A 72,089-nucleotide genomic window follows, 5' to 3' on the forward strand; every position below is an offset into this window, starting at 1 on the left:
GAATTTTCTTCCTTTTCTTGCAGACAAACATCAGTGACCGGAGGTAGAAATGGAGGAAGAACCTTGCAATGAAGAGGGAGGCAAAAGTAATATGTCACAAACTGAAAGCAAAGATATACCTGGAGGAAAGAGGAAAAAACAAAAGCAGTTCACAGAAGGGAAAGACAAATAGCAAGCCACAGAGAATCAGAGAGGGAGACTGATACTTGCATACACCAGACTGCCCACAGAGTTGCGCTAGCATTTTTAAAATATCAAAACCAGATGTTTCTTTTTGAGAAGCGAGTTAATGTGGGCACTCAGCAGTATCCCTCCCAGGTGCTGGAACAGTATGGAGCATGGTATTTCAGAGGTAATTACTGCTGAGTATTGTGTTCAGCCAACGCACCTGTCAGAGAGAAGATCTATGTTTAACACAGAAAAGAGAGATGTGGTGGTAGGACCTTGAGGAGATTTTCAGTCCCCACAGGGACATTTGTAAGCCACCAGCCGCTTTGATTTATCAGAACTATGAAAAATTAGTCTCTAAAAGTACCCTAGGTATCCCAAAAGATATCTGCAAACCACAAATTTAAAGTCAAAGCAATCAAGGAGAAGTATTTTCTTTAATCAGTCTGTGACAAAGGAAGAAAAAGTTTTGTACTCACAGCAAGGTAGGCAGTGACATGGTTAAACTTCTCCACTGGGGTCAGATATAGAGATCCTGCTCCACCCATTTTCTATGCATGGGATTGCATTCAAGGGTACATGGACATTCATTTACACCAGTGTGATGTGAGTGTAAAGCTGGTGCTACCAAACCAAAACATTGGGTCTCAGTTTCCATAGGTGTGAATGCTACTTTTATTGGTGAAAATGACTGAACACAGAACTCAGACAGGAAAATGGTACAATGGTGGGTAAACACTTTTCACAAACTAATCACTCTATATCTGACCTATCAGTCCTCATCCTCAAAGGAAAACTGCGCAACATTTTCAAAAGACAAGCCTGGGAACTTAAATTCATTACCTTGCTAAACACTAAAAATCATAGACTGAACAAAGACACTGGATTTATGGCTTATTACAACAATCTGTAAGGACTTGTTTTCACAATAGCTGTGTAGCTGCACCTGTGCAGCTTTAGTGAAGACACCACTACACTACCCATCAGCATAGTTAATCCATCTCCCAAGAGAAGGTAGCAGTGTCAATGGGAGACGCTCTCGCATCAACATAGCACTGTCTACATGGAGTTTAGGTTGGCATAACAATTGACTTGGAATAGAATTACATGTCTCTGTCTGACAAAGTAGACTAAGTTTGAATTCTTTATAGATTTCCCTCCTATCTTGCCTCCATGCAATTCCTGGCATGTCCTGATTGCTCAGTTTGTCCTCTGAAGTGAATTTATGGCTTCCTGTTCTCCCACAACAGCTGGGGCCTTCAGAGCTTAGATGAAGGATATTTGCCAGATGCCACAGTACTTCAGAAGAGGTATCATGGCAGTGCAGAGAAAATCCTACAGCTGAGCTAAACCCAAAGGAATAATATATATACAACAAATTCTCTGAAAATATTTAATAAGCAATCAAAAAATTCTTAAAATTAAAGTATCTAACCAGCATGCATCAGTCCACATCAGTCTCCCAAAGCTATAGTTATACCTCATATTAAAAAATGATAATAGGATCCTTAGTCAGTGTGGTCTAATGTTTAGAGCAAGAATCTGGATGTTCTGAGATCTGCATTCTTCCTTACTCTGCAGTGGCTTATTATTTGACCTTGGATAGGTCAATAAACTTCTTTATACTTCAATATCCCTGTGACACTCCACACCCCATAGTAATCATAGTGGCATGATTATAATGTAATTATGATCTAATTATGATGTACCTTGTACAGAATGCGTCACGTGAGGTGTCATTGAAAAAGTTATGATTTGCTGAATATGATTATCCTATTTGGCATGCATGTATCATTTATGTATCTGGAATTATGAATATTGACTATGTATCTGTATTTCATATGTGGTTGCACCTGGGTGACACCCACTAGGCAAGATGCCTCCAGTCTTGACAGCTGATTGTGAAGGAGCTGTTCAAGATAATGGGCCATTAAGGGAAACAATAGGCCTCAGGAGAAGCTTAGCCCCCCATCTTGTGAGCCTTCCTGGGAACGCTTCATCCACCCTATGAATAATGGCTGCTGTGACTCAGAAAGGCATGCAAGGGCTTGTGACCCGGCCACATGACACTGAACTCCATTTTGGTACCAGTATTTTTTCACAAACTGGGCTGAGTACTTAGCTTGGAAAAAAGGGGTTCCCACCATATAGAGAAATGATATGGTGGGGAGTGACATAATCTTGTTGTCTCACTCGCTGCACAAGAGAACACCTGGTAACACCTGAGGAACAAAGACTGAACTGGAGGAAGTGCTGGTCCCAGGCTAAAGGGATTTCTAGCCTGTGCATGGAAACTTGGTGGATTGCTTGAGATATTGCTGATTCAAATCCTATCCAGTGTATTAGGTTTAGTTTGCCTTTTTGGTTAATTTCCTAGGTAATCTGCTTTGATCAGTTGGCTATCACTTAAAATCTATCTTTCTGTAGTTAATAAACTGGTTTTATGTTTTATCTTAACCAGTGGGTTTTTGAGTGAAGTGTCTGGGAAAATCTCAGCTCAGTTAACAAGGGCTGGTGTGCATTGTCCTCTCCACATGGAGGGAGAGGTGAACTGGGTAATAAATTCATACTGGTTGGGTTTTTGACCAGGGCAGGATGATACAGCTCTGGGATCCTAGGCTGGGGAGCTGTGCTTATTTTGGCTCTAGCCTCTCTATTGTTGGTTCGTGCAGTGGCTGACCAGAACCTGCATGAATGCAACTGGAGCTGGGTGTGTCCCTGCCTGTGTGAGTGTAGAACTGGGAGAAGTCTGCAGCATGTCGCAGCAGCACAGTGAGAGAGGAAACCCAGGCTGGTGAGTCAGAGGTCTCAGTGGTACCCGAGCTCCCAATTGCACCCCGGGGGTACAACTCATCACAATCCCCTTCTCAGATTGATAATAATACAATGCTACTTATCACTGGTGTATTTTAAGGCCTCGTTAAATGATTTGAAGTTATTGGATGGTGGCGTGAGATTCTTCATTTGGAATTTTGATTTATTTTATTCTGCCCCTTGTTTTGGAGATTCCATTGCACATAGACTCTTATCTCATGCTCATCACTTTAGTATCTGAACACCTACCAATAGTGTATTACGTGACTACACATTTGTTATGTGTTGTTTGGTCTCTCATTCTGTCTCTGGGAGAGAAGCATATGTAGAGGAGTGTCTTGTTTTGGTAGGGTTATTTTCTGTGTTTTTAAATGTACATCTGGCTGTGTCATTATCTTACAGAAGTCAAGGTCAAAAAAATATACCTTGCAGTGGGAGCAGAAGGTGGTGACATTTTCTTATAGTTATGCATGATTTCCTATACCTTTATTAAACTGAGTCATATGCCCATATCTTGAAATCAGCCATGTGGCCAGTGCTAAATTCAGCTTTTTTATTCCTAGCAGATAACAGTCCAAATAACCCACAAAATTCAGATTTATTTAATAATCACAAACAGTTTAGCTTTTGAATATTTCATGCTGCCTCATTTCCACTAAGAATGTAGTCATGCTGAATGTCTATATCATCAGATTATGCAGCGAACAATGGGAAACATATGTTCTATGTGCTTTTTTTAACAATTTGATGAAGGAAGAACACCTGGCAGAGTTAGAAATGGTATAAGAAAGAACTGCTTTCTTTTGTTATTCGAGCTCTTGAAATGAAATCTTAAGTAGCTAAGATATAACCCAAACTACAGTAATTTTGAACTTAGGTAGAAGATAAAAAAGGTTTTAAAGTGTTTTTTTATGACATGAAAAAATGTTTCTTTTTTCAACTAACTATATAAGTTCATTAAAGTCTTCCCAGATATAAATGGGTAACATTCAGAACCATAGACAAAGCTAGCATATTTAAAACGAAGACATCTATCAATACTTTCTGTTCAGTGCTAATCAAATCATTTAAAGCAAGGACTTGTACTTCATAACAAATTAGTTTTCTTGTCATATTTTGCAGAATTCTGCACCACTAAGACATGTAGGGAAAACTCACCTTCAGTTTCATCAGAGTAGCTAATTGCATTATGTGACCAAGGACACAAGGATTATTAATTCCCAATATAAAATTTTGATAATAGATATTATGCAGCATCAGCCATGATTCCATATCTAAAGCTGAGTTAAGTTTTTCACTTAAATCAGAGATTCAGTCTTTTTTGCTATGGATGAGGATCCAACATAAATCCTCAATGTTACAGTGCTTACTCTTTGAGTACAGGTTTCAGAGTAGCAGCCGTGTTAGTCTGTATCCGCAAAAAGAACAGGTGTACTTGTGGCACCTTAGAGACTAACAAATTTATTTGAGCATAAGCTTTCGTGGGCTACAGCCCACTTCATCGGATGCATGCAGTTGAAAATACAGTGGGAAGATATATATATACACAGAGAACATGAAACAATGGGTGTTACCATACATACTTATAAGGAGAGTCATCAGTTCAGGTGAGCTATTATCAGCAGGAGAGAAAAAGAACTGTTTGTAGTGGTAATGAAAATGACCCATTTCCAGCAATTGACAAGGAGATGTGAGGAACTGTACAGTGGGGAAAATAAGCATGGGGAAATAGTTTTACTTTGTGTAATGGCCAATCCACTCCCAGTCTTTATTCAAGCCTAATTTAATGGTGTCCATTTTGCAAATTAATTCCAATTCAGCAGTCTCTCGTTGGAGTCTGTTTTTAAAGTTTTTTTGCTGTAATATTGTGACTTTTAGGTCTGTAATCAAGTGGCCAGGGAGATTTAAGTGTTCTCCGACTGGTTTTTGAATGTTATAATTCTTGACGTCTGATTTGTGTCCATTTATTCTTTTATGTAGAGACTGTCTGGTTTGGCCAATGTACATGGCAGAGGGGCATTGCTGGCACATGATGGCAGAATATCACATTGGTAGATATGCAGGAGAATGAGCCTCTGATAGTGTGGCTGGTGTGATTAGGTCCTACATGGTATCCCCTGAACAGATATGTGGACAGAGTTGGCAACAGGCTTTGTTGCAAGGATAGGTTCCTGGGTTAGTGCTTTTGTTGTGTGGTGTGTGGTTGCTGGTGGGTATTTGCTTCAGGTTTGGGGGCTGTCTGTAAGCAAGGGCTGGCCTGTCTCCCAAAATCTGTGAGAGTGATGGATCATCCTTCAGGATAGGTTGTAGATCCTTGATTATGCACCGGAGAGGTTTTAGTTGGGGGCTGAAGGTGATGGCTAGTGGCGTTTCTTTGTTGAACCATATAATCATTTTATTTGGATTTATCCAATTTACTACTAGGCAATCACTTGAAAGTTTTAATTATCCTACTTGTATTACTGTAGGAAGATTATATTAACATACAAGGCACTGATTCAGCAAAGCACTTAAATGTGTGCTTAATTTTAAACACATATTTTAATCCCATTGAAATCAATGGGATTTAAGCATCTATTTAAAATTACTCACATGTCTACTTGCTTTGTTGAATCAGGGCCCAAGTGAATCATGGGCCACTTTACACAGAAGTAGGTAATGAAGTACTCTGTGTGGGATATCGTTAGAAAAGCTCAGTGCGATGTTATTAGGAAATTGTCAGGATGGTCTAAATTTTTGAGAAATGGATTACAAGAGCAGTATGAGATTCTGTAGCTAGGAAAAAACCTATTACCAGGTTTAACATATCAAGTGCAGTTGACCTCCAATGAAATCATAATGACAGAGATCTGGACAGGCAGAAATTCTATCACTGCAATCAGGATAATTTTTGCTCTAAGAAATAATGTTAAAATGCAAGTGAAATATACTCAGGAATAACAGTGTCTAGTGGATTGAGGATAAGGGGAAAAGTTGAAATTAGAAGAGAACAGTCCAATTGTTGAAAAATAATTATCTAGTGCAACATTCTCCAATCCAAGCTAAAGCCACAGAAGGCTTGTGCATTTGTGCTGAATATGGGGTGGGCTGGGTGCAACGGGCCTACGCAGGGAGATTCTCACATCATTATTCTTACAGCATACTGCTAATATAAGGCTGACTTTACTGTAGTGCAGAAAGAAGATTGGTAATAAGGAAGATGAATAAAAATGCAGTCTATTCAGAGTGTTTATCAAAATGCACAAACCATGCAGCTTTGTTGCTAGCTTAGGAGTGTGCTCTGAATGAACACATTCCTGGCTCCTTAATTTAACTCTGGGATTTTCAAAGGAGTGTAAGGGAGTTTGGCTTCCAATTTTAATTGAAAGTCAGTGGGGATTGGGCACCATGGGTGGTGGGTGAACCACCCCTTCAGGGAGGCTAGCCCCTGGCCCCACCCCTTCTGCCTAAGGCCCCGCCTCTAGCCCAGCCCTTCCCATTTCCTTGCTGGCTGGAGGCCTGAGCCCTCTCCCCTACACACACGCACACACCATGCCTGGAGGAGTCCTGGCCAAACCGCCCCAACCCCTGGGCCGCCCCAAGCCACCCCAGGCCACTGGCCAGTCCAAGCGCCAGCCTAGGCCGAGCCCTCGCCAGCTTCAGGGGAGAACGGGAGCCCCACTATCAAGACAGAGCATGGATGGGGCCACAGTCTGAGTTAAGGAAGGCTTAGCCTCCCCTGGCCTATTATACCCACCACCCATGTTCAGCGCTGTGATGGAGTGTGTACTAATTATACAGCAGCAACTGGGCTTTGAGGGAGAGAGCCCCAGGCAGTGTCCTATTGAGGAACAGGGGTGAATGAAAGGTCAAGCCCAAGGAGGTCAGAATTTAAATTTAGATGACTAATAGCATCTATTTCATCAACCCAGTAACAAATGTGAATTCCTGGATCACAGTTACAGTCTTACCATGAAATCACAGACAATTCTCTTGGGCTCTCCATCTGTCTTGACACTCAGCTATAAACAGTAAGTGGTAAGTGGTCACTTACACCAAAAGTCACAAAACATTCAAATTGCTCCCAATCCCAAAAGCAGGTCAATTTGTGCCTTAGATCTCACCCCAAAGATAATGCTGGTAGCCATCACTGGTAGCCAATCCTGTAGTAAACTATATTTCTATGATGCTATGATCCTTGCACAGTCACCATGCATGCTTCATAGCCTCTTGAAATTATATAATAGGCTGGTGAGCAGGTCCAACTTCACTGATCTCAAGATATGCAATTGGATCTGGGGATCCTGCCCGTTTATTTCAATCCCTTAAATAGATTGGCACAGAAGTATTTAAAGAGTTATGTATTTCAATTAATCCACAAAGCACAGTCTGGGTCATAGGCATATGTAATAGCTGTGCCAGAGACTTTGATATCTGTGTCACTGTAAAAGGTAGAGGTCACACTATTAGATGATTCATAGCAGCATTATCACTGTCTATTAAAGTAGGTAATAGTCAATCATTTTTTCTTCTTGTCCAGGAATCCTTCTAGTTGGCAGTGATTAATTGAAAGTAGATGAGGAAGGATAATACTTTAACAGAAAATGAGGGAGACAATTTATTTTACATCAGTTATACAATTCAATATAGTTACTATGACTAGTGACAGCACAGACTGAGCAACAATTAAATATAATAATTTCTCATGGGCTGCACCAGCCACTATGTCTCTTGGCATAAATGTAGGTATATTTCTGGCATAGGCAACGCCAAGAGATTATGGATGGTAAAGTACCTTTGACAAGCAGAATAATGTTCTAGGATAATGACAATAATGCACTGATTGCAATGTGGAGCAAATTCAATTAACTACAGATTGTTCAATTGTTTTCTGGACAATCACTGGGCAGCCCTTTTAAAGTTCCAAATGTGTGTTCTTTTCCCCATTATAAAATGACTGCTAATTTAGTTAAGCATCATAATAGGAGAGTGACAAGGCAAGTGAAAAGAAACAATCTTTCCTCAAGCTATCACTGTGCTTTGTAATCATGGAAACTGCCTTATGGGGTTCTTGTGAAGGAAAAATATCAATAGACCATGATTAAAAACAAATGCTTGTCTGTGGGGAAGAAAACTTTATGAAGTATTTATAAAGGCATCTTTCTATTGTTCCAAAAATGTGAGGCAGATTCATTCACAGGATGAGTAGAAATGCAGCACATCCAGAATGTTTATCAATATGTGGATTTGTTCCTGTTAAAATATGGCAGGAGGAAGAGGTGTAAAGAGTGTACAAAAGAACAAATCCCTATGTAATGAACATTTATACGTCCAAATTATCCAGATACGAACTTTTCCTGACTTCATAGATATTCAGTTCCAGGGTTTTGCCTTGGGCCATCTCTAATATGCATATCAGATTCTTCTCCATCCATTTCAGCTATGGTCTTCATAGCCTTTTCTTGGTTTCCTCTCTCCTTCCACTTCTAAGTCCATATTCCTTGAGCCAGATTCTTCTTTCAAATACACTAGTGTAATTCCAAAGTAACTCGCTCGCTCTGATAGTTACTCTAAATTAACATATTTACCTTTTTTCTTTAACATGACATCCATCCATAAAGGATCCCACTAGGACAGATTTGAACTCCAGCTGCTTTAGGAACTATAGTCACTCTAAATAAGGCCCTGAAAACTACAAAAAACAATATTTATTTATTTATTTTATTAAGAAACCAGGAGACACTGAAGAGAATAAAATATGCATATATCCATTGCTGGTTTTTTACGTGTCTTTACATAGATGCCTTGATTTACTACAGCGTTCTTTGCAACCAACTGTGGGAATAGACTCTGGGGCATTTTAGATATTTAAATTCCAATTTGCAAACTCAAAGTTACAAGTAAATTTTACATTATATCAGTGACCTGAGATGACAACTGTAGAGTTACAGTTGCAGCTGATGTTTTTTCACAATGGTGCTATCTTGGGTTTTGTTTCAGGATTCTGAAGGTTTAGCTAAAGCCAAGGACAAGGAGAATTAACATGTTTTATTTTAAACATGTAATTTGCTCAAAATGTGGCACAAAATTAACCTCAAATTTAATTCCATTGTCTCCAGTGGAACTGAATTGAATTTTACTTCATTGCAGTTACAGCAGGGGCAAATTTAGTTCATAAAGCTTACTGACAAATAGACAACACCCACTAGACTTCCGAGGACCACTGTGAACAGACACAGAATCAAGAGAAAAACAAATACTGAGGAATTCAGGGTCAAATACAGATGAGCAGACAGGGAAGCAATTAATAATAGAGTATTATCTAATTGTGTTTTGGGACAAAGCTATCAGTTTTTATCCTTAAATGTAGTCATATGCATCATATCTTTAATTAAAAGTTAACATGTATTTTCTATTCTCTCTCTCTCCTGAGCAGCCTAACAGAGAACATTATCATGATTTGCATTATCTCATAAGTTTTAAAGGATGTTACATTGTTTGGAAACAACATATTTAAATTGTATCTATTTTTAGCACTAAAACTTATTGTTAAATATGCATCTGTGCCGTATTACAAGAAGGGTGTCATTCTTCAAAACCAAAACTTCAGATGTGATAGTATAAATCTGTAGTAGCACAAGAAATTACTAGAGTGATGAGTGTGGTATAAATAACTAGACAAAATAGAATCCTTTTGGCATGAAATGTGGCTTATTTTATGCTGCAGGCAGTGCCTAGGCTCCTCTGACTTGTGTTAGGTAATCAACACAGAAAAGGAGAGAACTATGTTATAATGAAAGCTTTGAGAGAAAAACACATTTGAAATGAAACTGTTGATTCACCTCTTTCTGAGTGGGTTAATTGTGATATAATAAGATTCAAAGAAGCTCTGGCTGTTTCATTGTTCCAGAAGTCTTGAGAGTGTTTATCATTAAATATAATATATATTTTTTGCAGGAGAATAGTAGTGCTCTTGCCAAAAAGACATTTCATTGTTGAGAAGAACATCAAAAACTTTGCTCCTGCAAAAGCTTACAATCTGTTAAAATGTAGTATTATTTTCTTTCAGAGCTAAAATATGCAACAGGAAACATTCAGAATAATGATGTAAGCCAAACTCTTAGAAGATTAGAGCTCTTTTTTATAACACTACCGCCTCTCAAAAATTTTTATTACAGAACTTCATAAAACATTTTATAAGGGATTTTATGTTTTGTTTTGGCTCATGTAGAAACAAAAGAAAGCTTTTTCTTTTGATAAACTCGTGTAACTTGACCACAGTTGAGAGATCAGTTCATGACTATTTATGCATGAGCATTTTGAATGGAGTTTTAGATGGAAAACATGCAGGGGATTGCATATTAGATAGCAGAACTTCTATTAAAATGTATGCAATGAGTTCTGACAAGGCTGGCAAAATGGAATGGTGGCAAAAAGCACTGTCAGTATTCCATGGTTTCTGGTCTTTATGCAGGTGCAAAGGTAGGGGAACAGTGAAAGATGCCTTTCTTTAAGCATCCTGTGCATAGGCCGCCAGCATAAACATATCTTAGTTTCCCTTCAGTTGGTGCAAGGTTTGCCTCCTTGAGCTCAGGGCACTTCAAAGTGGGCGGGGAGAAGATAAGAACATGTCCCTGTCCACTTTGCACCAACCAGAAGAGCTGATTAGTTGAGGAGAAGGTAGGATGTTGTACCAATCAAACAGATGAACAATGTCCTCATGGGATGAAAGGCCCTCAGCCACAATTCCTCCTGGAGCTTCCTCAGGAGTATGTGGCCCCTTACTCTGGGCTGTGTACTCATTAGGCAAACTGACCCTTAATATATGCCTGTATTCAAGCTAACAGCCCCCTAGATAGTCCCTAAGAATGTGTTCTGACCATGATTATTAATAATATGTACCAAAGACATGCATAATTTATCATCTGGTCAGGGAGCATAGGCCTTACTCACTGGTCTTTTATCCCTCTGCTGTTCCTGACATGGGGTATGTTAAAACTCTCAGCAGTGAGTCTCAGAACCTAGGTCTTCGGAATCAGGTGCTATGGTGCTAAAAACAGCAGTGTAAATGTTACAGCTTGAGCTCTGAAGCCCAGGGGAAGGGTGGGCTTCAGAGCCTGAGATCCAGGTGAGCTGAAATATCTACTCTGCTTTTTTTGAGTTCCTCTGCACAAGCCCTGTGAGCCCACTGTAGCCCCAATGTTTGAGATTCACTGCCATGGGTTTTAAAACACAGTGTAAATGTACTTGTGCAGGGTCTAGGGATTATCAGCTGCATAAAGGATAGGTGGTCTGGAATCAATATGGCCATTTTCTGTCCCACTGCTGCCTGCAGGTTTGCTAACCATGGGTTGACTCTGTTTCTCTGTTGTTACACTTCACATTACTAGAAATTCCAAACAGAGTAACTGAAAAGGAAATTAAAACTGAGCCCAAACTGCTGTACCAGTAGTTTCTAGAGAGCTGGATGGACGTTTGCAAAGGGGAAATGGAAAAGATCTTAATGTGAAAAATATTTCAAGTGAACAGCAAAAGAAATGAAAGAAGAAACAAAGAGATTATACTCCTTCACCCAGAGAAAGCTATGACCTTAAGCAATTCATACGAGCTGAAATCAGTGTATCAGGAGTCACAATTCCAAAAAAATCTTGTCAGCAAGTCTTTTGAGAGATTTTCTAGTTCTTTGGAAGGAAACCCGGGTGATCCAACTAAGGATTGAGAGAGGGAAGGAAATATAGCATTGCTTCAGCAGTTCTCATGTGTAGTCTGTGTTGTCACTGTATTGTATCAAGTATCAAGGGGTAGCTGTGTTAGTCTGTATCCACAAAAACAACGAGGAGTCCAGTGGCACCTTAAAGACTAACAGATTTATTTGGGCATAAGCTTTCGTGGGTAAAAAACCCACTTCTTTGGATGCATTGTATGTTTAGTTAAAACTCTGTCTTGCATAATTGGAGTCTATGGGAAATTTGCCTTTCACTTCAGTGGCAGCAGGATTCTCCCTTTAGATTAATATCAATGGTTTGCTTGCTTAAAGTTAGGCCTTTGCTTCAATATGTTCTTGAACTGGGCCTAGATCATATAAATTAAGTGCAAGTAAATTATGTACATGTAGTCAACTGTAAAGTCCTTTCTTGCAAGTGAAAATGCTACGTGACTATCCACTCTACATACACATATGTGGACTCTGACTGCACATTCAGATATTTTTGTGGGAGAATAAAAGCCAAGACTGAAAATTGGCCCTAATCATAAGGAATGCTTTCTACATTTGATGAGTCTGTTAAGCTACTAATCCACTGCTCTTTTATTAGGGAACATCCACGTTGAAATATTTAGAGAGAACTTCCCTTCCTTGATTTGCCATCATGTAGAGAAGAGGGTATCTTTGAAGGAAAATTTGCCATACAGAGTGGAGAGGAGAATGTACCTGTCATTGTTTACGAAAGAATCCAGGATTGCTCTTTTGCTACCTTTGCTGTAGACTTGTTTCCATCGGTATCTGAGTGGTTTGAATTATGGTAGAGCAGAATATGAACATTTTTACTAATCAGTGGTTTATTCACCACTGAAGAGTAAACACCACCAACGTTAATTGGATCTTTTCTTAAAATATGTGATATAAAGTGCCCTAAGTATCTTAACATGAAATGATAAATTAATGTCAGGATGCAAATTCTCGGTTAATAGCAGAATAGAAACTTCTACTTGGACTTGTTTATTGCTACTATGTAATAATAGGGAATATTTTGCCATTAATTTCCCACATAAAATGGCAAAATTTACAATGAATTTTCATTTGCGACTTTCAAATGTAGCACAAGTCATAGTTGCACACTCCTGTAAAATTTCTTCTATTCTTAAAGCCACAAAACTAAACTAAGTCAGAAGCCATAATAGCGCCTTCACAGAAAAACACAAGCTGCTTCAAAACACACTGAAGTCCAGGGGAATTCTTTCAGTGATTCCAGTTGCCTTTTGGGTCAGGCCCTAAGTGTACATTTGGTCTTTTTATAACCTTCTACGGATATTTAATTTGTGCTCATTTGCACTGGCATATGATGTCATTATTTTACCATTCCATAATCTGTTTGGTTTGTTTAAATGGATATTTAGGCCTTATAAAATATTTTTGAATTGATAGTGATGAAAAATGAATGAGAGGGAAAGCAGACAGGAGCAGTTCAAGTTTTCCCACTCTCCACTTCACCTTTCTGTCTCAAACCTGACATAGAGGAGTCAAATCAATGGAGTCTCCATTCTCGATAAAAAACAACAAAAGCCTAGATATCCAATGGCAAAAGGTTGGGTGTGACTCGCTTGCCCGCTTTCAGAGTACCATGGGCCAAGTGGATGTGCCCAAAATTGTATCCTTGAAAATCAGGGCAAAGTGCCAGCTATGGTATGTCTGGCTGCCTATTAGTATTTTTCCTAACATTCTTTCCTCCCTTTCTTCTGCTGACTGTGTTGTTGAATCTCTCCAGTCAACTCTCCCCTCCATCTTCAACTTTATTGCCTCTCTGTGTCTTATTCTGAATATCCAATGCCGCTGCTCTTATTCCCATGTTGGAGAAAGTCTGTTTAAAAGTCCTGAGACCCTGGGGGCTTTTTCCACTACAAATGCACATATTTACTATTCTGTTCGTTTTTCCATATTCCTTGCCCATGATTTTTAATCATTATATATCAGACTCAGACCTGCCCCATGCCTTTGAAGTCAGTGGGCATTTGTTGTTGACTTCAATGAGCACAGGATAACATCTTAGTTATGCCCAGTTCTCTGTCGTTTGCTTATTTATTTTCATTATATATATCATCAGTGACCAAAAAAAATCATCCTCAATAGCATTAAATGATAGCACTAATGTCAAGGAATGTCAGTGGCAGACAAGTTTTTCCTACTGGCACAAAAAAAATATCTAATACCTACATTATACATATGGCTAAACCATTTTTAAATAAGAAAGGTAGGGTAAATAGTTGAATAGTAAGGAGCAAAGTGTTAAACTAGTCTCTGAATAATTGCACAGGTGACAGAGGTCATAAGTCTTCACTGCTGTCCTTTTTAAAGTTGTTACTTCATGATTCATCAATAAAACTGATGCTATTTTTTGAGGACTGTGATTTGTATCCTCAGCTGTCACAAAAGGTTAGGTCAATTACTGTATAAATCCTACACGGTGTTCAAATAAGACAACAATAGGAGGAGGAATATAGTACCTAGGCAAGTTAAATATACACACAAGAATAACAATTTGTAGGGCTTATTTAGCTAACATGAGCAGGCCCAAGTTATATAAGACACATCTGAACAAGTAATTGCTGAAACCACTAACTAGTGTGAATATGCTTATAGTAAATAATGGAGGCAAAGTCTAACTAAACAAACTTTTGTGATTAAGTTTATAGAAAACAAAGTAGTCAGGGACACCTTGAACTGATAAGCATGCCTTAAGCAATCTACAAAGCAATTAGTCCTTACATGCAAGATGTATAGATGTTAGTAGCTAAGAAGGTTGTATACAAACTGTGTAGTGTGTGACATGAATTAGGATTGTGGCATCACCCTGTACCTAACCCCTTGCATCTGGGTCTGGTCAGCGTGGGCACAGAGCTGTTTCTTGCCTAATAAAGTAACGTAGGTAACAAGCTGAAGCCAGATTCTCTGAAGCCAGGAAAGGGCATCAAGGAGCCTATTACAACTCCCTAACTCTCCAACTAGCCCCGGGTGCAGTTTGAGCATAGGTGGCAATGGTCTTTAAAGAAACTATCTACCAGAATAGCTCCATGTAAATATCACTGGTAGATTCCATGTTCTGACTTTAGAAATGCTGTTACTCTCAGACCATTACTGATTGCAGTAAATCAAACTGTTCCTAGATATGACGGATACATTGTGAATTCATTAGATAGATGGTTCCAACTAGTACAAGTCTGCCAGATTCTAAGATTCCCCCACTGTTCCCTTCTTAGAAGTTACACAGATCAATCTAGCATTGCTTACAAACCCTCAAAGGACAGACATCTGACAGGAGTGAAATACACCAGTTTTACTTGTCTTTGTAACAGCACCCACAGCAAACAAAAATCAAAAGCTATTATTCTGATTGTTATCTTGAAGCATCCACACAGGGATATATTTTGCTTCCTGTGCACTTAGGTCTTCAGATGTGCTTGAAGTGCTGTATTTTGAGAAGCTAAAGTGACAGATGCCTGTGTCTAATCAAATAATCCCGAATCAGTCATTTTATTAATGAAAGATCACAAATAGAACCGAAGTCTAGACTCCGAGCCCAAATGTGGGAGTTGAGTTACAAATCACTGCTAAGGATTAATAGTTCTGAGTTTAAAAAATAAAACAAAACTCAAAGTTAATCTAAAGCCCTCCAGAGACAACCATGGAGTGTATAACGACAAAGGGAATGAATCTTTATACAGTAATTGCTGTTACTTTATCATTCACAGCTAATGCATTTAGGTTTTTGCTTTAGAAGAATAGTATTATTTCAATGAAGAACAGGTCCTTGCTTTGCAAAAACATAGACTCATAGACTCATAGACTCTAAGACTGGAAGGGACCTCGAGAGGTCGAGTCCAGTCCCCTGCCCTCATGGCAGGACCAAATACTGTCTAGACCATCCCTGATAGACATTAATCTAACCTACTCTTAAATATCTCCAGAGATGGAGATTCCACAACTTCCCTAGGCAATCTATTCCAGTGTTTAACTACCCTGACAGTTAGGAACTTTTTCCTAATGTCCAATCTAAATCTCCTTTGCTGCAGTTTAAGCCCATTGCTTCTTGTTCCATCATTGGAGGCTAAGGTGAACAAGTTTTCTCCCTCCTCCTGATGACACCCTTTTAGATACCTGAAAACTGCTATCATGTCCCCTCTCAGTCTTCTCTTTTCCAAACTAAACAAACCCAATTCCTTCAGCCTTCCTTCATAGGTCATGTTCTCAAGACCTTTAATTATTCTCGTTGCTCTTCTCTGGACCCTCTCCAGTTTCTCCACATCTTTCTTGAAATGCGGTGCCCAGAACTGGACACAATACTCCAGTTGAGGCCTAACCAGCGCAGAGTAAAGCGGAAGAATGACTTCTCGTGTCTTGTTTACAACACACCGGTTAATGCATCCCAGAATCACATTTGCTTTTTTTGCAACATTATCACACTGTTGACTCATATTAAGCTTGTAGTCCACTATGACCCCTAGATCTCTTTCTGCCATACTCCTTCCTAGACAGTCTCCTCCCATTCTGTATGTGTGAAACTGATTGTTCCTTCCTAAGTGGAGCACTTTGCATTTATCTTTATTGAACTTCATCCTGTTTATCTCAGACCATTTCTCCAATTTGTCCAGATCGTTTTGAATTTTGACCCTGTCCTCCAAAGCAGTTGCAATCCCTCCCAGTTTGGTATCGTCCGCAAACTTAATAAGCGTACTTTCTACGCCAACATCTAAATCGTTGATGAAGATATTGAACAGAGCCGGTCCCAAAACAGACCCCTGCAGAACCCCACTTGTTATACCTTTCCAGCAGGATTGGGAGCCATTAATAACTACTCTCTGAGTACGGTTATCCAGCCAGTTACGCACCCACCTTATAGTAGCCCCATCTAAATTGTACTTTTTTAGTTTGTCTATAAGAATATCATGCGAGACCGTATCAAATGCCTTACTAAAGTCTAGGTATATCACATCCACCGCTTCTCCCTTATCCACAAGGCTCGTTATCCTATCAAATAACGCTATCAGATTAGTTTGACATGATTTGTTCTTTACAAATCCATGCTGGCTATTCCCTATCACCTTACCACCTTCCAAGTGTTTGCAGATGATTTCTTTAATTATCTGCTCCATTATCTTCCCTGGCACAGAAGTTAAACTAACTGGTCTGTAGTTTCCTGGGTTGTTTTTATTTCCCTTTTTATAGATGGGCACTATATTTGCCCCCTTCCAGTCTTCTGGAATCTCCCCCGTCTCCCATGATTTCCCAAAGATAATAGCTAGAGGCTCAGATACCTCCTCTATTAACTCCTTGAGTATTCTAGGATGCATTTCATCAGGCCCTGGTGACTTGCAGGCATCTAACTTTTCTAAGTGATTTTTTACTTGCTCTTTTTTTATTTTATCTTCTAAACCTACCCTCTTCCCGTAAGCATTCACTATTTTAGACATTCCTTCAGACTTCTCAGTGAAGACCGAAACGAAGACGTCATTAAGCATCTCTGCCATTTCCAAGTCTCCCGTTACTGTTTCCCCCTCCTCACTGAGCAGTGGGCCTACCCTGTCCTTGGTCTTCCTCTTGCTTCTAATGTATTGATAAAAAGTCTTCTTGTTTCCCTTTATTCCCATAGCTAGTTTGAGCTCATTTTGTGCCTTTGCCTTTCTAATCTTGCCTCTGCATTCCTATGTTATTTGCCTATATTCGTTCTTTGTAATCTGACCTAGTTTCCATTTTTTATATGACGCCTTTTTATTTTGTAGGTCACGCAAGATCTCGTGGTTAAGCCAAGGTGGTCTTTTGCCACATTTTCTATCTTTCCTAACCATCGGAATAGCTTGCTTTTGGGCCCTTAATAGCATCCCTTTGAAAAACTGCCAACTCTCCTCAGTTGTTTTTCCCCTCAGTCTAGATTCCCATGGGACCTTACCTATCAGCTCTCTGAGCTTACCAAAATCCACCTTCCTGAAATCCATTGTCTCTATTTTGCTATACTCCCTTCTACCCTTCCTTAGAATTGTAAACTCTATTATTTCATGATCACTTTCACCCAAGCTTCCTTCTACTTTCAAATTCTCAACGAGTTCTTCCCTATTTTTTAAAATCAAGTCTAGAACAGCTCCCCCCCAGTAGCTTTTTCAACTTTCTGAAATAAAAAGTTGTCTGCAATGCAGTCCAGGAACTTATTGGATAGTCTGTGCCCCGCGGTGTTATTTTCCCAACATATATCTGGATAGCTGAAGTCCCCCATCACCACCAAATCTTGGGCTTTGGATGATTTTGTCAGTTGTTTGAAAAAAGCCTCATCCACCTCTTCCACCTGATTAGGTGGCCTGTAGTAGACTCCCAGCACGACATCACCTGTGTTTTTTACCCCTTTTAGCCTAACCCAGAGACTCTCAACACTCCCATCTCCTGTGTCCATCTCTACCTCAGTCCAAGTGTGTACATTTTTAATATATAAGGCAACACCTCCTCCCTTTTTCCCCTGTCTATCCTTCCTGAGCAAACTATACCCATCCACACCAACATTCCAGTCGTGTGTATTATCCCACCAAGTTTCAGTAATGCCAACAATCTCATAGTTGTATTTATTTATTAGCACTTCCAGTTCTTCCTGCTTATTACCCATACTTCTTGCATTTGTATATAGGCATCTAAGATACTGGTTTGATCTTGCCTCCCAGCTTTGCCCTGACCCTCCTTTCTCTCTGCCATTATAGCCCGTGCTCCCTCCTGTTTCCAACCCATCTCCCAGGTCTTGTTCCCTACTTACCTGTGGGCTTTGCTCACCTGTCCCCGTCGAACCTAGTTTAAAGCCCTCCTTACTAGGTTAGCCAGTCTGTGTGCAAATAAGGCCTTTCCCCTCCTCGAAAGGTGAACGCCATCTGTGCCTAGCAGTCCTTCCTCTAATAGCATCCCGTGGTCGAGGAAGCCAAAGCCCTCCTGGTGACACCATCTTCGCAGCCAGGCATTCACCTCCACGATGCATCTGTCTCTGCCCGGGCCCCTACCTTCGACAGGAAGAATCGAAGAGAATACCACCTGCGCTCCAAACTCCTTAACTCGTACTCCCAGAGCCCTGTAGTCACTCTTGATCTGCTCAGTGTCACACCTCACAGTATCATTTGTGCCCACATGGATGAGTAGCATGGGGTAGTAGTCAGAAGGCCGGATAATCCTCGACAATGCCTTTGTAACATCTCAGATACGGGCCCCTGGCAGGCAGCATACCTCCCGGGATGAACGGTCAGGGCGACAGATGGGTGTCTCCGTCCCCCTCAGCAGAGAGTCTCCAACCACCACTACCCTACGTTTCTTATTATCAGTGGTGGCAGCAGACCTCCCAGCCTTAGGGGTACGAGGCTTCACCTCCTTAACTGTTGGGGGTGATTCCTTCTCTCCTGTATCAAGAAGAGCATAACGGTTATCTATTACCACAGCAGGAGGGTTTGCAGCATTGATTATTTCAGAAGTAATGATTAATTACTTTATAGTGGTTTTTTTCTGCTAATCAGTGATACATTTTTTAGGATTCATTGAAGATGGAGGAACCCCAGAAGTTTCAAATTTAGGGTTTGTTTTGACTACCCAGATGCTTAACTAAAGCTTGTATGAACCTCAAGGATCTACAAAAATGGTTTGGAAATCTCACAAGAAAATGTGTTCCTAAGGGATTTCCACATGCAAATAGGGGAGGAGGGGAAAGAGGAGCATAGGGACAGCCTTATATGCAGTGTCATGTCACTCACAGGTGGTCCCTTCCAGAAACTGGAAGTGAATAAACCCCTCTGTGAATTCCTCAGAACCTCAAAAACTGTGAAGATTCAGGGGTTTTGTTTGAAGATGATGATGTTTTAAAAATATGTATTGCATTTTTTATCTAACTTATTCTCCTATCACTAGTGTTTGAATTAGCACACATCAATATGGATGTATTTTGAATGGTAGTCTTGTAAGGACTTGGGTCCTGATCCCTAAGTCCTTACTCATATGTAAGCATTTTTCTCATGAATAGTCCCACTAAAGTCACTTATCTCCCAGTGTGAAGTCAGTGAGACTACTCATATGACTAAGGACTGATCATGAGAATAAGTATTTAGCATGAAATTCTGGCCCCATTGAAGTCAAGGTCAAAAGAGCAAAAGAACAATGATAAAAGACTTCCATGGAGCCAGGATTTCATCCTAGAAGTTCACAGATTAGGTCAGTGGAATCACTCTGGATTTATGTGTGTAAATGAGAGCAGATTTGTTAGTCATTTTCACCAGCTAATCATTTAGAAAGAAATCTGAGGTCTAGCTCCCAAATCTCCCCAAACATGCTAACAGTGGAGCAGCTTTACCCGCTCATGCCTACAACTATTTATTCAGTTCTTTCTGAGGGACAACAAACCACCATTCTTCCTAGTTATTTCTGCTCTTTGGCTGCTTGCAGTATGTGAGCTTCTTGAAAGGAGACCAAACAAAAGAAATCTGTTCCCTCTAAGGGTATGTCTTCACTACCGGCCGTATGGGCGGGTAGCAATCAATTTCTCGGGGATCGATATATCGCGTCTTATCTAGACGTGATATATTGATCCCCAAACGAGCTCCTGTCAACTCCGGAACTCCACCAAAGTGAACAGCAGTAGCAGAGTCAACAGGGGGAGCCGAGGATGTCGATCCCGCGCCGTGAGGACGGTAGGTAACTCGATCTAAGATACTTTGACTTCAGCTACCCTATTCACGTAGCTGAAGCTGCGTATCTTAGATCTATTTCCCCCCCTAGTGTAGACCAGCCCTAAGAACGAAGCCACCCATCCTGGACCCTAATCAGACCGAGCACCCTGAGGGTTCTCTCTGTGCCCTGGCAATCCCTGACTGTCAACATTTCTTCTTGTAGCCATGGGATGTAAGTTGTAAGTTAAAGCAGTCTGGAGCCACAGGATTCCCTCAAGACCCACCTTTTTGCTCTCCTGTTCTGGTTTGTGCCAAGCATAGCTCAGATAAATCAATGGTTCCAGCCCAATATATAAACTACAGAGGGAAGACTAACCCTGATATGTTAACAAGAAGCTTGATTCTTCTTGACTGGATAAAGACAATTTGACTTCCAGTAGTGAAGGCTGGAACACTGCGTTCATGCTTCCTTTTCCCATAGGTCTATGCGGACCTAGCATACACAGCTTTTAGTGTTTTCCATTACTATTACCTTTTTCCCCCTTGCCTGGAGATTAAAGGAGGAAATTGGAGCTGTCGGAGCTTAGGCGAGACTATTGCAAGCAATATAACCTTCGTCAGGAATGTTACAAATGCAGAAAAAAGGCATTCTATTATTTTTAGCTTTCTCCGTAATACAGTAGTTTGGCATATACTTAGCTGCCTTCATCTTAGCATGATAGTAACTTCAGAAAGAGGCACTGTTTGAAATATTAATACAGGATAGGTTGACTGAGTGTGTTGGATTTAGGTAATAAAGTGCTTTGACATGGATTAATTCTCTTGTAAATATTATATATTAATAGGTGTCCTTGCAAATATTTCATAGCTCATTTTACGTGCTGTTATGAAATTCTTCATGGAATCATCAGGAAACATTTGCAAATCTGCTTCTGGAAAGGTAATTTTTGATGTCTTAATTCTCTTATGAAGTATAGTTGGCCTTCATTAAGATTCAGGATTTTAAGACTCTTGGAAGTAATCCTGCTGTAATTTATAATGGATCTCAAAACTAATAAACAAAATCTTTACTGCATGATTTCATTAAGAACACTGAAAATATCTGGCTTTTTTAAAAAATACACTGGATGTAGAGGATGTGTAGTGATAGAGTTGCGTAATGAAAATTCTCTTTCACAATTTGATTATGTGCTGCAGATGTGCAAAACAGATTGAAAGAAATTGCAGAAGAAACAATAAAGTTTCCACAGACTGGTGGAGCCTAGGGCTAACGCTATATCCTTTACTTCCATGGAGGTTATTTTTTTGGAAATAGTGATCGATGTTGTCAACATGTGCGAGGTTATAAACGAGAAGACATGCAACCTTTCACTTATAGGTCATCAGTTCAACCCCAACCAGGTTGGCAGTGACTGGGAACTGTTACCATATCAGGTGCATGGCTTGTTTTACAGGAATTAATTCTTAGTGGGCAAAGTGTTAACAACACACAAAAGCAACTTCAAAAATAATACTCATTGTCAGTTCCTGTAATGCTGCCTTTATTGCACTTGATCTGCAGATAAACAGAAAACTCCAGAGTAGTAAACCTGACATTTTCACAAGTATTAAATTAATTAAAAAAATAAAATCCATGGCATGGCCCCTGCCTTGCAGGTGATCAACGTTTCCATTAGCAATGCATTTATTGGATCAGTTCTATCAGGGCTCAATCCTGCAAGATGTTGGGAACTCCTGTGAGGTGCTGAGTGCAATCAAATCCCATTGATTTCAAGAGAAGTCAAAAGATCAAGGATTTGATGAATATTTCCTAGGTTTGTTACCTGCACACACTAGGGAACACACCCTTACCCAGTTCCTATGGCTCAATGTGTAATCTGATTGATTTAGGCATCCCCATCCTTTCCCAGTTCCTAAGGTTCGGGTGAAAGGCACCTACCCTTACCCAGTTCCTAGGGCTCAGGGCCACCCATACCCTGTTCCTAGAGCTCAGGGCATACTCTTCTGTGAGTTGTGGGGCCTTTTTCCAGTGGAGGAACCTTACATTTAACCTCTATTTATTAACAGTCACCAAAACAGAATACACACACTAAGTATGCAATGCTCACCACTCCCAATAAGGCTGTCATAAACAGATAAGAAAAGTTAATAGCACAGAAGTACTTTATATCTCTTTGACTATAAAGGGTTAACAAGTTCAGTAAGCCTGGCTGTCACCTGACCCGAGGACCAATCAGAGGACAGGATACTTTCAAATCTTGAGGGAGGGAAGTTTTTGTGTGTGCTGTTAGTTTTGGTTGTTGTTCACTCTGGGGGCTCAGAGTGACCAGACGTGCAACCAGGTTTCTCTCCAATCTCTCCAATACAGGCTCTTATAAGTTCAGACTAGTGAGTACTAGGTAGATAAAGCGAGTTAGGCTTATGGTTGTTTTCTTTATTTGCAAATGTGTATTTGGCTGGGAGGAGTTCAAATTGGTGTTTTGCTGAAAAGATTTTAATTTGTACTTGTATACTTAGGCTGGGAGGATGTTCCCAGTGACTATAGCTGAAAGACCCTGTACCTATTCCATTTTTTTTAAATTTACAAAGATAATTTTTACTGTTTTTTCTTTCTTTAATTAAAAGCTTTTCTTGTTTAAGAACCTGATTGTTTTTTTTTAATTCTGGTGAGACCCCAGGGGACTGGGTCTGGATTCACCAGGGAATTGGTGGGGAGAAAGGAGGGAAGAGGGAGAGAGAGGCTGATTTCTCTCTGTGTTAGGATTACTTTCTCTCAGGAAGAGTCTGGGAGGGGAAGAGAGAAGGAGGGAGGAAGGTGGATTTTCCTCTCTGTTTTGTGGTTCAAGGAGTTTGAATCACACAGTGATCTTCCAGGGTAACCCAGGGAGGGGAAGCCTGGGAGAGGCAACGGTGAGGGAAAGGGTTTACTTTCCTTGTGTTAAGATCCAGAGGGACTGGGTCTTGGGGGTCCCCGGGCAAGGTTTTGGGGGGACCAGAGTGTACCAGGCACTGGAATTCCTGGTTGGTGGCAGCGCTACAGGATCTAAGCTGGTAATTGAGCTTAGAGGAATTCATGCTGGTACCCCATCTTTTGGACGCTAAGGTTCAGAGTGGGGAATTGTACCATGACAAAGGCAGATTAACTTTTCCTGCTGGCCCATCAGGATCAGGTCATCCGGGGACTCCAGCTTCTGCACGATATAGTTGGCAGGGTGTTGAGGTCTGGCAGCTCTGATTTTGGGGCTGTGTCCTGGAGCTGGCTCCAACGAACTTCCTTCTGAACCCCAGTTTATATAGTGAAACTTGAGTCCAGCTTAGCTCTACCATAACCAATCATTTTACACGAAAGTGCTACGAAACAGGTTTTTTCACCAAGCCTAGCCCAGTATGGAAATCCTTTAACCGATCAGACCCCGCCACCTTCTTTGATTTAAATTTTGTAAAATTAATTATGCAACAGACAGAAACAATCCTAAAACTAGGCATAGAAACAATAGAGAAGTGGGAACCATGAAAGTAGAACAATACAGAATTAGAGATTTCACACCCAAAACTGTTGATAAGTGATTCCTTGCCAGGCAGAATGCTATCAAATGAAGTTTTCTTTAAATATCCTAAGAGATTTCTTGCTTATCTGGTGACGGTGGGGACTATTTGGAGGGGCGCCTCCTTAACAGTCCAATATTACATTGTTTTGATATAATTTAGAAGGAATGTGAGGATGTGACTTTGTGTTTCTTGGCCCATAGTACTGCTCTTCTAATATGACTGCAGAAAAAAGGCCTTAGAGCTTACAAATGCAAAGGCATCAAAAGCTTTAAAAATGCCTCATTTGGCCCTACTGGTAAATCTAGCATTTTAAAATAAATGAATAAGGATTTAGCCATGTGACTTCCACTGTCTAGGCTTTGATCTGGGAGAGCATCCAACAGCAGTTAGAGATCTTGGGACTATGGGAAAGGAAGATCAAAGAGTCCATTTGTTAGTGGCAAGGAGGAGAGGAAGAGAATGACTGTGGATGAATTGTGTGAGGGTATACAAGGAGCTTATTGTGAAGAGCCTGATGAGAAGGGTTCTGAGGGGGCAGGGTGCTAATGATTTTACTTAGGGATTCCAAATTTTTGTTGGATCTGTGTCCCAGTAGATCTTAATGGATACTTGCGTGCTCTCTGAGGCATGTGCAACTGGATCCCAGTGACTTCAATAGGAGGCTGTGTGTATATGTCCAAGAAGAGAATATGGTCCATAAAAAGAAATGCTGAGTTCAGGCTGAAACCACCCTCATCGTAATTTATCACGTTGTGCCACAGAGCAAGAGATCTGCAAAACAACCATTTTCACTTTTTCCAGATGTTAATTTTATCCAGGGTTAAATGGCATCATTTCTACTAGTCAATATAACCTTTATTTTTTAAGAAAATTGGCAAAATTTGGGGAAAAACCATGAGTTTCCCTCATGCCTAAGCTAGATAGAATTTTATTAAGATTAATCAATAGGGTTCTATAGAAATTATTCTAAAAACCTATACAATTTCCCAGAGACAAAGATCATTCCTATAGCTTTTTGACCAAAACTACAGACTTATATAGTGGAAAATCTCTATTAAATTTTGCTTGGAAAGCACAAAGCAATATTGTGGGCACTCAAAAAATCATAAAAACAGTAATATAGAATTGGTCAAAGAGAGAAAGGTTATAGTTTTTTAATCACATTCTATAGGGCTTTTCTGTAATGATTTTGTCAATTGGCTATTTTCTCTCTTTCTCTCTCACACACAAATGCACCTACCTACAACCCAACAACACAGCTTTTCAAGTCAAGATGATAACTCTCTCTCAAAAAACTGCTATTTGATAACATTAAATGTTCAGCAAGACCAACAAACAATTCTAAGCCAGATCCTCAGCTAGTGTATATTGGCATAGAATCTTAGAATTGTAGGACTGGAAGGGACCTCAAGAGGTCTTCTAGTCCAGTCCCCTGCACTCATGGCAGGACTAAGCATTATCTAGGCATAACTCCTTTGAAGTCAATGAAGTTGCAGTGATATACAATAAGTATAGTAGATCTGGCCTTCAGTTGCTGTGCAAACCTGTGATTTTTATTGTTATTGCTGGCTGGTACATGGTGAGGATATTGCCAGGATTCAAACTGCAGCATATAGCACATAGTATTATTTTGAAATTCCTGTAAAGAACAAACAGGGACTGTCAGGCTAAGAGAGATGTTCAGTTTTGGAATGATGCTGCATTGAGTTTAAGAATTTACACTGAGCTCTTTGTGTTATAGTGGCATAGTTTTCATTATAGTGATTTTTTAAGAAGTGAAAGTCAGTAAGTAATGTAAGAAAGTTTACATTAAAAACAAATGAACACAAACATCTAATGAGATTGTATTACACTGAAGGCTTGTTTTTAGTTGATGAGGTTACATTAGCAGCAGAATAGATCGTTGGTTTGATAAACCATAAGAGCTTCATCACTACTTAACATTCCATTGTGTCCAAGCCTGCTTGCCAAACTTTAATGAATGGATTATTGACAGAACAGGTAGTATCAATTCTTTCAGAGCTTTTTGATCTCTCCTGTTATGTCACTGTGATTGCTTTTATGGTGTCAAGCCACTGTAACCCTCTTCAGTTTAAATGGGAGCTGCACCCATGCAAGTAAAGAGAAAATTGAGCCCAATACAAAAATCCTTAAAACAAGTATTGCTTTCACATTTTCTAAATGCCAAAATAGTATCTTATTTTTATTTGCAATGGAACAAAAATGAAATGTACAAAGCCAAAGAAAAGTTAACTGAAATGCAAATAGTAACACACATGAATGTTATCTAATTGGGACATACTTTTACATCCATCTAATATGCGTTGGTATGGAAGGACCTATAGGACAGATTTCATCCCGTGTCCTGGCCTCATTCAAGTCAAGGGGAGTTTTGACTTAAATAAGGCTAAGATCTCACCCATTTTACTTTTAACTATTTTGCTTTTCCAGTTTATATCCCACACTGAAATCTAGCCCTAAAGGCCTGATCCATATCCCTAAAAGCATTAGTTGGAGTTCTGCCTGTGTAAAAAATACAGGAACAAATCCTAAGTATCTCGTTAGGAACTATAAATCCTTAGGTCCATATTTCCAGCATGTTTCCTTAATTTATATCTGCAATATTTTAAGAGTATCTATTTGCACATGCAAATCCTTCTTTTGTGCTGACAAATATGGCAGTTTCTTGCCTAGCCACCTATGTATCATGCAGTAATCCAATTGACAATGTGTCTTTTTCATGCACAAAGCAGATTCAGCTGCAAAATTTTAGTGTGCAGATATGGGCACCAGATAAAAATGTAGTCCTTAGTCACTTTAAATTGACATTTATATCCCATATCCAACTTCCCCTTTTCTTCCAGTGTGGGGCTGAAGGGAGAGTGTGAAAGAGTTGGAGGTATTCTGGAATATTGTTCCTAGAAGCTGAGTTCATCCATTCCATGATGATATATCTGACAGGATTTTATGAAACAGAAAGTGTTAATTTTGTATTTTAAAAATGTATCTTATACTCCATTTAAAATAATTTTTGTTTTACCTGAATCAATACAATACTTGTTTCTCTTCTACAAGTATGAAACATGCCATTGTGAGTATGGGTAACAGTATATGTAGTCTTGGCAGCCCAATTTGGTTATTTAACAAAATAAAATTCAGATGGAGAAGATTAAAGGGTGTGGGGGAAAGTGTGTGTGTGCGTGTATATATATATATATATATATATATATATATATATATATATATATATATATATATATATATATATATATGTCAGAAAATATTTTGTGAGGATTTTCATAGATTCATAGACTCTAGGACTGGAAGGGACCTCGAGAGGTTATCGAGTCCAGTCCCTTGCCCTCATGGCAGGACCAAATATTGTCTAGACCATCCCTAATAGACATTTATCTAACTTAAATATCTCCAGAGATGGAGATTCCACAGCCTTCCCAGGCAATTTATTCCAGTGTTTAACCACCCTGACAGTTAGGAACTTTTTCCTAATGTCCAACCTAAATCTCCCTTGCTGCAGTTTAAGCCCATTGCTTCTTGTTCCATCATTAGAGGCTAAGGTGAACAAGTTTTCTCCCTCCTCCTGATGACACCCTTTTAGATATCCAAAAACTGCTATCATGTCCCCTCTCAGTCTTCTCTTTTCCAAACTAAACAAACCCAATTCTTTCAGCCTTCCTTCGTAGGTCATGTTCTCAAGACCTTTAATCATTCTTGTTGCTGTTCTCTGGACCCTCTCCAATTTCTCCACATCTTTCTTGAAATGCGGTGCCCAGAACTGGACACAATACTCCAGTTGAGGCCTAACCAGCGCAGAGTAGAGTGGAAGAATGACTTCTCGTGTCTTGTTTACAACACACCAGTTAATGCATCCCAGAATCACATTTGCTTTTTTTGCAACAGCATCACACTGTTGACTCATATTTAGCTTGTGGTCCACTATAACCCCTAGATCACTTTCTGCTATACTCCTTCCTAGACAGTCTCTTCCCATTCTGTATGTGTGAAACTGATTGTTCCTTCCTAAGTGGAGCACTTTGCATTTGTCTTTATTAAACTTCATCCGGTTTACCTCAGACCATTTCTCCCATTTGTCCAGATCATTTTGAATTATGATCCTGTCCTCCAAAGCAGTTGCAATCCCTCCCAGTTTGGTATCATCTGCAAACTTAATAAGTGTACTTTCTATGCCAACATCTAAGTCGTTGATGAAGGTATTGAACAGAGCCGGTCCCAAAACAGACCCCTGCGGAACCCCACTGGTTATACCTTTCCAGCAGGATTGGGAACCATTAATAACTACTCTCTGAGTACGGTTATCCAGCCAGTTATGCACCCACCTTATAGTAGCCCCATCTAAATTGTATTTGCCTAGTTTATCGATAAGAATATCCTGCGAGACCGTATCAAATGCCTTACTATATTCTAGGTATACCACATCCACCGCTTCTCCCTTATCCACAAGAGTCATTTGACAGTGTTTAGGACTTGTTAAATGATAACATCAGAGATGTATTATTTGTACATGTGCCCATTGTGTGTGCTTTGATTGTACATTTCAGAAATCATAAGAAATTAATAACCAAGGGCATTGCTCTGATACCTTTACTCACATTGAGAAGTGCTAGTTTCTTGGAGTACTCCCATGGATTTCAATGAGACTATGCCAGGAGCTAGATACTTCTCAACATGAATGAGAGTATCAGAATCTGGCCCTATATAAACGAACTAAAAGAACTAATTTACATCCTTGAAAACTTTTCATATTCATAACATCTTAAAGACTTAAGAATTAAAATACCCATAAAGTTTACTCTTTCCAAATTTCTGCCTTGTATCTTACATTTGGCTTTTGTCAGTGGGTAGATATAACTGATCTTCCTTCAACAACATTTTAATTATAGCCAGTGGGTTTTTGGTCTTTGACACAGCTTCCATTTTCCTAATGGGTTACATTATTAAATAAGATTTAGTTCCATTTGTATTCATTATAAATAAGTGTTTGTAAGAAACAGTGAACTAGAAAATGTGACACATTAATATTTGGTATAATCATGCATAAAAGTGACTTTCTTTCGGAATCAGGATTTTATATAAGAATTCAGGACAAGCGTCTACTTAAGTGGCTATACAATAACTTATTCTCCCCATTAGTATAAGCATTAGTTTTTTCATCATGTCATGATTTCTGCTGCGATGAAAGAAAATAAACATGACAGCTGTCATTGAGAGGCTCTTAAACATCATCTTCTTGTAAATGGATAGATATCAGAACCAAAATAGTTCTGTGAATGATTTCACTTAATTTCTTTGATGCAAAGGGGTGCTGTGCATTTCACACTGAAATACAGGGGACAGAGTTCACTTATTTAAAACTAAGATGAAATGAAAAAAAAGATCCCACTTTTCTGATGGAAGTTGTGTTTTTCATTTTATTTTGGATGTGTTTGTTTTGCTACACTACAGAGAACAAAAAAGCAAATGAAGGGACAGATTTCATCAAGAAAAAATGTAATTTAAAATTTGTGAGAGAGACTGCTACGAAAAAAGAGGTTATTCACAGTTGACTGGAGAATTTAAGTGCAATGAACAATTTGGGGATGGGAATTAATGCATGAATTAGAACCCCACAGAAAATGCCAGCCTTTGTTGAATCAGGAGATGAAATCTATCAAATAGAGAGAACAGTGTTCCCTTTCTCCCTTTCTGTGCTGCCTAATTGATGACTCACAAACACACAAGAAAATGTCATGTTCAGACTGTGCTCTGAATAGGATATTATAGTTTCAGCAGCTCATTTAGCTACCTCACTTGAAGGAGTTTGGATTATTTTGTCTGCTCAAAGACAGGAAGGAATTTGTTCTACATTACTGACCTAAAAGACACATGGCAGGGAGTTTATAATCTTTTAGGTCTTTATGATCATGCTGAACCAAAGTTTGTTGAGGTTGAGCCAGCAGTGGCTGATGGAAGTAAATGTATTATAATTGCATGATCCACCATAGATCCATGATCCTTTAAGAGGAGCAAGGTACATAATTTGCAATAGATGTGCCAAGTTTTCTTTCCTGCCTCAAACTAGGAAAGATTTCTTGTTCATAATATGTAAGTTGGTGGCTGTAGGAAAAATCTTTATATGGAAGAGCAACTAGATATGCTACTGAGAACTGGAGAAGCTGATGAGTGTCTAGGCAGCCAGGTTTGAGAAACATTAGTACTCCAGGTTTGAGGAGGAAAGGAGCTGGCTATCAAGGAGTTGGACAGATAGGAGGCCTGGCAGTTGATAATCACCAGAGGCAAGAGAAGGCATTAGCATTTCTCACAGGTAGAGACAGATTAGGATAGGAAGACTGTGGAACCAGGAGGAATTCCACACAACTAAAAGTTTCCAAGTGACACCAGGTCCTCAACCTGTAAACCATGGAAGATATCTCTCAAGATCCAACTAGTTTAGGGGAATGGAGAGATGTACGGGACACATCTGTGAATGGTAGCTTGGGCCAAACTGTAAGAAAAGCAAGCCACAAAGATTCCTTGTGCTGTTCAAGGAAGACAGCTGATCCTTATTGGAGATTCCATACTCAGAAAAACAAAACACTCTGCAATGTGCAGAGTGCTGTTTTTTAAGAGCCTAGGCACTAGACATCATTCTGAGATTGGCTAGGCTTCTAAAATCGATGGGCAAGGAGCCATTGGTGATGGTTCATATCAGCATTAATTAGACTGCATCACAGGATACCTCACAGATAATAGTGGACTTCAGGGAACTCAGAAGCATGCAGAAGAAGAAGAATGTCCAAAGGATCTTCTCTCTGGTCCTTCCTATTCCATTAGTGAAGGAAGGCAGAAGATTCTGGAAGTGATCCGCTAGCTAAGTAAGTGGTGTAGGGTTTCGGTTTTGTGGAGCATTGGTGCACCTGCTATGGGAAATTTAGATGCCCTGCACCTCAGCAGAAGGGGAACCAATCTCCTCAGGAACAGGTTGGCTAGAGTAGTATGGAGTCCATTAAACTAATAACATAAGGAGAGGGTAAAAAGAGGGAAGATATGAGCATTCATTTAGCTCAGAATCAAGACGCTGAAAACAAAATTAATCAAGGAACCAAAGCACAGGGATGGAAGACACTCTTTAATTGCCAGTACACCAGTGCTAGGAGCCAGGGTAACAAACAAGATAATTTGGAATTTCTCACTGATGAGTCTAAATTCACTCTAATTGGTATTACTGGAACCTGGTGGGATGGTTTGCATAACTGAAATGTTAAAATCAGTGGTTAGAAAGCAATGGTGTTTTAGGTTCAAGTGATCATGACTTGGTCCCATTTATAATGTACAAACAGAACAAAATCAAAACCAGTAGTCTCTCTCTCTTTCTCTTTCTCTTTCTCTTTCTCTTTCTCTCTCTCTCTCTCTCTCTCTCTCTCTCTCTCTCTCTGTATGTGTGTGTATATATATACACACACACATATATACTTGGTGCTTTAAAAAGGTCAGTTTTGCAAAGCTGAAAACAATTAGGAGCCAAATCACCTGGAAGGAAAAAATTAATTAGAAAAATATGAGTGATAACTGGGAATTGTTTAAGAATACGTTATTAGACACACAAAAAGCCACAATTAGTTTAGAGGGGAAGTGAAGGCAACTCTCTCTGTCTCTCTAACAAATAAAAGACAGGGGAAGTTTATAGTAATGAATATAAATGAGAAACAAGGTAGTGTATAAAATTGATATAGGAAGCAAAGGAATACAAGGAGAAACCTATGACCAGCAGAATTAAGGACAATAAGGAGGAGGTTCTTAAGTCTATTGGGAACAAAAAGAATCCTGACAATAATTTTGGTCCATTACTAGACAGAAATGGCAGAACTGTTAATAATAATCCAGAAAAAGCAGAAGTGTTCAATAAATATTTCTGTTCTGTATTTGGGGTGGGAGGGGAAACAATGTAGTCTCATATTATGATGATACACTCTTTGCATTCCACAAGTATCTCAGGAGGATGTTAAACAGCAGCTGTGAAAGTTTGACATTTTAAAATCAGCAGGTCCAGATAACTTGCATCCAACAGTTTTAAAAGAGCTGGCTGGGACATTTGCTGGACGATTAATATTGATTTCAATAAGTCTTGGAACACTGGAGAAGTTCTAGAACACGGGAAGAAAGCTTATGTTGTGCCAATATTTTTAAAAGGGGAAATGGGATGGCTTGAGTAATTATAGGACTGTCAATCTTACGTTGATACCAGGAAAGATAATGGAGTGGGTGTGTTTCTAGTGGGGTCCTGCAGGGAACTGGTTTTGGCCATAAACTATTTAAAATTTTTATCAGAAACATGGAAGAAAACATAACATTATCCCTCATAAAGTTTGTAGATGACACAAAAATTGAAGAGGACTGGTCACTAATACACAGCAATCTGGATCTCTTTGTGAACTGGGTACAAGCAAACAATATGCATTTTAATACAGCTAAATGTAAATATATACATCTAGGAACGAAGAACATGAGCAATAACTGAAACTTATGGGATTCTATCCTGGGAAGCAATGACTCTAACAAAGATTTCGGGGTCATGGCAGATAATCAGCTGACTATGAGCACCCAGTGCGACGGTGATGTGCTCCTTGGAGGCATACAAAGGGGATTCTCGAGTAGAAGTACAGAAGTTATTTGTGCCTCTGTATTTGGCACTGGTGTGACGATGGCTGGAATACTGATTCCATTTCTGGTTTCCACAATTTATCCAAAAGGAAGCTGATAAATTGGGGAAGATTCAGAAAAGAATAATCAAAGGATTAGAAAACATGCCTTATAGTGATAGTAATAGTAATACAGCTTTGAAACTTTCCTATTCAGAAGAAAAATCCTGCTTTTAACCATCTTATTTTAAATGAAACAAGCACAGAAACAGTTTTCTTACCTTGTCAGATCTTTTTCCCCCTGTAATTTGTTTAACCCAGAATCGTGCTGTATTTGCTTTTTCTTTTCTTTTTTTGTTTGGTCTCTGCTGCTGCCTGATTGTGTATTTCCCATTCGAAATGAGCTGTGTGGTTGACCGGTCTGTATATAACTCTGCTGTTCACAACTTGGAGGTTCTACTGTATCATAATCCTTCCAGCCTTTTTATATATTGTTTCCCCTTTTTTGTGAGATAAAAACACTTCAAAAACCATCCTCCTACTGAATAGACCTGAATAACAATGAGATTCACTGTATGTTTTGTTTCTGTAATTACTAGGGCTGTCAATTAATTGCAGTTAACTCACACGAACTCAAAAAATTAATTGTTATTAAAAATTAATTGTGATTAATCACACTTATAACAATAAAATACCAACTGAAATTTATAAAGTATTTTTGGATGTTTTTCTACATTGATTTCAATTACAACACAGAATACAAAGTGCACAGTGCTCACTTTATATTATTTTTTTATTACAAATATATGCACTTTTAAAATGATAAACAAAAGAAATAGTATTTTTCAATTCACCTCATTCAAGTACTGAGGTGCAATCTCTTTATCATGAAAGTGTAACTTACAAATGCAGAATTTTTTTGGCTACATAACTGCTCTCAAAAGCAAAGCAGTGTAAAACTTTAGAGCCTACAAGTCCACTCAGTCCTACTTCTTATTCTGCCAATTGCTAAGACAAACCAGTTTGTTTACATTGACGGGAGATACTGCTGCCTGCTTCTTATTTACAGTGTCACATGAAAGTGAGAACAGGTGTTCACATGGCACTGTTGTAGCTGGTGTTGCAAGATATTACGTGCCAGATACAACTTTTGTTAATGTTTTCACCCCTCAGCCATAAGGCCGAGAAGCGTTAAACATTTGTATGCCCCTTCATGCTTAGGCCACCTTTCCAACGGACATGCTTTCATGCTGATGATGCATGGTAAAAAAATAATGCGTCAATTAAATTTGTGACTGTAGTACTTGGGAGGAGAATTGTATGTCTACTGCTCTGTTTTACCCGAATTCTGAACATATTTCATGTAATAGCAGTCTCGGATGATGACCCAGCACACGTTCATTTTAAGAACTCTTTCACAGCAGATTTGACAAAACGCAAAGAAGGTACTGATGTGAAATTTCTAAAAATAGCTACAGCACTCAGTCCAAGGTTTAAGAATCTGAAGTGCCTTCCAAAATGAGAGGGATGAGGTGTGGAGCACGCTCTTAGAAGTCTTAAAAGATCAACATTCTGATGCAGAAACTACAGAACCCGAACCACCAAAACAGAAAATCAACCTTCTGCTGGTGGCATCTAACTTAGCTGATGAAAATGAACATGGGTCAGTCAGCACTGCTTTGGATCGATATCAAGCAGAATCAATCATCAGCATGGAAGCATATCCTCTGGAATGGTGGTTGAAGCATGAAGGGACATATGAATCTTTAGCGCATCTGGCATGTAAATACTTTGTAACACCAGCTACAAAAGTGCCATGCAAACACCTGTTCTCACTTTCAGGTGACATTGTAAACAAGAAGCAGGCAGCATTATCTCCTACAATTGTAACCAACCTTGTTTGTCTGAATGACTGGCTGACCAAGAAGTAGGACTGAGTAGACTTGTAAGCTCTAAAGTATTATATTTTTTTATTTTTGAACACAGGTTTTGGGTTTGTTTGTTTTTTACATAATTCTACATAATTTGTAAATTCAACTTTCATGATAAAGAGATTGCACTTAATTACTTTTATGAGGTGAATTGAAAAATACAATTTTGTTGTTATTTTACAGTGCAAATATTTGTAATAAAAATAAATATAAAGTGAGCACTATACACTTTGTTTTCTGTGTTGTAATTGAAATTAATATATTTGAAAATGTAGTAAACATCCAAAAATATTTAAAATAAATGGTATTCTATTGTTGCTTAACAGTGTGATTAATCACAATTATTTTTTTAATTGCGTGATTAATCATGATACATTTTTTTAATCGCTTGTCAGGCCTAGTCATTACTAATCTCCTGCCTGATCTTCAGGGGCACTGCAATAGACAATATTTTAGCAAAGTATGTTCATAAGTATGGAGTCAGTTAATAATGGATTACCAAGCCATGAATTTTAAACAGTTATAGAATATTGTAGGGGATCAGGCAGATCTCCCACTGGGGCCAGTGTGGCATCCACCTGAGCAAGGGATATTGGTTTAGTTCCTGTTTCTTAAGTATGTATCTACTTCTGGTGCTTTTTCTTCAGTGGAAGTCATAACCCTCCTCATTGTGATGTCGTCATTAGTTGCTGTGGTATCAAAATGGGTGGATTATAAGCAGCATGGTGGGTGAGCATTGTGACAGATAGGGCAATTACCTGCAATATCCTTGAAAGACCTTGTTGAACAGTGAAACCCCTCTATAACGCGATGTTTGGGGTCCAAAAACTTTGATCACGCTAAATGCGAGGTCACGGTATAACGGGGTTTGTCAGTGGTCCCCAGCGCGGTGCATTGATGTGCGCCGTCTAGTGCCCCTAGTGCCTAGTGCCCAGTGCCCAGCAGGGGAGATGAGCCACGGCTCCCCTCCTGCCGGGGACAGAGAACTCCGGGGCTGCAGATGCTTGTTCTCTCTGTCCCCAGCAGGCGGGGAGCCGCGGCTCCTCTTGAAGCCGGAGAGAAGCCGCGGCCCGCGCCTGCCGGGACAGAGAGCACTGGCGCCCGCAGCCCCAGAGTACCAATGATCCACAACACCATGTCCAGGGAGAGAAGCTGCAGCCCCTTATTATACCTTAAAGGGGAGCCAACCTGTGATCGCATTATATGCGATTTCGCGTTATGGCGGGGCGTGGTTATTGTGAGGTTTGACCGTATTAAGTTAATATATGATTGTGGGCCAGGATTGTACATAGCCTCTATAGAGGGAGATGTGACAGATACCAGACCTGAGAGTTCAAAAGACTAGACTGAAAATATGCCAGATAAGAATGGATATTTTGGACAATAAGTGTTAGGTGGATTTCCTGGGGAATGCCTAAAGAGGGATTCATGCAAATTATCCAACTCCAATGCAAATGTTCAGCTTTTTGAAACTACACCCTGGGGAAGGGTCTTTGTCTGCTGAATATTTGTTACAGAAGGAAAGATCAAAGGGCTGAGCAGTATAAAGAAACAGCTGATCTGCCCAGCCTGTGTTCTGCTTCTGGAATTAAGATAGGTATGAACTTGTAACCACAGGGAAAACTTAATTGTTTCTGGTAGGTTTTAGAAGGACTAAAACCTACCAGAGACCTAGCATGGACTTGGGGGTGACCTCTGGTAAGTTTTTTAAGCATGCATGGAGATTCTTTTATTGTTTGAATATGCTTTCTCTGTTTTAGTGCTTTTCCTTTAATAGATTTATTTCCTTAGAAGGAAATATGTGGTAATTTATAACTGCAAGCAATATACTGGTCATAGCCTTGGAGAGAAAGCAAAGTGCAGACTCTGTCTTTTTTTGGGCTATGAGGAGGGAGTGAGACACAGATCTCCACTAAAGAGAAGTGGTGGCAAGAGATGGAAGTCTAAAGTGGTAGAGCTCTAGGTATTTTGCCGCCCCAAGCACAGCAGGCAGGTTGCCTTTGGTGGCTTGCCTGCGGGAGGTCCCCAGTCCCACGGATTTAGCGGCATGCCTGCGGGAGATCCGCTGAAGCCACAGGACCAGTGGACCCTCTGCAGGCGTGCCACCGAAGGCAACCTGCCTGCCACCCTCGTGGTGACCGGCAGAGCACCCCCTGTAGCTTGCCGCCCCAGTCACGCGCTCGATGTACTGGTGCCTGGAGCCGCCCCTGAAAGTGGGTGCCTTTGTTACCTGGGGTTCTTTCAACCCAAAGCTCTTGGTAACTTTAACTCTATGTGAGGTAGTGTCAGGAAATAAATCTGGGGAGACACAGCCATCCGACCGATAGATGGCTGGCACAAACAGGACAACATAAGTGTCCTTTCACTTAAAGCTAAACTTTACTTAGTCTCAAGCACTTAAACACATCTGCAATAGGTTAGTAAAACACTCCCATCCCTCCATAATTACCGAAGCTGAGTGTGGCTCTCGAGTGGCCCAGCGGCAGCTTGTCTGCTGGTGGGGAACACAAAATGCATCCAGAGGGAAAGACAAGTCCCGAAGAGTCCCACTACCTCAAACTTTCCCCCCTTGTTTTATACATTAGTAACACAATGATATGTCCCTTAAACAAAACTTGTTACGCAAGCAGTTTCAATGGTCAAGCAAGAGGTTTTCTTCTGACCATTGATTAACCAGGTATGTTCTTTTCCCAGAGTTTGCAGCCTTGAGACCCTGTTAGCCACATTCACGAGGGCACAAACTGCTCTTCTAAAATGCATGTATCAGCAACTTCAACACAATTTTTATCAGGAAGGAGACGGGGTCAAGCTGCCTTTTCTGTGGCACTAAAACCCCCTCCCCTCTTTCCTTGGTTAAGCTAAGCCTGCTGTTTGGCACTTTAGGGCCTGCTGACTTGGCTGCTTTTAGCAATACACAATAGTGGTTTCAGGCACTTTACTTGTTTGCCAAAATCTCCCCGTACACCCTTCATGGCTCACAGAGGGTTAATACAGGTGCAGTTATGCTGAAATTGTGACAAGCATCAAAGAAAGAAAGATCCCGTTTTCATTCCAATACACGTCATTATAAAAATATGACAGAAGTAACAAAAGCAACAGACAATATTCCACTTAATAAGTTTCTCAATATAATATGTTATACAGCAGTATTTTAAGAGGCACTGACCTCTCTTGAAACTGGAGATATGCTAGAATATCATCTCAGATTTACATTTCCTGTAGGTAGTGATTTACCCTTATTAGCTACAATTATCTTTATTTCATGGGTAATTACATAAATCTCTGTATGCACACTGGGAGCAAAACTGGGCCTACAATCAGCTTCACTTTGGATTCAGGTTTTTGTGCATCACACATAAATCAAGGTGTCATATTGCTACATACAAAAACAGGTTCGTGTAACTATGCACTTGGGATCCAATCTGATGCCCACTGACTTCAATGAACATTGGATTTTGTCCATGATCCTGAAGTGTGTGTTAGGTCCATTGGTTATTGTGGGTGCTTACCTCCTGGAGCAGTAAATCTTTCCTGATGGTGTTAGATGGTTCCTGATGCATACTAGATTCCAGATTTCAAAATGTTCATTGTTACTCTGTTACAGAATACATACATTTAGCCAAGGTATGTCAAATATTCACAATGTCTAATGTGAAATTAGATTTTATTTTAAATGCTGCTGTTATCTTGCATTGTGCTACGAACTTTCAAATAGTCTCACTTTGTTAAAGTTCACTGAATTTTGTGAATTTTTTGCTCAGGAAAGAATCCTGTTACACTGAAATATGTCCATTCCAAACAAAGGTGGCTTTGACATTTGAAAATCTAAATCTGAATTTTCATATTTTTGCAGATTTGTGAAATTCAAGGGGTCTAAAATTGCCAGAGAATAGAATTTTACTATGTTGCTATGGTTTAATATAAGACTGCTATTTAAGTAAATGTATGTAGTTTATTTTAAAAAGATAGGACACTGCATCACATGAACATTATCCAAGGAACTCTGAACTGCAAAGAATTGGGGAGGAAAGGCAAGAATAACATCAAAAAATAGAAGTAAGTATTGCTGTACAAGATTTTTGTGACTAGTTTGGGTTTTGTTTTGTTTCTTTTGTTTATAAAGCTGGAATCAAGAAGCTTCACACCATGAGAACATAGTCACCTAGTAGAAAATAGACTTTTTCCTATTTGATTTATACACGTGGATATTTTGTCCTGGTACTGGGCATCCATACTTTTCAAACTACCATGTGGGTTGGTTTATTTCCTATTTAACTGGTGATATTTCAATATTATCCAGATGTATCTCTAATGGACAGGAACATTTAAGCCAAAATTCTCTTCTAAGATCTGTAGATCTCGTTGACATAAATTGATTTCCACACACACAGAGAGAGCAGAATATCAGGATCAAGATGCTTTGTGTTGTTTTAAGAACATTTTGCCCTCAGGCTCTTAACAATGTGTTGATTATACAACGGCTACTTCCCCATCAATCCCCTAAACACATTTTACTGCATGTAGTAGTTAGGAAATACTCCCTTTCTAATCCAACAGAATAGAATAAGAAGTAGATAAATCCTCCTCCCTCTCCCAAAATTCCAAAGACAACAAAATAGAACTCCTTGGGCCTGATTCTCCTATCATTTATATCAGTTTCATGTCAATTTAACTGTTGTGACTTCACTGGAATTTCTTCTGATTCAGGAAAGCATCTCTGTGCAGGAAAGGTGCGTAAGTACATGCTAATTTTAAGTGCATCATTAAATGCTTTCCTGAATCAGAGGTTTACATTTATGAGATCAGAATATGTCTGTTTGCAAACAGTATAGAAAAGAGTTGGTCTTTCTGATCTCCTCTTCTAGTTAGTGTTATGCTCATTTTATTTGATTGAGATTTATTTCTCAGATTCTCCACTTACTTCCATCCATATTGAGTCAAGCTGAAGTCCTATAAATAAGCTCCATTACCAGAGAAAGTTATACTTTCTTTTAAAGAAAATACATTCTACTGTGATTAACTTTAATTTTTCATTCACATTAAGCTCTGAAAGTGTCACCATGGAATCTACAGATCAGGTATATTTCATTCCTTATTGAACAATTTACAGTATTAATATTATTCAGAAAGCAATCGTAATCATGCTTTATAGCTCATTTATGTCAATATCAAATGAATTTGAAGGGTATGCTTGTGCTCATTTTGGATAAAATGTGGTTTGCAGGGTGCTTATGCCTAGGGAAGCATGCTGTGGCTCACCAGGCTAGGAACATTCTAGAGAAGGCTAGGGGGAGGGGGTTGAGCTCAGCATGTGGAATGGAGAACTATGACCATGTGATAAACAAACCCATATATGGAAAGGTTAACTCTGATTGGTTAGCGGTTCATGTTATGTAAGTTGTTATGTAACTTGTTATATAAGTGCCATGTGCTATAAGGGGAGGGGCTCCTTGCTGGAGGGACTCTGCCTGATTCTTTGTACCAGGGGCGTTTCCTTGTGCACATATTGAATAAAGCCTTGGTGACTTGAATCGCATCGCATCGCATCAAATCTACCCAGCATCAGACTCACTGGGAACCACAAAATCCCAACAAATTCCATGACAAGTTAAACACTGTAGTCTTTAATCATGGAAAACTGCAAGGCACTTCAGCTGAATAAATTAGGGACAATTAACTAAAAACAAGATGAATTACACACATGCAGCTCATTATTTTTAATTTGAAATTTTATTTATGCTGGAATCAGTTTCTGTCTGATACACCAGATGCCAGAAGTTAAAAAAAAAAAAAAAAAAGGTTGGCTCTGAAATGAAGCTGGAGTTCAGCAGGCAGGCATAGCTGAAGCAAGCACTTGTTTTCTTAGTAACATCAAAGATAAGCATGGAGAGAAATGCTGTATTTCCTTAGGTGATGTGACCCAGTGTCTCTTGAGGAATGTATGAGCATGTCTATTACCAATGGAAGTGTGATGTTTTTGGTGCATGTCATAATATTAATCTTTTTTCCACCTCCACCCCCTCCAGTTCTGATAAGCAATACTTATGTCTCCTCCATGCCCCCGGAGCACTCCTTCATGACTCAGTGGTTGCAAGTTCTCTGTGGTGATGTGCTACTCAGATTTGCAAACTCTGGAGATGCCTGTCGATTTAGCAAGCCCTCACTAAGACCTTGCATGTACGGACTTTTTTAAGATAGGAGGAGAGGGCTGGCATCGGTCCCTTTGGGGACTGAGTCTCCCCAGTGCAGGTACAAAAGGCTGCATGTATCAAAGTAAAAAAGTGGTGAGCTGGACTGATAATGCGCAGCTGCCAATTTAGTCCTGACTTGTATCAGGAAGAATAAGACGGTAGGGAGTATATAGCTAAGCATCTCATTAGAATGCTGGGTATTATCCAGGGAGATGGGGTCTCATCCCATCGTTTACCTACACCCCAACCCTGTGCTGCTGAGATTAAGGAAATGGGAATACAATGTGCCTGAGACTTCCTGTTTAGTGCTCAGTCTTGCTCGTATCTCTATGCACCTGTGCTTACACTAGGTCTGGTGCATGACAAACGTGCACTGCTTGAAGTTGCTGTACACTACAAAAGGACTTGCACAAAGGAACTAAGCCTTTGTTTGAGTACTTGGCAATATGTTTAATTTCAAGATGGTTCTCCTCTGAAAAGTGACTATGTACAGATGGCACCTTCTCGCTCATCAAATCTGCTCCCGGTGTGCATTCTGCTTGTTTTAGTGAATTCAGGATTTTCAGAAATAGGTGTCTAAGGTTACAGTCTGAAATCTTTACTCAGACACCTAAACTAGCAGCCTAATTTTCAAAATGCTGAGCACCCAGCATCTCCCACTGATGTCAATGATAGTAGTTGGGTGCTTAGCATTTTTAGAAATAAGGCCACTGATTTGGATGCCCTAAATATGCACTTAGAAACCTAACTTTAGACTTCATGTAGTAAACAAAGCAACCAACCAAAAACCAAACAACAGAGCCCCATGAGAGTTTTTACCCTGAAGAGGGAGAAGAGCCAGATACTCTGTGAAGTCCACTATACACGTCACTATTGCTACTGATTTCACTTGGAAGGCTGATACAATGATGATGGGCAGGAATATAAAACAGATAAATGATGAAAAATAGTTTCTGTTCCTTTTTTCTCTTCCCTGGTGAGCTCAAGTAAGAGAGAGTGAGCTGGGTTCTATTCCACTCATCACTTTTCAGAATTGAACCACATTTCAGACAAAGAGAGAGGAGAATAGGAACTGCATAGTGTATGAAACTCAATTTAAGTGCTCATTAACAAACTAGGGAAATACAACCTAGATAGAGCTACTATAAGGGGGTGCATAACTGGTTAGAAAACCGTTCCCAGAGAGTAGTTTCAGTGGTTTACAGTCAAGCTGGAAGGGCATATCAAGTGGGGTCCCACAGGGATCAGTTATGAGTCCAATTCTGAGTCTTCATCAATGATTTAGATAATGGCATAGAGAGTACACTTATAAATTTTGTGAATGATACCAGGCTGGGAGGAGTTGCAAGCGCTTTGGAGGATAGGATTAAAATTCAAAATGTTCTGACAATCTGGAGAAATGGTCTGAAGTAAATAGGATGAAATTCAATAGGGACAAATGCACAATATTCCACTTCAGAAGGAACAATCAGTTGCCCACATACAAAATGGGAAATAACTGTCTGGAAGGAGTACTGCAGAAAGGGATTTGGGGGTCATAGTGGAGTACAAGCTAAATGACTCAGCAGTGTAACCCTGTTGCAAAATAAGCTCTGCGATATATTAGCGGGAGTGTTGTAAGCAAGACACGAGAAGTAATTCTTCCACTCTACTCCATGCTGATTAGGCCTCAACTGCAGTATTGTGCCTGGTTCTGGGTGCCATGTTTCAGGAATGATGTAGTCAAATTGGACAAAATATGACCTGTGAGGGAAGACTGAAAAAAATGGGTTAGTTTAGTCTGGAAAAGAGAAGACTGAGAGGGGACATGGTAACACTTTTCAAGTATGTAAAAGGTTGTTACAAGGAAGAGGGAGAAAAATTGTTCTCCTTAACGTCTGAGGATAGGCCAAGAAGCAAAGGGCTTAAATTGCAGCAAGGGAGGTTTAGATTGGACATTAGGAAAAACTTCCTAAATGTCAGGGTAGCTAAGCACTGGAATAAATCGCTTAGGGAGGTTGTGGAATCTCTGTCACTGGAGGTTTTTAAAAGCAGGTTAGATAAACACCTGTCAGGGACGTTCTAGATAAGATTTAGTCCTTCCTTGAGTGCAGGCAACTGAACTAGATGACCCCTTGTGGTCCCTTCCAGTCCTACGATTCTGTGATTAACGTCCAATACTGGTCACAACAGAAATTTAGAGAAAGTGAAATATAGTGAAACCTGCACTTAGGAACTCCAGCCACTTTAAAGTATCCCCAAGGTTTTCAGTACACTTTTATACAGCTCAGTTCCAAAGTCCTTTTGTAACAGACCTGAATTTAGCCTTGTCAACATTTATACAATTTTGGAACTAATTTTCTAGCTTTTCAAATTTTTAAGACTAACAGTCTCTTAAACAGATGGTGAGGTAAAAAACTATGGGATAAAACCTAATCTTATTGAAATAAATAGTTTTGCCATTGACTTGAATGAGAGTAAAAATTTGGCCTTCTGTCTTGAGAACAGATACCATACACTTACCGGACAAGGCACTTACCATACAGAGAAAGATTGTTTATTTTTTTATATTTTAGTAGTGCCCAAAGACCCGGGTCACGGTCAGGACCCCAATGTGCTAGACACCATTGCCAGTGGTGGGCAACCTGAGGCCCGTCAGGGTAATCTGCTGGCGGCCACCATATAGTTTGTTTACATTTGCACGGCCATCCCAGTGGCTGCAGTTCATTATTCCTGGCCAATGGGAGCGGTAGAAAGCAGCGGCCAGCACTTCCCTGCTGCCCACACCGCTTCCCACAGCCCCCATTAGATGGGAACAGTGAACCGCAGCCACTGAAAGCTGCAGACAGCTGTGCAAATGTAAGCAAACTGTCTGGTGACCCACTAGCAGATTACCCTGACAGGCTGCATGCAGCCCACAGGCTGCAGGGTGCCCACCACTGTTGTAGACACATAAACTATAAGACAATCCCTCCCCCAAACAATTCTCATTTTAAATGCTCTTTGTTGGGATCTCTATGACAACGAGAAACAACCACTCCCCTCTTGACACCTCACTTACATCAGCAAGACCAGTGGGTGGAGAAGAAGTTACAGCATGGATAACAGGTGCCAGCCTCTGTGAATAAACACAAGTATGTTGTCAAATTAATGTTGTCAATCTACTGACTTTCAAGCCAGCAGTAAATCACTGCTTAAAAAAATGTTTCAGAATAATAATCTGCATTACAAATCCTCAGTTAGCAGAAGGCTCTGTGAGCTTTCTTTTCTGGCAGTGCTTCAGAGGCGTACACCTGAATGTCAGCTCAGAAGACACTCAGGAGGATTTGGGGGTTTATTTTGGTTTACTGAAATATTTTGGCATTCCATAAAACTTCAAACTCTGGGAATTCTCCATCAGACCTGTCCTTCCGTATGTGTAATATGATGCAAATAATATTGCACAACCGAAATTAAATTGGCATGAATTATTCAGAGAAGCAGAAACAACAGCTGTTATTCTTATTTGTCTCTAATTTTGAAGGGTAGAGAATCGGAGGCCAACATTGACAACATGGGGGGAGAGAAGGAGGGAAGGAGATGAATTGTTGCCCGACATCTCATATGCTTCAACATCTGCAACATTGTGTTTAATTTGGTAACATAGACTGGGGTCCCTTCTGTTAGTAATAAGGGCAACAAATTGGTTGTAGCTAAACTCTGTGTCTTCTGACAGGTAGAGCAATAGTCAACCCATTTCAAGTGACAGAGAAAATTCTAGTTTAAGAATGATCAGAGCAAGGCAAAAGAAGTCTTCATATCCATGAACAGCTCTAAGGAGAGAGATGGAATTTAGAGAGATAAACAGAGGAAAACTCAGGTGGGAGAACGGTTAGGCAGTATTAAGAAAAAGCAGGGTGGCTTCCTTTTTTCCAAAATGAAAATGATTTGGGATGGTGTAGGGCAGCTGTGTGTATATATAGTAGGTAATGTGTCTGGTCTCTGTGGGCCTGATTCTTCTCTCATGTACACTGTTGCAAATCAAAAGTAGTTCCACTGAAATCAATATGAAATTGGTGTGACTAAGAGGACAAGCAAATTCTTTGTGAATTTGTTGATGGACTGATAGCAAGATTAAGGTTTGCAGGTTAAGTATCGATGTCTAAGATCCTCTGCAATAGATCATTTCCTCACAGCAAGTAAAATGCACTTCTGCTACTGGAGGCCAAACCAGCTAGCACTGTAGTATACAGTCAAACCAAAGCTCTGTCTCCCACCCCTCTTTCATTCACCAGTGCAGATTAGTAGCAGTCAAATTCATAATTAGTCAATTAGTCCAGACCTTGCAGCTGGCTTATAAATCAGTTTATCCAGTTCCCATTAGAAGGGTGTGTGTTTACAACTCTGAAGCCAGTACAGTCTAATCATTAATCAGGAATAGATGTGACACAATACAATGAAATAGCGGCCTGATCCTATTAAGAATTGTGAGTTGCAATAGACGTTGCACTGGCCCAGAATGTTTCTAATATGTCTATGTGAGGCTACCCGCCAACTCATGGCCTCTCTGTAATAAATTACAGTCAAGACACAGAAAATTCCAATCACACCCAAAAACACAGAGATTCCCACAAGCAATGCCTGATTATATTGCATCCCATGGATAAGGCACATTGTTGCAGCACCTTAAGGGAGTGGAATCAAGTTCTTGACCCATAATTCCATCCCAGGTCCCCCTTTGCTCCCCACTTTGGAATTTGCTACTGGCCTACACCATTGGAATGGGCTGGAAATGTTTGATTTATTTTTTCCCCATTCTTTTGTTTTTATTTTGTTTTTCCACATCATTTTGTTGTTTTTATATTTCATAATGTGCCAATAGTAGCAATTCATTGTACTATGACTACTATGTCGTAATATAACAGTTGATATATTCCATTATTGTTATTTTATATTGTCAAACTGTTTCACTACAACACAAGAAGTTACACTTTGATCTAGAAAAGATGATAAAATGCTTCAGTCAGCACTAAAAAGCAGCTGCCTTTATTTTAAAAATAAAAAAACCCCTAAAATAATAGAATATTTCAACTGCTATATTAGGGCATCTTCTGACATGTCAGCATTGCTATAGGGGCATGTTACAAATAATGTAAAACTAATAAAAAATCTTATAAAAATGAAAATAAAATAAAATTCAAAATTAAATCTCAAATTCCAAAATAAAACATTTCAGAAACTGAATTTTTCCAGAAATTTCTCATTGTGGGACATTTCTAAACTATTTCTTCTTGTTCCAGTTTGGACCAAAAACCAATTTTGAAATGTCATGATTTACTTCAAACCAGAAAGCCTGAGTTTTGACAAGCTCTGTACACCACTGCTCTGCTGGCCTGTATCCTAGCACCACCAGATTTGCTGCCTGATTCATGGTGGGAACTGGTGCCATTGCGCCACCTGCTCATTCCTCATCCATGCTATGAGGAGGAGTAAATAAGTACACAGCGCTCCTAACCCCAGTGCATCTAGAGCCAAGGACCAGACAGTCTGGAGGTAGTGGTAATTGAGGGGTCTTACTCTCTTTTATCTCTCTGCCTAGGCAAACAGCCCATGTCAGAACCTAGCCCTTAATGTTCCCCCTGATTCCTTTTTCTGCTCCTTCATGAGTCTAAGGGAGGGAGGAAAGTCGTAAGGGGTCACAATCAGAATAGGCATCAACTCAAGAGGGAAGGTGAGCAATCTTCCAATTAAAGAGAAAATGACGAGCAAAATAACAGATGCATAAATAAAGGCTCCATCTCACTCACATAGCAGGGTTTACAGTGAAAGTCTACAATAAAGAAAGAATTTATCATAGTATAATAAATGACTTTATAGCACTTGCTGCAAGCAGTCCCTATGAGTAGAATATAGTAAGTAATTCTTCCCTTTTGATCCTGATGCTGAATATTGAATTTGATGGGAATGCCTCACACAGTGGAAAAGGAAACTACTGCACATTATTTCAGTTTTAGGCTCTATTGATTGACCTGAATATTCCTCACCATGTTTCTGAGAGGTAAACAAGTGCTAACTAGGGAAGGAAAAATCAGGGTTGGGTAAAAATAGCAAGTACTTTTTTTTCACAAATGTTTTCATCCACAAAACATTCACCATTTTGACTGGGGTCATTTTGCATTAGTTGCAAACCTTTAGTCATGTCATCTGTCTGAGGTCAGTGGCACCCTCAAATCAAATCAACAGACAACTAAATCCTCTAGCTTTTTGACTGAAAAAAAAATTGCATCTGCAAAATTTCACTCTCGAAAAAGAGCATGTGCAAAGAACCTTTTAAAATCAAGACTCTACAATACAGCTGGTCAGAATTTTTCTTTTGAAAAATGGTTTTGATGGGAAAATGGCCTTTTTTTATCCAAAAATTGGATTATATGAAAATTTTCATATTGTTCCAATTTCTGGGTAAAAAAGCAAAATCTGAATAATTTTCAGTTTTCACATGGGTTTCATTTTTTGCACTGAAAAACTGGAAAAATCCTAAATAATTAAAAACAAAACTTTACAATTTTTTCCTGGGGAACACTTCTTGTTTTTTACCTGCTGAACACCAAGTGCCCTCAAGCATACCTCTAAAAATTGTGCTCCTTAAGAACTAGATGATGAAGCCATGACGTAAATAAAAAGGATAGTTTATTTAGTTTAATAATCAAGAGCTTAGAGGGACATCAGAAGGGGCTGGACTGAGACACAGTTAGTAAATGGGTGTACTTGTGTTAGCCCTGCTGGTACCTAGCCAGCTGCAGCAGCTAGCAAGGAATGGGGATGAATAGTAAAGCCACAGAATAGAAAAACATCTCCAATTTACTACAAATGGTCCCTTTTCCAGATCTCCTCACATCCCCTGTTGAAGGCAATGCTCTGTGTCCCTCAATCAATATTTCACTTATTCCTTCAGCTACTCTAATGCAACCCTTAGCCCAAATCAATAAAGAGTAGAAAATATTGACTTAATTGGGATCAAGAGTGACAACTCTTCCCTTGGTTCACTGCCTCCTTGTTAATTATGTTGTTTGCTGTGAGTTACTTAGACAAGATTGTTTTTTCCTGCAGCACATGTACCCATTTAGCTCTGTTATCAATGCCATTTACTATCATTTTCTCCAGGAAGTCATTGATCATCAGCAAGGACAGGTCTCCCAGGTTAGGTCTCTTAAGATCAAATGAACCTACACAACAGTGCCCATGATATTCTTTAGGATAGATTTGGGGGCGGTGGGTGCATGCATGTTTATTCTGCAGCTACATTAACTACTATAGAAATCAAGTTCAGGCTTGATTAATTTTACTGGTAAGCTATACAATTTAAATACCACGTATGAGCTCTTTTATTTCATTGGTAACACAGAACACCTACTCAGCTTCCTTGCTGAGAGCTTGTCTATAACATGCAGCTCTGTGTTCACCAACTGTTCCAGGAGAAACAAACAAAAACCAAAATCTTTTTGGGGGAAAGAGATTGATGGCTTTATAAGCATAGAAGTGTTTTACACTTTCCTTAATAGGTTTTATAAATTACTGCCATAACTGAACGTGACTGTTTATCACTCTCATCCACAGCGTTGCTTGCTCAACGTATTGGTTACTCTACTTTGCCTTCCCAAATTGTTTAGCAGAAGATTTAAGATGAACAGAGGTTGCTGCTTTTATAAATCTTGATTTCATTAGCGATGGAGTGGCTGGGAAAAAGTCCCTGAAAGACTGTTTGCCCTCCATCTCCTACATACCATAACTAGGTCTCCAACAGGAAAATACACACTACTAGGATGTCCAGGGCCTACTGAAGCATAATATTGTAATAAGATTTATGAAGAAAGTGATCCCTGTGAGGCCTCATTACAGACATTCCTATGGCTAAATTACTGCTTGAGAGGGCGAAAAAGGCATCTTTACAACAACCTCGCCAAACAAAATGGAACATTTATGTCTGGATCTGTCTTTTGTTTCCTTCATAGTAGTATCCGAGTAAGACTTTCTAATTGGTTCTTAATGCAGTTTGTCATGCGTTTTTGTTATGCTGTCATTATTTTTACCATCAATATGAACCCATCTTAACACCGAGGCATAACTGTCTCCAATTAACTGATGAAAAATGACATCCATGTAAATGTGCACTATTAAATCTGCCTCATCTATCTGAATACAGCACTTTTCCCTCTGTAGCTTTCTTTCACAGACAAAGTGAAATTGGAAGACTCAGTGAGATTAAACAAACAAACATATACATAAGTACATAAGTAGATATATACTCCTGTCTATCTTGTATTTCAGGAAGGATGAGGAAAAATACATATACATTTGTTTAGATTTATACAAAAAATAAAAGGGTTGTCCATCCAATACGGCTATCTATCTATTGTGTATTGAAAACTGTACTGAAATTGTAAGCTGTCACTTTAAATGCTCAGAGGCTTTTTCCTGGTCCAGGTTTCAGGCTAGGGGGCTCTAGGTTCCTATTCTAAGTAAGCTTGTATTCTGGTATCATGCCCCATCTCGTGGTTAGCTGCATGTGGGCAGACCCCTGCACTATGCACAACTAACAGTAAGATGATGGCCACAGATACCCATTCTGTGATAGCCATTGGCAAATGTGGACTTCTTAATGGTGAGCATTGCAGTTTTTTTCATCTTAATATGACAAACATGATAATGTAGTAGCATACCTGGTGTTTTGGAGGAAATGTTATCTTGCCTGCCAAATAATCATTATATTTGCATTGTTTTTATTCGTATTACCTGTTAAGCACAGACAATATTCCCAGGGACTGTACAAGACAAAGAGGTGAAATGAGCACTCAGAGGGCTTACGTGGGATTTAGGTGGCACTTAGGCCTTGTGATGCCTTACAGCACAGAGGAGAATTTCACTCTTTTGAACATACTTCAGTCCCAAAGATTTTAATCTTTAATGCTTCCTCCTATGCAGTTTGGGCCTGATCCAAAGCCCAAGTCTTCCACTGACTTCAATGTACTTTGGATTAGGCCCTTTTCTCATATCCTCTATTTATATTTGAAATTGCCTGAAGGGAAGGTACATGTATAATACTAGACTATATTCTGCATGGGTTTTAAAAACTCCTCATAATGTGGATTCTGGGCTATGAAGATAAAATTCATTGTCAGAATGTGAAAAAACAACCCACATTTGAAAATAGCAAATTTCAGAAAGACTCCATACTTACTTGTGTTCCTTTACCCATGAGATCAGTAGACTTTGGCAGTTTTCTTGCATAATTCAGTAAAGCTTTCAGAGCAAAACTGTTGAGATGATTAATTTATTAGGCAGAGTAAAATGTAGCTTATCGCATATCCCGTTGTAATTTGGTAATGCACGTTGTAAAGTTTTCTACATTTTCATTATTCTTGCTTTTGCGTCCTTTATCAGTAACTGCGTACTTCACCATATTACTTATTTTAGATTATCCAAGCTCAATCGGTTAAATAAAATCCTGGTTTTTTTCTTTTATTCAGTTTAAAAGACATGTTCTACGACAATATCACACTCAGTCTGAATTAGTTTAGATATTTTTCCCCCAGTAATCTTATTACATGAAAACTATCTGCAATATTTTGCTCATCATGATCTCTTACGAAGAAAGACCTAATTGTATGATGATAGTATCCAATTAATTTGGATGCTGAACATTTCTTTTTAAAATTATTTTGCCAAATAAAAGTTTAATAATACTTTTAATGCATATTCCAGTGGACATTTGCACACATTCACAGAATTTATTCTTAGCTTTCCTGAATCCCTAGTACAGTGCTCCAATGAAATACTTGGTTTTATATAACGTCATGTACTTTTGTAACTCTTTTGTTCCCTGAATTTATGGTCAGGCTATTCAACAATGCATATCTTTACCTTGCTACATGCTGAGAAATGTTCTAGTTTGACATTTTTTTTAACTTTAAAAAAGTCTCTATGCCTTTGTCAAGCGGCAGTATTTTTAGACACTTCTCAGACTTAGTATTCTGCTAAAGTCCTCTACGATTTCTCTTTCACTTCAGTCCCTGACAACCTGGATGAAACATTAATCCACATTCAAAGGCACTTAAAATCATTGTTTTGTTTTCCTCAAAGAAAGAAGACCTACCATACAGGTCAGCCTTGCGAGCTGTATTAGGTAGCAAGTGAGGGGTTTAAAAAAAGAGGAAACTCAAACAAGACTTTCTCCATAATTCATGTTTCAGGCTGTGGCTTAAAATATTAATTTATAGTCGAGGCAAACTTTTAAAATTAAAATTGGTGCAACTTGATGCCCAGATGAAGACATATAGTTTTTGCATCTTTAGGCTCTGAACTGTGAAATATGCACATGAGCAGCTTTACTGATCTGAGTAGCACCATTAATGTCAATGGGACTACTCATATGAGTAAAGTTAAACACATGCATACGTGTTTCCAAGATCGGTGCTTGAAATTGGATGCAGATCACCTAGGGACACTTTGCAGATTACCAAAAATATAAAATAGATGGCACTTTGTATATTATATATAAATAATAATTTTGTGTATGTAAAGTGTGCATGCACACACGCATGCATTAAGCCTATGTGTAGCCCCATTGACTTTAGCGGGCAACCTTATGTGCCTAAAGTTAAGCATGTGCTTTAATGCCTTGCTGGATCTGCATCTTCTTGCATTTCTTGTAAGCCATAGTGGACAACACCAATTTTCTAAGGTAGCAAAGAGTACCATCATTAATTCAAACATGTCTGCCAATTGTATGATGTCATCTGCATAAACTAAAGAGCTTAACGCTAGATGACCCAAAGCCACACCCTCTAATTCATTTACAATTCTTAATGTCCAGTTTAAAAACATGATTAAAAGCAATGGTGATTCCATGTCTCTTTGTCTTCCATGAAACTTGGACGTGAACCAGTTGCTTAATTTTCCACCAGCTCTAAAATATACTGGGATGCAAATGCCCAGCAATAAAGAAGAACTGAGAAAATTCAAATATGTTTGTCAGTAAAAGAGATCCCTCTGCAGACCAGATGTAAAATGAGCTCTCTGGTGTCATGTAGAGCACAGATAGGAGCCCGGCAATGGGATGGATGCAATTCCAATTCAAGCATTGGAGTCTTTTCACTGACTTTGATGGATGTTGAATCAGACCCAAAGAGAATGTATCTTATGTTGAATCACAATAAATGTTGTGAATGTGCTGACCAAATACACTGTAAAGTGGCCTTTCTTTTCCAGTAAACCTCTCTGACACTGTTAATTTGTGCCATTTTCATTTTAATGCATGAGCTGTGTTTATGATTGGAAAAACCCTGTTGCACTATAATTTATGAGTTGCACTATGAGCTACAGAATAAAGATTTCATGAAACCTCTCTTTTTTCCCACCTTGGAGTAATAAGCATGCCTGAAACATAGTGTTAATTAAATGTAAAGCAATACTCTGCACTTAGATGTACAAGTCACTTCCATTGAATAATATAAGGGTTTGCATGTGTGTACCTTGTATATGTCTATGGGCAGAATTTGTTCCATAATACAGTTTTAAAATGGTTTAACCCAAGTGCAGTTTACATATGGAAAGTATTTTGTTTCTCCATACCCACCCATGAAAGCCTTCATAAAGCTGTGACATGTTTTGTTTTCTAAAGAATATGGGTGAAATTCATTCTTTTTTTTTTTTTTTTTTTTTTTTTGCAGGTGTGTCAGCAAAATAGCAAAGTCCATTTGTTCAAAATCTTTCAATAGTAATGTAAAGCTGGAAAGTCAGTATTATCTTTCATTTCTAGCTCATTTGCAGATCCTGTCTCCATATTATGCTACACTAATGACTAACACTATTTCCAATGCACATTCATGCATTTTATCTCTGAAGAGTTAAAATAGTCAGTTGTTTTGAATTGCTGCTTCAGTGCCAGCTCGAAATTGCTGTGCAAGGTGAAACTTTAATATAAGTCTCCAAATATTCCTTCACTGGGGTATTTGAGCACCTGTGTCAAGTGCATTTGAAAACTTGGTCTAAAATGTCAACAAAATTACCTGTTCAATCCTTTTGGAAAGACTGCACAATCTGCAAAAGAGATTCGAGAATAAAGGAACCTCATATTTAAAAGGTGTAGAAATTCTGTCAAGCTAAAAGCTGCATTTTCAAAAGAAAACTTTCTGCTAAGTTTTCAGCAGAGGCCAACTTCATTTGGGGTCAATCCTATATTTTGCTGGAGTTGCACAGTAATGAAATCAGTGCAAATATACACAGCAGACCACTAAAGAGAGTCTCTAGCTAACTTTTTTCTAATCGCCTTCCACAGATTTCTACTGCATCTATCAACCCCGCTTCCCCCCTTCTACTCCCTGCCTCTACTGGCAAATAATTCAATGATTTCAAAATTCTCTTTCATCCTTGTCATAAACAGATAGCTAAGGGTTAATGTCTCTTTCACCTGAAGCACCTGACCAGAGGACCAATCAGGAAACCGGATTTTTCAACTTTGGGTGGAGGGAATTGAGTGTCTAAGGTCTTTGTTTTCCGTCTGCCTGCCTTCTCTGAGCTTTGGAGAAGTAGCTCTACTTTCTAGTCTTCTGTTTCTAAGTGTAAGGACAAAGAGATCAGATAGTAAGTTCTATGGTTTTCTTTTCTTTGGTATTTGCATGAATATAAGTGCTGGAGTGCTTTGATTTGTATTCTTTTGAATAAGGCTGTTTATTCAATATTCTTTTAAGCAATTGACCCTGTGTTGTATCATCTTAATACAGAGAGAACATTTGTACTTATTTTTCTTTCTTTTTATATAAAGCTTTCTTTTAAGACCTGTTGGAGTTTTTCTTTACTTCAGGGAAATTGAGTCTGTACTCACCAGGGAATTGGTGGGAGGAAGGAATCGGGGAGATTTGTGTGTTGGATTGCTAGCCTGACTTTGCATTCCCTCTGGGGGAATAGGAAAGTACTTTTTGTTTCCAGGATTGGGAACAGAGAGGGAGATTCACTCTGTTTGAATTCACAGAGCTTGTGTCTGTGTATCTCTCCAGGAGCACCTGGAGGGGGGAAGGGAAAAAGGATTATTTCCCTTTGTTGTGAGACTCAAGGGATTTGGGTCTTGGGGTCCCCAGGGAAGGTTTTTCAGAGGGACCAGAGTGCCCCAAAACACTCTAATTTTTTGGGTGGTGGCAGCAGGTACCAGGTCCAAGCTGGTAACTAAGCTTGGAGGTTTTCATGCTAACCCCCAGATTTGGACGCTAAGGTCCAAATCTGGGACTAAGGTTATTACATGGTGGCAGCTGGTGGGACTAGAATCCAGAAGCCAGTAGAAATATTATATTTTTCTTTTCTCTGCTAAGGGCTTTTTAGCAGAGAGAAACAGTTTGGTTTTAAAAGGGAACCAGAGAGAAATTTTTTTTTTCTGCTCTCTCTGGCAGTTTGTGGCTTGCATGTTAAGCAGAAGTCGTTAAGGACTATTAACAGTCTTTTGTCACACAATAGCACTCCCATTGAGAGTCGTACCAGCACTTATAGGCATGCAAATAAAGTGGTTTTTCTGGTTTCCCTTCATTGAACATTAGCTAGAGAGAGAAAAGGAAAATTAGCTAAAGGCACTGTTGCTAGGCAGACTTCAGGAGGCAACAGAGAACCTGCAGTTCAGAAGATAAACACCGGAGGGCACCCCAACACCAGAAAACAGGAATCATGACTTCTAAGGCAAAAATTGCGGCCGAAGAACAAATCAAAGAAGCTGAACACAGGCGACAGATGGAGATGAAAGAAAGAGAAGAACAAATCAAACAGGCAGCACACAAAAGAAAACTAGAAGAAGAAGAGTTCGCCCACCGAAGGAAACAAGAAGAAGAAGAGTTGGCCCACCGCCGAGAAATGGAAAAGCAACAAAAAGAGAATGAAGAGAAGGAAAAACAGAGAAAACATGAACTGGAGTTGGCAAAAGCTGGGCTGCCTGTGCCAGCCAACCCTAACAACCCAGCGCCAAATATTGCTCCACAGCACAGGAAATTTCCCACCTACAAGGCAGGTGATGACACCGAGGCCTTCTTGGAAAATTTTGAAAGAGCCTGTCTTGGGTACAGCATTCCCGAAGACCAGTACATGGTAGAATTGAGGTCACAGCTCAGTGGACCTTTAGCAGAGGTGGCAGCTGAAATGCCTAAGCACCAAATGAATGACTATAAACTTTTTCTAACCAAGGCCAGATACAGGATGGGGATAACCCCAAATCATGCCCGTCGGCGCTTCAGAACCCAAAAGTGGAAACCAGAGGTGTCATTTCCCAAACACGCCTACTACATTGCAAAAAACTATGAGGCCTGGATAACAGGAAACAACATTCAAACCTTGGAAGAACTGAACCTCCTCATACAAATGGAGCAGTTCTTGGATGGTGTTCCTGAAGACATCACGCGGTACATACAAGATGGAAACCCCAAGAATATCGCTGAGGCGGGGGAGATTGGAGCCAAATGGATGGAACTGGCAAAAAGCAAGAAAGCTACTGTCAAGGGGAACGATTACCCCAGGGGGCACACAGACCATAAACCCTACAACCGAGGACAGCCAAAGACCCCACATACCACCCAAGTAAAGCCACAGATACCCTACCCTTCAACCTCACCAGTCTCCAGTAACTCACCTCGGCCCAGTGACCCATCAGATGAAAGATGCTTTAAGTGTAATGAACTGGGACATATCAAGGCCAAGTGTCCCAAGAACACCATGCAAGTGCAATTCATTACACCACCATCACACCAAAGATCCCCAGGCCCGGATGCCTCTCAAATACCCTTGGAGCGAAGGGAAAATTTGAGAGTGGGCGGAAAGAAGGTTACTGCGTGGAGAGACACGGGGGCACAAGTGTCAGCTATCCACCAATCCTTCGTTGACCCCAATTCATCAACCCAAAGGCCAAAGTTACAATTTACCCCTTCATGTCACAAGCTGTAGACTTGCCTACAGCTCAACTGCCTGTCCAGTACAAAGGCTGGTCAGGAATTTGGACTTTTGCAGTCTATGACAATTATCCTATCCCCATGCTACTGGGGGAAGACTTGGCCAACCAGGTGAGGCGGGCCAAGAGAGTGGGAATGGTTACACGTAGCCAAACCAGGCAAGCTTCCAGACCCATTCCTGTTCCTGAGCCGTCCACAGAGGCCCCGTCTGTGTTACCAGAGACCCAGACAGAGGTAGTGGACCCGGATTCCATGCCTACCACTGAAACAGCCACAGCATCTCCAGTCCCAGGCCCGGAACTGGAACAACAACCAGCACCAGCAAGTGCAACTACATCTTCAAACTCAACGCCAGAGGGCGCCAGCGAGCCAAAACTGGCAGAAGCGACAGACAGCCATACCCAAAAGGCTCAGCCAGCGCCTGAAATACCCTCAGGTGCACCAGCGGAGAGCGGTTCACCAGCAACGGAAACAACCCCATCACCTACATCGCTTCCAGAGGGACCAAGCCCAAGTCCACAGTCTGAGGAAGAACTGGTAACCCCAGCCTCAAGGGAGCAGTTCCAGACTGAACAGGAAGCGGATGACAGCCTTCAGAAAGCGTGGGCGAGCGGCACGGAGCACCCCACCGCCTCTCAGCTCTTCTAATCGATCCCGGTTTGTTATAGACCAAGGACTTTTATACAAGAAAATTCTTTCTGGTGGACACCGGGAAGAATGGCAGCCGCAAAAACAGTTGGTGGTTCCAACTAAGTACCGGAAGAAGCTCTTAAGCTTAGCCCATGATCATCCCAGTGGCCATGCTGGGGTGAACAGAACCAAGGACCGGTTGGGGAAGTCCTTCCACTGGGAGGGGATGGGCAAGGATGTTGCCAAGTATGTCCGGTCTTGTGAGGTATGCCAAAGAGTGGGAAAGCCTCAAGACCAGGTCAAGGCCCCCTCTCCAGCCACTCCCCATAATTAAGGTCCCATTTCAGCGAGTAGCTGTGGATATTCTGGGCCCTTTCCCAAAAAAGACGCCCAGAGGAAAGCAGTACGTACTGACTTTAGTGGACTTTGCTACCCGATGGCCAGAAGCAGTAGCTCTAGGCAAACACCAGGGCTAACACTGTGTGCCTGGCCCTAACAGACATCTTTGCCAGGGTAGGTTGGCCCTCTGACATCCTTACAGATTCAGGGTCTAATTTCCTGGCAGGGACCATGGAAAAACTGTGGGAAACTCATGGGGTGAATCACTTGGTTGCCACCCCGTACCACCATCAAACCAATGGCCTGGTTAAAAGGTTCAATGGAACTTTGGGGGGCCATGATACGAAAATTCATCAACGAATTCTCCAATAATTGGGACCTAGTGTTGCAGCAGTTGCTGTTTGCCTACAGGGCTGTACCACATCCCAGTTTAGGGTTTTCACCATTTGAACTTGTGTATGGTCACGAGGTTAAGGGACCATTACAGTTGGTAAAGCAGCAATGGGAGGGGTTTACGCCTTCTCCAGGAACTAACATTCTGGACTTTGTAAGCAACCTACAAAGCACCCTCCGACACTCTTTAGCCCTTGCTAAAAAGAACCTAAAGGATGCTCAAAAAGAGCAAAAGGCCTGGTATGACAGACATGCCAGAGATCGGTCCTTCAAGGTAGGAGACCAGGTTATGGTCTTTAAGGCGCAACAGGCCCATAACATGGAAGCATCATGGGAAGGGCCCTTCACGGTCCAAGAGCGCCTGGGAGCTGTAAACTACCTCATAGCATTTCCCAATTCCTCACTAAAGCCTAAAGTGTACCATGTTAATTCTCTCAAGCCTTTCTATTCCAGAGACTTACAGGTTTGTCAGTTTACAGTCCAGGGAGAGGATGCTAAGTGGCCTGACGGTGTCTACTACGACGGGAAAAAAGACGGTGGCGTGGAAGAGGTGAACCTCTCAACCACCCTGGAACGTCTGCAGCGGCAACAAATCAAGGAGCTGTGCACTAGCTTCGCCCCATTGTTCTCAGCCACCCCAGGACGGACTGAACGGGCATACCACTCCATTGATACAGGTAATGCTCACCCAATCAGAACCCCACCCTACCGAGTGTCTCCTCATGCCCAAGCTGCTATAGAACGGGAGATCCAGAACATGCTACAGATGGGTATAATCCGCTCATCTACCAGTGCATGGGCATCTCCAGTGGTTCTGGTACCCAAACCAGATGGGGAAATACGCTTTTGCGTGGACTACCGTAAGCTCAATGCTGTAACTCGTCCGGACAACTATCCAATGCCACGTACCGATGAGCTATTGGAAAAGTTGGGACGTGCCCAGTTCATCTCTACAATAGACTTAACCAAGGGGTACTGGCAAGTACCGCTACATGAACCTGCCAAGGAGAGGTCAGCATTCGTCACCCATGCGGGGGTGTATGAATTCAATGTCCTTCCTTTCGGCCTTCGAAATGCACCCGCCACCTTCCAGAGGCTGGTAGATAGTCTACTAGCTGGACTGGGAGAATTTGCAGTTGCCTACCTCGATGATGTGGCCATTTTTTTCAGACTCCTGGCCCGAACACCTACTACACCTGGAAAAGGTCTTTGAGCGCATCAGGCAGGCAGGACTAACTGTTAAGGCCAAAAAAGTGTCAAATAGGCCAAAACAGAGTAACTTACCTGGGGCACCAGGTGGGTCGAGGAACCATAAACCCCCTACAGGCCAAGGTGGATGCTATCCAAAAGTGGCCTGTCCCACGGTCCAAGAAGCAGGTCCAATCCTTCTTAGGCTTGGCCGGATACTACAGGCGATTTGTACCACACTACAGCCAAATCGCTGCCCCACTGACCGACCTGACCAAAAAGACCCAGCCAAATGCAGTTAAGTGGACTGATGAGTGTCAAAAGGCCTTTACCCAACTTAAGGCAACGCTCATGTCTGACCCTGTGCTCAGGGCCCCGGACTTTGACAAGCCATTCCTAGTAACCACAGATGCATCTGAGCGTGGTATAGGAGCAGTGCTCATGCAGGAAGCAACAGATCACAACTTCCATCCTGTCGTGTTTCTCAGCAAGAAACTGTCTGAGAGGGAAAGTCACTGGTCAGTCAGTGAAAAGGAATGCTATGCCATTGTGTACGCCCTGGAAAAGCTACGCCCATATGTTTGGGGACGGCGGTTCCAACTACAAACTGACCATGCTGCACTACAGTGGCTTCATACTGCCAAGGGGAACAACAAGAAACTTCTTCGTTGCAGTTTGGCTCTCCAAGATTTTAATTTTGAAATTCAACACATCACAGGAGCTTCTAACAAAGTAGCTGATGCACTCTCCCGTGAGAGCTTCCCAGAATTCAGTAGTTAAAAAGTGTTCTTAAAATGTAGAAGTCTGTTAGTTATATACTTAGGAGTATATGTAAAGGTGTATGTGTTGTATTAATCTGTTTATTTTCAAGTTCTAGAAGGAAATCGCCGCCAGTGAGCTTCCCCACTGTCTGCAATTTGGGGGGTGTGTCATAAACAGATAGCTAAGGGTTAATGTCTCTTTCACCTGAAGCACCTGACCAGAGGACCAATCAGGAAACCGGATTTTTTCAACTTTGGGTGGAGGGAATTGAGTGTCTAAGGTCTTTGTTTTCCGTCTGCCTGCCTTCTCTGAGCTTTGGAGAAGTAGCTCTACTTTCTAGTCTTCTGTTTCTAAGTGTAAGGACAAAGAGATCAGATAGTAAGTTCTATGGTTTTCTTTTCTTTGGTATTTGCATGAATATAAGTGCTGGAGTGCTTTGATTTGTATTCTTTTTGAATAAGGCTGTTTATTCAATATTCTTTTAAGCAATTGACCCTGTGTTGTATCATCTAATACAGAGAGAACATTTGTACTTATTTTTCTTTCTTTTTATATAAAGCTTTCTTTTAAGACCTGTTGGAGTTTTTCTTTACTTCAGGGAAATTGAGTCTGTACTCACCAGGGAATTGGTGGGAGGAAGGAATCGGGGAGATTTGTGTGTTGGATTGCTAGCCTGACTTTGCATTCCCTCTGGGGGAATAGGAAAGTACTTTTTTGTTTCCAGGATTGGGAACAGAGAGGGAGATTCACTCTGTTTGAATTCACAGAGCTTGTGTCTGTGTATCTCTCCAGGAGCACCTGGAGGGGGGAAGGGAAAAAGGATTATTTCCCTTTGTTGTGAGACTCAAGGGATTTGGGTCTTGGGGTCCCCAGGGAAGGTTTTTCAGAGGGACCAGAGTGCCCCAAAACACTCTAATTTTTTGGGTGGTGGCAGCAGGTACCAGGTCCAAGCTGGTAACTAAGCTTGGAGGTTTTCATGCTAACCCCCAGATTTGGACGCTAAGGTCCAAATCTGGGACTAAGGTTATTACAATCCTGTAACTATGTATTGGGGAAAAATTTCCATCACAGGTACAGCATCAGTGATCAAACTATAATTGGTTGTGATCTTATGCTCCTGGTAATTGTGTCTTCTCTAGCTTGAAGGTGGATAAAAGTTCCATTAAACTTTGAAGGACTCAGACTCCTGCTCAGGCTTTCTAAGTTGGAAAATATGAAAAAGTGGAGGAAGCACACCACTTATCAGGAACAATATTGCCTTTAAACTGATATGCTACATCCTAAAACTATCAGTATTCATTCAGGCCTAGCACAGGCATTAGAAATCGGTCTGGGGAAGAATCCTTCTCCCAGGTTGTAGAGTGGTGGTAGAATTGTTCTGTGACCACTGCTTCATACGCTATTGACCCATTGAGGCAATGTCAGGTAGATCAGTGTAGCAACAAATACAATTGTCCTGTCCTTTCTCCTTCCCCAGCCCACTTCTGCCTCACTCCAACACTTGATGTGCTCCCAGACGTAAATTCCTCAGCACCCCTGCAAGCACTGCCTAAATTCCGCTCCCTTCAAAGCAGAACCATGCTAGCTGTGTTGCATCTGAGACCTTCTACAACAAAGGAGAGGAAAAAATTGCTCTTAAATTAGTAACATATCATTTTATCAAGGGTAACATCACTGGCATTCAATGGAGTTACTCTCAATTTACATCAGTGTATATGAGAGGACAACCAGACACTGTACGTGTCCATACATAAAAATGAATCCGAGCAAATTATTATGAACCGTGATTTATAGAAATTTTTTTAAGCCAGAAGAGACTGGTTGGAACTAAAATTTCATCCAGTAGTTCCTATGTCAATCCCAATAATTTATAATTACCCCAGTTCTTCTTGAATACTGCTAATCTGGACAGTGAGCAAACACCTCCATCAAGGAATAATGTCCCATTCTTGTATACAAGTGTTACGTGCGTCTAGTATATTTAACGTTCTACCACTTATCCCATGCCACATGTTTCTTGACTTCCATACTTCTTTTATTCTGGGAATGAACTCTGATTCCATAGTCATTTACACATACAAGTAACATTATTTCATGTGTGTAGTCCTACTGAACTCACATACATACGTTTTTGCAGAGTTGGGTTTCTGGCTAGTAACCATTAGTTTTAATTAGAGCTGGGGGATTAATGGGTTTCTTGGTTTGCTGGAAATTCCAAAACTTTTTTTTAAATTTATTTTGGGTTGACCTGAAACCAATTTTAAAAAAAAATCAGTGAATCAATACATTGAAAAAATTTAATTTGGTATCAAGCAATACATTTTGTTTGACCGCAAGCAAAATGTTTCTTTTCAATTTTGAGCATTTTCATAGTTTGCAAATAACACGGAAGGAAATTTTGAAATGAAATGTTGTTTTGAACCAAAATAAGTCAAAACATTTCCTTTTAAAAATGTCTAAAATGTTTCAGTTCTTTGGAATTTTGGGTTTTGTTTTACTGAAACAATTTGGCAAATTCACTGAATCTGCATTTTTTGCACAAAAATTTTGTCCGGTTCTAATTCTAACTGCCTCTCTGAACACCAGACAACTAATTCAAAACCTGCTACAAATACATATTAACTGCATTATCCCAATAGTTTAGAAATGGACACCAGGTGAAGCATCTCTTAGCATGACTCCTACTGTTTAATGGTTACTCACCAAGACTTGCTTGAACCTGAAAAAATCACCTACTGAAATGCTCTCTTTTCTCCTTTTGATGCTGGAAATAGGCTAGACCAAGCTCAATAAAAACACTAACCAGACTTTCTTCTTTATTACCTGTGTACATTTCTCCATCACCTGTCAGTAGTATTGACAAAATTGAACATCCCACTACTTAGAGTGACCAGACATGAAGTGTGAAAAATCGGGATGGGGGTGGGGGGTAATAGGATCCTATATAAGAAAAAAATCCAAATATCGGGACTGTCCCTATAAAATTGGGACATCTGGTCACCCTACCACTACTTCAGGAAACCAGCTCCTCAGACGTGCATGCAGAGTGAGCCAAATCCTGATCCCATTGAAGTCAATGGGAGTTCTTCCATTGGCTTCAAGGCAACCAGGATTTGGGCTGGTGTCTTCCGTTTGTTAGCTGAGTGTTCCTCTGGTTTCTTTACTGGGAAAGTACAAGACAATGCTAATTGCATACAGAAAAATTACTGTATAAAGGAAAATATATGAGAGATAGGCGGAGAGAGACTATTTGGGAGGGGCCACTAACAGACTTTTAGTGCTGTCATTGAGATAGCACAAATAACATTTTCTTCATTACACTCAGACCTGTGCATGAAATGTATGATGGGTTAAGTCCTGCTTACATGTAACCCAGTGGAAGTATATCTTAGATTTCTTATATCAGAGGGGTAGCTGTGTTAGTCTGGATCTGTAAAAGCAGCAAAGAATCCTGTGGCACCTTATAGACTAACAGACGTTTTGGAGCATGAGCTTTCGTGGGTGAATACCCACTTCCTCAGATGCATGTAATGGAAATTTCCAGGGGCAGGTATATATATGCTAGCAAGCAAGCTTAGATTTCTTAGTAAGCAGCCAGGGAGTAAAGATGGGTGGGGGGAAAAGAGACTTTTTTTTCAAATGAATATATATGATGATCACTGATTATAGTGCCCCAAAGTGTGCTGAGATAAAAAGCACAGGACCACTGCTCTGAAGAGCCATGCGCTCTGTTATAAAGCACTCCAGAATGGGCCACTCTACCTTGAATACTCTCTTTGAATATGTGCTAACTACTTATGCTAACCAATCTGTTCCACCTGGCATTTAGCTCTGATGCTCAGGGTATGGCTACACTTGAAATTTCAAAGCGCTGCCGCAGCAGCGCTTTGAAGTGTGAATGTGGTCGGAGCACCAGCGCTGGGAGAGAGCTCTCCCAGCGCTGCACGTAAACCACATCCCTTATGGGTATAGCTTGCAGCACTGGGAGCCGTGCTCCCAGCGCTGTGGCACTGATTACACTGAGGCTTTACACACTCCTGAGCTTTACACACCCCTTTTCACACCCCTGAGCGCGAAAGTTGCAGCGCTGTAAAGTGCCAGTGTAGCCAAAGCCTTAGAGTACCTTTCCCAGATCTGAAGAAGAACTGTGTGTAAGCTTGAAAGCTTTTCTCTTTCACCAACAGAAGTGGTCCATCCACCCGAAGATATTGCCTCCCACACCTCGTCTCTCTAGTATTTATAGCACATTCAGTGCCATGGTATCTGATTGCATCAGACTGCAGTAGCTCCCCCGTGCTCCCCAGCTCCTATAGCATGTCATCATGGGAATTTGCCAATGGGTTGGATATGGGTAGCTGTGGCTCTAGCCTTATGTCATCTGTAGATTGCTCTCACTATACCCACCAGCCCTTCCTCCACACTGCTCTAGAAGGAACCCATCTGGAACTGAAGAACTAAGAATTTCCAGCACAAGATTCAGGAAACCTCATGCTCCCCTGAACAGTGGAACCATACACTGACAATGAGGAGGCAGGATTTGTCCATAGAAGAAGAGGCCATTTAATAAACAAAAATATCTGTAAGGAAAATATCAGAGAAATATCTGATCTCGCATGGTTCTCACCATTCGAGACAGTGGAAATTTCAGAAGATTTGACAACCTTGTGAGATTTCTGCTATTTGGAGCCAATTTCTTATACCAATAGCTCACAAGATTTCAGCAGTGTCTAACCCACTCCTAACCCAGATTCAGCCTCCAACCCAAACTCTGAATCTTCACTTAAACCTAAGCTGATCTGCACTGGATTCTGAATGCTGCCTTCTTTGCCCATTTCTAGTATTTGACTCTTATTGATAAGAGATGGAACATCCTTCTCCTCCTTCATCATAATAGAAAGTGATGCTATTTCTGCCTTAGCATCATGTTCTCTTCCTCTTCGCACAGTGTTTGTGTGTGAAGGGGGCAAATACATCTTTTATTTTCTTCCATACTATTAAATTCTCCTTTTGCTTTTATTGCTTTCACAGCATGGTCTTAATTTAGGGTGGCATTTGGAAAATTACTAGGGTTTTCGACCTAACAAGGGATCACAAACTCTGACCTGCACATGGGACTTCCATTAATGTCAAATAGAATTGCATGCCTGGGTCACGGCAGTGTATGACCCTTTAGAGAGAAAGCAGCTTTGTCGATGAGAGAGAGAGAGAGAGAAAAGAAACATGAGATCTGCAGAAGAAATGAATCAGAAGGAAAACTGTGATGCTGTTAAAGGAAAGTGAAAAAGCAAAGCTACATAGGACGGAAAGTCCAGATCAGAGCTGTGCATGGAAAAATGGGTTCCAACTCAAACATAAGAAGAAACAAGATGGGAGTAAATTTTAAGAAAGAAAAGCAGTCGTTATAGAAGAGACACTTAGCTGATACCAAGAAACTATTTAAGGTTTCCAATTAGTTCAGTGGAAAAAAAAGTATTAAAGTCTTGGAGTAGACAGTAATGAGTAATGACAGTTATTGTAAAGATAGTGTGCCACCTTCTTTTATAAATATTACCAGAAGCTTCAGAAATGGTTTAACAAGGAGATGATCACTCTATTCCTCTGCATATCACATCCTCAAAGAAAGAGACAGGTGAGACTGGCTAATGAGTTAAACTAAGAAGAGATGGTAATACCTCTTAGTTTTAAAAATATGTCTATGCTGTACTTCATTAAGATGCAATAGCTCATGCCCATAATGTAAGGCCGTAACCTTGCAAAACTTTCAGGTGATACAAGGCAGACCTGAGAAGTCACTTTCTCCAGGAGAAACAATTACTCATTAGTGTGGGATCAATGCCTTTTTGTACCAGGCACCATACAACACCTACATTGCATGTTAATTTCATTGTATCATCAACTAGCAACATTGTCCTTTTTGAGGACCAGTGCTGAATTTGTGCTTTTCGGTTTCTTTTACTTGCTCTTGTGATGTGCTTTTGGGAGGGGGTGGAGGTAGGGCTGTTTGTTTGTTTTGAGGTATTGTTTCAGTTATAAGTGACAAAGTCCAGGAGGCTACTAGTTAAATCCCAGACTGGAATCAAGCATCAGGAGAGTTTTTCCCTTTGCTCCCCTCAACCTTTTGCACAAGTCAGCTGCCTGCATTGCCTGGTGGGATAAGCCCACTTCTACAGACACCACTGAACACCCCAGAGAGGTTTACTGGGATATGTTTTGGGCCCCACACTGCAACCCACCAAAAAATAGCTGTAGAGCTGTGCAGGGCCATTGAAATTACTGACGTTGACCGTGCTTCCTCAGAACCCCTGAGGGGCCTCTGCAGGTCCAATGCCTTCAGACATCACTGAAAGGGGATGCAGCTCCTTTCACCTGCATGCCTTCCAGTCATGGATCAGACTCAGAGCTGTAATTGGAAGTGTTCACCATGCACAGCTCCCTCTTTGCTCATGGACCAGAGTGGAGAAAAAATAGGCTAGATTCTGTGTGTACCTTCTGTCTACAGTCACACAGTTTGAAAGGATGTTTCTTTGCACCATATGGGTTAAATGCACAAGTCACTATTTCATATTGAAAGGGAATCTGTGTTATGCCTCAAGGTAATCTTTGGGAAGAGGTATATGCCTGGGGCCAGCACCACAAATCATGGAAGCAAAACAAAAACCAAAAGGATGTATTGTGTGTGGTAGGAAGGGAATAGTGCTGAAAGGCACTGAAGGTTTTAGACACTTGTCAGAAAAATGTTCCATGCAAAGTCCCCAAACAAAGATCTGTGGAGTATCCTTAGAATTGCTGACAGTGTGGAAAATGCTCCAGTTCCTTGGCTCTTTGCAAATTTCTCTGTGTGAAACTTTTATTGTGAAAAGGGCCCTAAAATTTTATCCTCAGCTATAAATATTTAGGTTTTCCTGGGCATCTAACAATAGGTAGAAACATCCTCTTGCTTCCCAGACTGGCACTTGAAGGATATCACTGTCTTATCAGGTTCACAAGATATTGGCCATGAGATTCAGGTTATTACATTATCAGAGAGAAGAAAATGCAGGCAGCAGATGCAATATAGTTAATGCCACTTTCAAGCATTTTTTATGAATGATTCTGGAGCTGCATAATATTCAATATCCAGGCTATAATTTTACATGTGACCTCTTTGTATTATCATTGTGGACAAAACATGTATGCTTAATTCTACTTTATCCATCATATTTTACTCCTTTTATTTCATAATTCAAATTCCTTTACCCATCTCCATTGTTTTACAGTAGAGATATAGAGCACCGGGGTCATTTTTAAAGATCCTCTATCATGATAAAATTACTATTTTTATTAGCAATAAATTTTATCTAAATATTATTATGATTAAAGTCTATTACAATGAATAAACCATGTGCTTGCCTGGTACATCACATTTTAGGGGGAAATCACGTTAAAAATTCAAGTTCTAAAATTTTCCTGGAAAGAGAAACTGTGTACTTTTATTGCCAATTCAGATGAGTGAAAGTCAGTCCCATCAAGCTTTGATTTTCTTTAATAATTCATGAAATTTTGTGAATCAGCAGGTAATTGCTTCTTAGAGTCAGTTTCTGAGCATTTTGACTAGTACTCAAGACTTGTGTGGATTTATGCCTCTGCATATAACAGCTAGTGCCTTTAAACAGGGACATTTAAAAGTTTCCACTTACACACAAATGACATTTAAACAGCCCCTTTGATTGATTTTCAGTAGGTAAGATAACATCACTTTAGTTTCTGGTATATAATTTACCTGACAAAACTGGCTCTGCTGGTTTTCCCCTGGGGGTTTTGAGCAATCTGTTCTCAGGATTATTTTGAATTTGATTATTAACTTAGTAAATTAGGTGTGCTAAGTGATTGAATATTAATTTGAATGTTCCAAAAATGGAGGATCTCTCGACCTGAAGGCCTGTCACTTCTTGGGGTTAGTGAGCTAAAGATAAAATTATCAAAAGTGTCTTAGAGACTTAGGTTATGTTTACACATCAACTAGACATCCGTGGCTGTGTAGACTTACGGGCTCAGGCTGAAACCCAAGCTCTGGGAGCCTGATAGTGCTCTTCTGAACCTGGAAGTCTACATAACAGTGAAACAGCCCCACAAGCCTGAGTTGTCTGGCACAAGCCAGCTGTGGGTGTCTAGTTGCTGTGTAGACCAGTGGTTCTCAAACTTTTGTACTGGTGACCCCTTTCACACAGCAAGCCTCTGAGTGTGATGCCCCTTATAAATTTAAAACTCTTTTAAATATACTTAACACCATTCAGGGCCGGCTCCAGGGTTTTTGCCACCCCAAGTAGGAAAAAAAAATAATAAAATAAAGCTGAGATCGCGATCAGCAGCAGCTGCACCATGCTGCTTTCTTCTTCAACGGCAATTCAGCGGCAGGTCCTTCCCTCCGAGAGGGACCGAGAAACCCACGACTGAATTGCCGCTGAAGAGCCCGACCTGCCACCCCTTTCCCTTGGACACTCCAAGCACCTGCTTGCTGAGCTGGTGCCTGGAGCTTTCCCTGAGTGGCAGCATTAGTGTAGAAAGCATTCCAGGAGGCTGCCAGTGTTTTAACCACCATGTCAGCTAATCCTTCTCACAGCAACGTTACACAACATTGTGCTTAATATACTGGTAGCACCCCCGAGCTCTGCCTATACCTAGTGTTCCTTCTGTTACCTCTACAGTTGGGGCTCAACTAGTGGTAGCAACAGTGGTAAACATTAGGCAAAAAAGGTCTAGTGTAAAGAAGGCCAGAGCAGTGAAAAACTGAAAAATGTAGTTGAAAATGACATTTTAAAGGGATAAATGTCATTTTCAACATAAGACCACTTTTTGGCAGGAAAATGTTTCAGTTGAAAAATTTCAATCAGTTCTCAGAGAAGCTTCAGGAGAAGGTCCACCTCGGAGTGCTTTGTGGACTTCAATAATTTAACTGAAATCACACCCCTGTGAAACACATACATGTTACCATATTCATTTTGCGGTTAGATAAAGCACGGCACAGAGATATTGAATAATTTTTCCAAGGTCACACAGCCAATACTATAATCCAAGAATCTTGACTACTTGTCCCCTGCCCTAACAGGTAGACCACACCCGCTTCTCTAGGCGCTGTGTTTCAAAAAGATGTGTTCTTTTCATGTTTATATAATTTCATGTTCTGTGTATTGATTTGCTAGTGCTGATATGGTTGATCTAAAGCAAATGAGCTAGGAGGATATCTTTGCACACAGGCTGCAGTTGTATACAGTACCTGTATTTCAAATCTAATATTCTTCACAGGCTTGGCTTTAGAATTTGTATATTCACAACAGTGTCAAATACAATTACAAAAAAATCCTGAAGAATACTGCTATTTTCGTTGTGTTGTAGGGCTGGATCATGCTGGAACAGTATTTTTGGCTGCATGGAACACACCATTTTGTAGCACAAAATGGAATCCTTCACACAGCATGACCTCGCATTCACTCTATGTGTGAGGTCATGCTGGTGAGGTAGTTCCAATAGTAGCATTACTTGCCCATTCAGGGCAGCAACCCAAATATTCATGAGAGGATAATCGATAGCATAGAGGAACTAGCCTTCTCTTCCATGGACACAACTTGCATCTACAAAATATATGCACAGAAAATGAATGGCAAGAACACATCAAAGCACATGCATCTCTAACTTCCTGCTTAGAACATACAATCAGGCTATCGAGCAACTACTTTTGTCCTTGCAAAAGAGACGTTGCCCTTTAGAAAATGTGGTCCAAAATAATGCACACAATCAACATTATCAGTCAGGCAAATCCAGGCCCAGCTGTTCATGGCAAGTGCACATGTGCATACCTGCTTTTCATGACTGCATAACCAACAACATACTTGTACACTGGCAAATGAGAGGTTGGATGGTAGCTGGCCCTCTGTACATGCATGTGCTGAAGGACACGTAAATGCATGTGTAACCCACACCTCCTAATTGTGGTGTTCTGTCCCATCTAGTGGCACTGAGACCACTTAGCCAGAGAGATAAATGAGTCTGCTCTACAGCCTTAGCCAATAGCCAGTTGGCTTTTAGCTCATGTGGTAGAGGCTCATGCACTAAGCCCCAGACATCCCAGATTCATGCACATGCACCCATATGGGTGTATGTGACTCTGAAAATCTGGGCCTGCATTTCTATGGGGCTAACTTTCTGTTAGACCCTGATCCTGCAGGAGACCCTTGTGCCCATGAAGAGCTCTATTGACTTTACGGTGGATTTGATTCCATGACTAGAGCCTTAGTTTGGGCCCATCTGAAAAAAACAACTATTATTAGTTCAAAATGGCTTTAGACCTTTTTGACCTGTTCTAGTCATGCTCATAACTAGACCCAAGCTAGCACTCCACCAACCTCCAACTAGTATCTTCAAGCCCCGAGCTAGCATACATTGCGGCAGACTAATTCACTTGTAAAATTTACAATGTAAAGCAAGATTCTGAGAGCTGGAGCCTCATCTGGCATTAACTAGCTCCAATGTACTCAACAGATCTATGCCATTTTGTACCAGAGTAGGATCTAGCCTTAAGATGCTAAAGAAATATTAGGTCTTATCTTGTACTCCCACTAAGTTTAGTGGAAGGTTGGGTTGGGTTGGGTTGGGTTGTCCCTCTCTCCCCGCCTCCCTCCATTTTAGAGTATAGAAATTGACTGTGATGTATATTCTGCATCTAGAACCTAGTCCTGCAAACACTTAAGCATGCAACCAACTGTGAAGTCAATGGGATTACTCCCATGAGTAAAATTACACAAGTGCCTATGTTTTTAGCAGGATCAGATCCCTAGTTAATGTGGTCCTGATGTTTAGCAAATTAAGTTGGAATAAAAGATTGCAGCTGATATGATTATGTCAATTAGTTTTGCAATTAGTGTTCAAAATTTCATCTTAATAATTCATTCAGCTCCTCCTTTCTATACAAACTAATAAGGTTCTCTACTACAAAACATCCATTGTATTTTGCACATTGTCACATATAGTCACATCAGCTGTTGTATAAACTCTTATTTCACCCTCATTTACTGATCATCTTTTCTACCGCTGGTGAATGCTGACTCGGGAGAGAGAGAAAAAAGTCTTCATCAACATTTTGCACATAGTGTAAACAACGCTGATGAAATCTGTCTCATCCACATCCACTTAAAAGATTAGTGTTGTACAACCCCATCTTAATTGCCTTTTAATCTTTTCTTTAAATTCCTTCCCAAACTGTTTGAATCCAATGTCTTCCATCCTGTAATACAAACTCTTCCTTCTCTGCTGAGCAATCAGACACGTAGCTCATCATCACTGAACATGTCAGCGAAAGCAAGGTGACAAATCCTGATTCTGCACTTCTGTGTGCAGTAGAAGTCAAACAACTCCTCATGTTGTGTAGTGGCTACACAGCTTTTACAAAATGTTGATTCATCCCACACATTCTTTATTCACTGCCAGCTGGAGCCAGCTTTTATGCACCGTCAGAGTGTAATTCTGGGCCATATAGACCTGTGCCAAGCTATTGTAGCTTGTAGACCTACAATTATGGGCCGTATAAATATTTAATTAACCTTCCCCTTTGTCTCATTTAATCCCACAGGCTGCTTTTCTTATCTTATTGCTGCTCTTCACCATCATCACCCCACCACACACAACACACACTCTCCAACATAAAATGCTCTTTTGTAGGGACTCAGTGCAGACTTGCATTTCCTCAAGAAACCACCTTCTCTACCATTTGGGCCATAAAACTGCCTGGGATAGCATATTTACAGCCCTAGCCCACTTGAGAGAATCTTCCCAGACTCCTGGGTTACTTGCTGGAGGATTCTCTGCACCATGAGGTCTTTAAACCACAATTTAAGGACTTCAGTAACTCAGACATAGGTTAGGGGTTTGTTACAGGAGTGGGTGGGTGAGATTCTGTGGCCTGCGTTGTGCAGGAGGTCAGACTAGATGGCCATAATGGTCTCTTCTGACCTTAAGTCTATGAATCTATGAATCCTTGCTTCACTGTATGGGGTAGCTGTCATAAACAGATAGCTAAGGGTTAATGTCTCTTTCACCTGAAGCACCTGACCAGAGGACCAATCAGGAAACCGGATTTTTTCAACTTTGGGTGGAGGGAATTGTGTCTCTGAGTCTTTGTTTTCCGTCTGCCTGCTTTCTCTGAGCTTTGGAGAAGTAGTTCTACTTTCTAGTCTTCTGTTTCTAAGTGTAAGGACAAAGAGATCAGATAGTAAGTTATATGGTTTCTTTTCTTTGGTATTTGCATGAATATAAGTGCTGGAGTGCTTTGATTTGTATTCTTTTTGAATAAGGCTGTTTATTCAATATTCTTTTAAGCAATTGACCCTGTGTTGTATCATCTTAATACAGAGAGCACATTTGAATGTATTTTTCTTTCTTTTTATATAAAGCTTTCTTTTAAGACCTGTTGAAGTTTTCTTTACTTCAGGGAAATTGAGTCTGTACTCACCAGGGAATTGGTGGGAGGAAGAAATCGGGGAGATATGTGTGTTGAATTGCTAGCCTGATTTTGCATTCCCTCTGGGGGAATAGGAAAGTACTTTTTGTTTCCAGGATTGGGAACAGAGAGGGGGGAGTCTCTGTGTAGTTTCACAGAGCCTGTGTCTGTGTATCTCTCCAGGAGCACCTGGAGGGGGGAAGGGAAAAAGGATTATTTCCCTTTGTTGTGAGACTCAAGGGATTTGGGTCTTGGGGTCCCCAGGGAAGGTTTTTCAGGGGGACCAGAGTGCCCCAAAACACTCTAATTTTTTGGGTGGTGGCAGCAGGTACCAGGTCCAAGCTGGTAACTAAGCTTGGAGGTTTTTCATGCTAACCCCCATATTTTGGACGCTAAGGTCCAAATCTGGGACTAAGGTTATGTCATGAGTGGCAGTGGGTGGGATCGAGACAGAATCCAGAAGCCAGTAGGAATATTATATTTTTCTTTTCTCTGCTAAGGACTTTTTAGCAGAGAGAAACAGTTGGTTTTAAAAGGGAACCAGAGAGAATTTTTTTTTCTGCTCTCTCTCGCAGTTTGTGGCTTGCATGTTAAGGGTCTTTTGTCATGCAATAGCCCTCCCATTAGGAGGCAAGTACCAGCACTTATAGGCATGCAAATAAAGTGGTTTTTCTGGTTTCCCTTCATTGAACATTAGC

Source organism: Gopherus flavomarginatus, chromosome 11 (assembly GCF_025201925.1).
Source record: "Gopherus flavomarginatus isolate rGopFla2 chromosome 11, rGopFla2.mat.asm, whole genome shotgun sequence".
NCBI lineage: Eukaryota > Metazoa > Chordata > Testudines > Testudinidae > Gopherus > Gopherus flavomarginatus.